This window comes from Setaria viridis, chromosome 8 (assembly GCF_005286985.2).
Source record: "Setaria viridis chromosome 8, Setaria_viridis_v4.0, whole genome shotgun sequence".
Classification (NCBI taxonomy): Eukaryota; Viridiplantae; Streptophyta; class Magnoliopsida; order Poales; family Poaceae; genus Setaria; species Setaria viridis.
In genome coordinates, this window is record NC_048270.2 from 16,818,548 (window position 1) to 16,890,636 (window position 72,089).

The 72,089-nt window shown below is 43.2% G+C and overlaps 3 protein-coding genes, 1 long non-coding RNA gene and 1 other non-coding gene across 5 annotated transcripts; 3 read left to right on the forward strand and 2 right to left on the reverse strand.

The window, feature by feature from the left end:
* The first annotated feature begins 3,704 nt into the window (after nt 1–3,704).
* Nucleotides 3,705–4,013, forward strand: LOC117834337 (uncharacterized). The gene has a single exon (XM_034713939.1). The coding sequence runs from the start codon at nt 3,705–3,707 to the stop codon at nt 4,011–4,013; it is 309 nt and encodes a 102-aa protein (XP_034569830.1).
* A 9,066-nt stretch (nt 4,014–13,079) lies between these two features.
* On the reverse strand, nt 13,080–17,913 carry LOC117866935 (uncharacterized). The gene is made up of 2 exons (XR_011896270.1): nt 17,297–17,913; nt 13,080–13,284 (listed from the first exon to the last, which is right to left on the reverse strand). It is a non-coding gene; the product is annotated as an uncharacterized protein (transcript).
* A 6,354-nt stretch (nt 17,914–24,267) lies between these two features.
* Nucleotides 24,268–25,808, forward strand: LOC117866746 (O-methyltransferase ZRP4). The gene is made up of 2 exons (XM_034751029.2): nt 24,268–25,119; nt 25,358–25,808. Exons 1-2 carry the CDS (start codon nt 24,334–24,336, stop codon nt 25,655–25,657), a joined length of 1,086 nt encoding a protein of 361 aa, XP_034606920.1. The 5' UTR covers nt 24,268–24,333; the 3' UTR covers nt 25,658–25,808.
* Nucleotides 25,809–26,545: 737 nt separating this feature from the next.
* On the reverse strand, nt 26,546–27,655 carry LOC117866747 (uncharacterized). Its single transcript, XR_004642989.2, has 3 exons — nt 27,254–27,655; nt 27,000–27,172; nt 26,546–26,827 (listed from the first exon to the last, which is right to left on the reverse strand). It is a non-coding gene; the product is annotated as an uncharacterized lncRNA (long non-coding RNA).
* A 27,238-nt stretch (nt 27,656–54,893) lies between these two features.
* On the forward strand, nt 54,894–57,178 carry LOC117866541 (O-methyltransferase ZRP4). The gene is made up of 2 exons (XM_034750774.2): nt 54,894–55,713; nt 56,714–57,178. Exons 1-2 carry the CDS (start codon nt 54,952–54,954, stop codon nt 57,011–57,013), a joined length of 1,062 nt encoding a protein of 353 aa, XP_034606665.1. The 5' UTR covers nt 54,894–54,951; the 3' UTR covers nt 57,014–57,178.
* The last annotated feature ends 14,911 nt before the right edge of the window (nt 57,179–72,089 follow it).

The following is a 72,089-nucleotide window of genomic DNA, read 5'->3' on the forward strand; positions in this document are numbered from 1 at the left end:
GTGTTTGGAACATGTCTCTAAGCGCCACGATCATATCGTGCGCCTCATGGTTTGTTTCGAACTGCATCTGCAGCTCGGGTTCCATGCAAGCAAGCATAAGGCAGCTTACTTCAAGGTTAGCATCACATGCTTTCTTGTAAGCATTCTTAGCAGCAGCGGGTGCATCATCAGCAGGTTCTTCTGGTAGTGGGTTGTCTAGAACATCTTCCTTTTTCTCAGCCCTGAGAACAATTCTCAGGTTACGGATCCAATCCGAGTAGTTTGTTCCATTCAACTTGTCCTTCTCAAGGACCGAACGCAAAGCAAAAACGATGTGGTGGTGTTGCTAGGTGCCATTTAATCTACAACAAAAGTAATGCAAAATACACTAAGACAAACGTATCCATGATAGAGCAAATTACATTAAACTATTTTAACAGAATCTACTCCCACTAAAATCAATATCCCTCTATTGAAACTTAGTGATTCAGGATCCACAACTAACAAGTTTACTAGTGAGCTTTAGCATCACCGCTAGCAAACGAGGTAGATCGGTAAGCAACTTTTGCTAATCATATCACATATGACTCCTGTTGTTGGGTGACATCTCTATGTCTCGGCGCCCAACCTTTATGCCCCAAGGTCCTTAACCGTTAAGACAACCTTGTTAAGCAAACCAACCCTTATGCGTGTAAGTGTCCGACACAAACCCGTCTAGTCAAGGAAAACTAGTGGCACCCTAATTTCATAGACCCATCACTAATTGTACAAGACATGGGACGGTGCAAGTTTTAGTTGGGAGGGCATACTAACTTAAACATAAACAGAATAGCATTCACACAGTTGTGACACAGTATGACCCGTTTTTCATATGGTGATCTCCATCTCCATAGAACCTGTTCACCATGGTGATCTCCATCTCCATGTTCCATGTGCGCCATCCTCCTGGTGATGAGTCCTCCAAGAACTAGAGCATTCTATTACGCCTAATAGCTAGTAAAGAATCTAGTAATGAAGATTACATAGTTGCGTGGATCATCACAGATTGGTACGCAGACCATTAAATACAATAAAGTGACAACACATATGGCTCCTGCCGTGTTGCCGTACGCGCGACACGCAGGTCATGAATGAGTTACACACATGCATCACATACACAAGGGGGCCATACTGATCACAAGATACAAACATACATCCTGCAAAACAGAGTTAGGCGTCCTAACGTTCCAAACTTCGGAGGCCCGAAACTCCATCTTCCAAGCCGAATTTGGGAAATCTAATTTCGCCGAAAACAGCGAAGCGGTTGAAATTCATGTGTAACTTTTTTTGTAGATCAATTTTCGTATAAAAATCGCCCCGATCCGAGATCGTACCGAAAAGTTACGGCTGATTTACCGAAGCATACGCATACGGCAAAATCCCGACCCCGGCAGTAGATCCCATCTACTATTGCACATCTAATGCGCCTGGCGTATGACCCTGGATCTCGATTCGACCAATCATATTGATCTTCGCTCACTGCAACTGGATTTACGTGTATCACTTAACTCCGATGGCGGAAACCGACCGGTAGGAGTATGTCGTTACACTACCATTGCAGCAAGGGCACGAAATCAGGACATAGATCAAACAGAGAACTCGCATATCTCCATATGCACACATCCCGAATCCAAAACTAAGCAGCTACGGCTCTGATACCACTGTTGGGTGACGAGGTAGGCTACACTAGCGCAAATCAAAATTTCTACCGCGTATAACCAGGAAGAACTGCCGTATAAGGATCACGGGATTACCACTCGACGCACTACTGGTGCGGAAGATGTAGATATGCGTCGATGCAGTGAAGACGATCACGTAGTCGTACGTAGTCGATCAACGTCACGTTCAGCAGCTCCTCCACGTGCAGCAAGATCGCTTCCGGTGCCGCGGCTCGTCGTGGCTCGTCGGCGGCTCGTCGATGGCTCGTCCAAGTGCTGCAGGCGCAACACCTCCAAGGTATCCACACGTGCAGGGAGGAAGCGTCGCAAACCGGACTGCTAGATCCGCGAGTTGCAACAGGTGAGGGCGTGGGAGGCGCGGCAGGTGTGTTTCGCCAAAAAGGGTGTAAACCCTAGGGCGCTCCCACCCCTCTATTTATAGAGGTTCCTGACGGACCTCTGGATCCGAGGCCCATTAGTACATCTAAATCTAATCCAACTCAGATCTGATCCGAATTGGGCTTCCAGCCCCTTAAGTGTGTGACCCTATGGGTTCGGATACGTATAGACATGGCCCGAGTACTCCTACTCGGCCCAATAGTCGGTAGCAGCCTCTAGCAAGACGTGCCAACTCCTATACGCACACGAAGATCATATCAGACGAACCATCACAACATAATATACATGCTATTCCCTTTGCCTCACGATATTTGGTCTAGCTTCAAGCTGACCGCTCTTTCTCGATCCTGTGATTTGGAATCCCTTTGTAGGTTAACTCTTAACCGTACGTAGCATGGCCATGCATTTTCGGATCCGATCACTCGATGGGCCCAGAGATATCACTCTCAATCAGAGAGGGGCAAATCCCATCTTGATTGACCATGTCTCATAGCATGCTTCTTGAAAAACCCGAAAGCTACCTTTATATCTACCCTGTTACGGCGTAGCGTTTGATAGCCCCTAAGTAGGTCGATCCACATCTAGAATACATGCGACAATCTCAGGTCTAAGGACAAAGCGTATATGTTGTTTAAAGAGAGACCTACTTCTCGTGTTGGGTCAGTCCTAGCACATGTCTCCACATGTGTCCACATTATTAGTTCAACATCTCCATGTCCATGACTTGTGAAACATAGTCATCAACTAATACATGTGCTAGTCTAATATTCATGTGTGTCCTCACATGAACTCCGACTAGGGACAACTTTAGAATAACCATACAAGTAAAGAGTTTCACATACAATTCACATAATTGCAAATCAATTCAAGTAGCCTTCAATGGATATTCAATGAACACAACATACAAATCATGGATACAAATGGAATATCATCATCTCTATGATTGCCTCTAGGGCATACCTCCAACAAGGCGACCCCGCCAGGCTGACCACCTTTCTCCGGGAAGAGTTTGATGACACCCTCATTGCTCCGTGCCACTTCCACAAGGTCGCACACCACAATCTTCGGGACTGCACAGTCCTCAAGAAAGAGCTCGGTTTCCTAGTGGAGTACAAGTGACCCTGCCGTAATGACTACTGCAAGGATGACAACTGTCCTGATTACTGCTGTTGCGATGACCGCAACGATTGTGATGACCATCACCGCGACGACAGCTACCACGACGACCGTGACCACCGCCATGATGATCGTGACGATCACCGCCACGACAACCGCGATGACCGCCAGCACGACGACCGCGTGACTAGCACCGAGAGGAGCACCATGACCAGCGACACCCAGATGCCCATCGGCCCAGTGCTGAATAGAATGGGGAGTTCAAATGACCGAAACGGCAAGTCAACATCATCATGGGTGGCCCCAACTCTTTGTTGCCTTACGACCAGTCTAGTATCTGTGTTGGTTACAGTAGCCCATAACCTTCTCTAGGGAAGATCATTGGGTACACATTCTAGATCCCGGGTGCTATCCGCTGGTGGTCTGCCCGACCATAGACCATGCCTTACTCCTCAAGGTGCTGATCGACGGTAGCAGCGGCCTCAACATCATCTTCATCGAGACTTGAAGCACATGGACTTCAACTTCGAGCGGCTCCAACCCTGTGAAGAACCCTTCTACAACATCGTCCCTGGCAATGGATCCTATCCGATTGGCCAAGTTGTTTTGTCGGTCACCTTTGGCACGCAAGTCAACTACCACACAGAGTACCTCACATTTGAGGTTGCCAATTTCAAGACTTCCTACCACCTTGGCAGGCCCATGCTGGCGAGGTTTATGGCGAACCCACATCACACCTACCTCTTGCTCAAGATGCTGGCTCCAAACGGTGTCCTGTCCGTCTACGGTGATGTCGAGACTTCATACAAGTGCGACATTTAGGCGGTGCAGCTTGCTGGAGCCCTGGAGTACTTGGCCAAGGCCACCGCCATGGTTGCCAAGGCCCAGAAGGTGGACAAGGACCATCTCACGATCCCAGAGATGGAGCCAACACCCACAGCATTGCAGCCGGACCCCAAGGTCAAGAAGATTTTCCTTTCCCTAGAAGGCCCGACCAAGACGGCCCTCATAGGGTCCGACCTCTTTGAGAAATAGGAACTCACGCTCACCAGTTTCCTCTGGGAAAAACTCAGACATATTCACGTGGAAGCCATCCGATATGCTCGGTGTCTCGCTAGAGTTGGCTGAGCACTCCTTGGACATGAGCAAGACTGCACGGCAGGTAAAGCAGAAACTTCGCCACTTTGCCCAAGATCGCAAGGAGGCCATTAGGGTAGAATTAAATGAGCTCTTAGTAGTTGAATTCATCCATGAATGTAAGCACCCCGACTGGTTAGCAAATCAGTCCTTGTAAAAAAGAAAACCGGTGAATGGAGAATGTGTATCGATTACACCGACCTGAACAAGTACTGCCCTAAGGACTACTTCCCTCTTCCGCGCATCGACCAAGTCATAGACTCTATAGCTGGGAGTATCCTACTCTACTTACTCGACTGCTACTCGAGCTATCACCAAATCGCCCTTAATCCTACCAACCAAGACCAGACGACGTTCATAACACCCTTCGGCATCTACTGCTACAACACCATGACCTCGTGGTTGAAAAACTCTAGGGTTTCCTCACGACGCAGCTACACAAGAACGTCGAGGCCTATGTTGATGATGTGGTTGCCAAGACCAAAGATGAGGAGAGCTTCATAGCCGACCTCGTAGAAACCTTCAACAGCCTCCGGACGTATCGCTGAAAACTCAATTCGGGCAAATGTGTCTTCGGTGTCATGTCCGGAAAGCTCCTGGGCTTCATGGTCAGCCAGCGTGGCATCGAAGCCAATCCCATCAAGATCGGTGCAATCAGAAACATGGTGAAACCTTCCAACAAAAAAGACGTCATGAAGCTCATTGGCATGATGGCGGTTCTTACACTACTAGATTTTAGAGCTATTGCCACGGCCATCATCCCATCAACTCAAATTTTGTTGCAACAGGTAGGGGTTATTGCAATGATTTTGAGTTTTTGTTGCAACCGGTAGGCGTTATTGCCACCATTTGAAAATTTGTTGCAATAGGTAGGCGATATTGCCACCTGTGTTTTTCGTTGCAATAATTAATTGTTTTCATTGCAATATCGACAGGTTATTACCACGAAATACGCAATGTTGCAAGGCTTTAACATTTTTGCAACGAATTTGTCATGTTGCCACATAGCCCAAGGTTACAACGGAAAATCTATTGCAATAGGTCGGTGTTGTCGCAATGAGTCGAAAATGGTTGCGAGTTGCTGAACAAATTGCCACGGTTTTTTTACGTTGTTATAAAGATTTTTTTGCGTTGCAATATGTAAGGGTTATTGCCACGAAATACGTAATGTTGCATGTAGGAAGCAATATTGCAATGAATTTGTTACGTTGCCACATAGTCTATGGCAACAACAAGAAATTTGTTGCAATAGATTGGTGTTATCGCCACGAGTTGAAAAATGGTTGCGAGCTTCATTTCGGAAAAATTAAAAGATGCGCAATGAGGGAATCGAACCAGGGTCTCCAGAGTTGGGACTCGAGCACCTCACCACCATGCTACGCAATAGTTGGGTGATGGATAGGAGCCGAAGTAAAAGAAATAAATTCTATGTTAGTTATAGAAATAAATTCTATGAAAATTCGTTGCAATAGGTACGTGTTATTGCCACCATTATGCAATTTCATTGCAAAAGATTGATTTTATCGCAACCATTATAGTGTTATTAGCATATAAAGATATTTTTTAACATGCTATTGAAGTCGTCTCAAACCATATATTGAATACTGAATTAAAAAAGAGAAAAAAGATGATGGGCCTAGAGTCGAACAATGACATGTAGGCTTAAAAAGTACGGAACTAAAACCGTAAACCATATATTAAATACTGAATTAAAAAAGGAGAAAAAAGATGATGCGCCTAGAGTCGAACGATGACCTGTAGGCTTAAAAAGTACGGAACTAAAACTGTAAACCATATATTAAATACTGAATTAAAAAAGGAGAAAAAAAGATGATGCACCTGGAGTTGAACGATGACCTGAAGGCCTAAAAAGTACGGAACTAAAATGTTATTAGTATATTTTAAAAAAATAGGAAACAAAAAATTAGTGATGTGTCTAGAATCCAGCTCTGACCTGCACCTTTGAAAACCGTACCCAAACCATTGCACTAATGATGTAGTTTAATTTGATTCAGAACTAAAATATTATTTGTATTTCTTTGTAAGCCTCGAATAAGGCCGCGACACTGAGGCCCGCTTGTTGCTTATGAAGTGGGCCTGCGCACCCTTTTATTCTGGACCGAGGCTGTGTGTGTCCTTACTCTGGCTTGGGTCATATCCTGGGTCCAGCCCGTGCTCCTCCTTTCTCTGGTTTGGCCCATGGCTCCTAATAAAATTACAGTTCAGTTTCGGCCCTGCGCAGCCTTCTATTCTGAGCCGAGCTCTTGCTCCTCCTCTCTCTGATTTGATTTGGACCGTGGCTCTTAATAATTATAAAATAAAAATAGTTAGTATGGATGGGGTTTCGAACCCATAAACAACTTTGATGCATGGGTAGCCTCTACCTATTCTTTTTATCATTTGGGAAGCCTCTACCTATTCTTTTTTTATCATTTTTTATTTCAGATCCGTTTAATTCGCTCCCACGGGGAGTCAAATCCGGGCCTACTGGGTGCTACTTAGGTGCTCTAACCTCTAGGCTAGAAGCCCTTTCGCAATTATGTCTATGCTTTAGTTGCAGTCACTTTTAGTTCTTAAATTTTTATTTTTAATAATGCACGAAATGTTAGAAAATTATAAAATTTGGTCAGAGACAAAAATAAATCCTTATTGCATCCATGAAAAAAGTTTCATTAAAAAATCACCGTGAAATCACATGTTTATAGTCAACCTTCTTCTTTCTAGCAAGATTCGATATGACTGTTAGTTAACCTTGTCTATTTGGTATGAGAATTTAATATATTGTTGTTTCCATATGATTCAGTTATGTAAAAAAATTAATTGTATTTTTAAGCAAAAATATACTTTTTAGAATTTAAATATATTTAAGCCTATTTGTTATAATTACTCAAAATTTGAACTACATGTGCTATTATAATAATATTTAATTTACTAAAAAGGTCATAGATGAGTATTGGCATACATATCAAAACTGTGTTTGAGTTTGGAAGGAAAAAAATCAAATGTTTGTGTACTTTGCAATTGGAGTTTCATAGTTACTTAATTGTTTTTATTTTAAAAAACACACAAATCTTTTCTAGAAAAGTATTAAATTTTGTTGCCGACCAATATATATCCTTGTTACATACACGAAAAAAGTTTCATCAAGAAATTAAAGTGCCGTAACTTCCTCCATTTGCTGCTTATTGAGATCACGTGTTTATAGTCAACAATCTTCTCTCTAGCAAGATTCAATGTGACTATTAATTAATTTTATCTGGTTTAATTGAGAACGAGGTAACCATATGCTTGATATAGTGTTCATTTGAGAGCACATCCTCATAACCACTCTATGTATTACTAAGGTTTAAGCTAATTAATAGCTGAATTTCATATGTTTTGTCTAAGTACAACGCATAACTTCAACTTTTTTGCAGTAACATAATTTTGGAATTCATTCAAACTCAATAAAAATATTATAACCTTGATTTGCCTTTTCCATTTCACACAAAATATGAATTATTTTGCTCCTGTAATTTATTTTGAATGTACAACATGTCTTTACCTATGTATGTCCAATTTTCAAAATTATTATAAATTTTTAAATAATCTTCAAATAATTTATACCATTTTGAGAAATAGAGCATGTTTCGCTATATGGCTAAAATTTTTGGCGACCAAACTCCCCACCGAAATTGAAAATGCCCCGCCAAACAACCTTATCTCTTTTTCTCCTTAACCGCCCATCTCCTCTATCTTCTCCACAGTGTGAACGGCGGTGGATCATACCATCACTGCGGCGGCGGGCTATGGCATCTGGATCCGCGCGGCCGCTATGTGATGGTAACTCTAATCTAACCCTAATCATTTTCCTCTAGTACCCAACTGATTGATTCGCCTCGATCCGTCGCCCAAGCCCATCGCCCTCACCTTGATCCGCCACCATCGTGGCGCTGGCGACCGGCTGAGTGCGTTTCCATGATTGGCAAGCGGAGAAGCAGCGGTGGTGGCGCGGGATCTCCTCAAGTTCGTTTTGCCTGCTATCATCTTCATCTAAAGAACCATATGTCCTTCAGTTCGTTTTGCCTGCTATCTTGAATCGTTTCTTCCTTGTCCTTAGCTATGTCTGTTAGGTCATGGTTGAAAAAAAATTATCAAGTATATTACCTGTTGGATGCAGTGATAGTTTCTCAGTAGATTTGTTAGATTCTTCTTGCTGTCTAGTGTTAGATCCTTCTCTGCTCTACCTCTGTCAGAAAGAGGAGACCATGGGGCATGTCTTATTTGTTCTGTTTTTTATGCATCTTCTGCTAGGTACAAAATGCTAAATAACAGCCTTATGCCTTCTAATGAATCTTTAAAATAACAGCCTATGAGAATTTGAATGGGTAGTTGACATCTGGAACTTCTGATGTCAAGTTAATCTTCAGAACGTTAGCAAAGTGGTGATATTCCTGTTAATAAGACCTGCCTGCTGCTTAGGTTGGCTGTGCCATTTTAAAAGGTTATACGACTGAATGTCTGAATATTCTTATCTGCAACAGTTTAATTGAAAAAAAGAAGATAGGAAAAGAGAGAGAGTAATGGATTGCATTTTCATGTGTATGGTGTATGGACTATTGGACTGCATGATTTGATTGTATCAGGGGTGATGTCTAATTCATGGGTAAAGAAAGTTGGTGGCAGGGCAGCTTGACTCCTGATGATCGGTTTCAGTGGGGGTCAGTACTACTGAACATGTACAGGTGGTGAAATTGCAATTGAGGCCTGTATGTTAGAAATTGCAACACCTGGAGGCTGGAGATCTCTGCTCTACCACTGTCAGATTTTTTTTAGTTGTTAGAACTATTACATCTAATTTTATCTGAGCTGACGGCATCAACTGCATTTTTGTGCTAACACATGGATAAACATGCTTGTGTGAATCTTGTTGTTTCTGCAACTTGTGTTAATTTATTTATTATTCAGTCATTCAGTGTCAAGAATTCAAGCAATTGAAAGTTTCCTTATGCATGTAAATTTTTGCAGGGATAAAAGTCCTATAACCGCCTTCTCGCAATTGACGTAGCATTGATGTCCGATGAAGTAAGTTGGAGCATGCAAATACAATGAAGTGTTTGAAGAAGAAATTATTTTCAGATTACAATGGCTCCAAACATTGATCTACGCTAGGGCCATAACTTTTCAGCAAAGGTACGCTCCCTTCTTGGTGCCAAAGTCTCATCGCCTCCTTCAGTTGAGGTTCCAAGCTTTTTGCTGCTAGCTTCTTTCCCTCGATCGAGGTTGAAATTGTCTCAAGACAGTGTTGGTTTTCTCCTTCAATCGGTGCTTGGAGGGTCTGCCTCTCAGTTTGCCCCCTTGGAGGTTCATGATTGGGTTTACCAATTTAGAGTCTCACCTAAAGAAGTTGGCTTGCTTGTATACAAATTGGGTTTTTTTCAATGTGAGCAATTCAAAGTGGATTTCAATCTTTGGAATGATCGAGGTCTGCATTGTGCACAGCAAGTGATTGCAGAGGCTCAAGGCACTCATTTTCCATGGCATCATGTTGGGTCCAAGAAATCCAGCAAATGGGTGCCAGTCCAAACAGCTAGTCCTGCCGGCAGTCCTCTAACTGGGGCAAATTCTATACCGATTAGGGAATCCAAAAGGGCCTTTTAGCAGCAAGATCAGGTTCCTCATATTTCAGTCTTCCATCATCTTGGCCGTCAACATTCTTCTATTGTTCTTGGATCTCTAATTTCTGCGAAGAACACGGAATTCTCAAATTCTTCAAATTTGAATTCTACAGTTTTGGATATTGATTTGAGCCTTAATTTAGGGCTCAATGATGGTGGGGTTTAAAGAAGGGCTACAAATATGGAGCATTCAGTTTGGGCACCATCTTTGAATGGAGCAGTTACTCATCTTGTGGGCCATTTGCATTGTACGCGATGTCTCTCCACCGTACACTCTCGGCCCAAATACACCAGGCCTGTCAGGTGTGGGCTTTGTTTCCGCCTGGGCCACATTTCTACTTATTGCCGATTCCCACCTCAGTTTTCGGGCCTCTCTCACGATAGGAGCTTCACCTTTGCAATTCTGCTGGCAAATTGGGTTGGGCAAAATGTTGACAGATGGTTTACTAGATGCGCACCTATGACTGATGGGTCCAACAGTTGTGAAGCCCCTATGTTCAGCTCTCTCTAAGAGATGGGTCATCATGTTTTGGGTTGCATTTCATCAGAACCACCTATTACAATAACATGGAAGTGCAGCGTGGAGATCGGAGAATGCGTTTCACCTTCCCTGCCGACATCAGTGCCATCGTCACCACCCTGTTCGCCAAGTTCTCCTCCTTGCCTTCCTAGAGAGTCCCCTGTTCCTCCTGCAGTCCATCCTCCTGCACCTCCTTCGAGCCCTCTTGCTTCGTGCCCTCCCCCGCATTGTGCCATAGAAAACCCCAGTGCTACAGTTCCCTTCATGCAAGAAATGAGCCTTGCCCAGAATCATTCATGGCCTACAGGTTCATCGACCCTGCTCCATTAATGCCTAGAGGATGTCATTGCCAGCTGGTGGGGTTCAGGAAGCCGATGACTAGGGTGGTTCTTGATGGTCCACGACGGTACAACTATGATGTGGCAATCACTGAACCTCTGCCAGAGCAACAGGTATCTTTCTAGTGTATCAGAGACCTATTAGATGACTTCTTGCACAATCGTTGCCGTGTGGACTTTCACTCAATTCAACCCTGCCCTTATGGTCAAGCCTACGTGCGTTTCAATTTTGTGGATGATAGGGATTTCTTGATTGGTGGTAGCCCCAATGATTTTGGATAGTATAGGATCTCCTTTGCCGAGCATAATAGAGGTTGTAACAATGAAACAATTACCATGAACTGTCAAGTTTGGCTGATGCTGCTTTGGTTTAATATTGATTTCTGGTCCAGATCACACATAGAAAAAACCATTGCTGAACTTGGTAAACTGCTAGTTTCGGAAGAAGATCCAAATAATCTAGCCAGAATAGTTGTCAAAGCAAGGGTAGTTGATCATTCAGAAATCCCTTGGTTCATTCTGTGTTCTGAAGGGGAGGTTTGAAGGGGATTCCTGGATAGCACAGTGTGAGATTCTGCAATATAGAATGTTAGGAGGTGCTCCTGGAGATTAAGATCAGCCACCTAAAGATGTTGAGCCAAACTTGTTTGATTTCTTTGGTTATGGGCAGCCTTCTAATGCAGGTCCTGCTAATGATGGTCATGGCAATAATTTGAATGCTAATCATGGGCCTGCACCCCTATGGGGTCTTTGGCTAGATGGGCCTGAAGCTCAGGATGATGCCCCCCTTCATGGGGCCTCCAGTCAATCCTCAAGGGCCAGCAACACAGAATGATCCTCAACCAGCTCCACAACCTCTTGCAAATGACTTCCTGGAAGTCAATGACCTGGCAATGCCCTGGATTTTGATCTAAACATGGATGTTGATGATGACATGGGAGGCCTTAATAACCTCATTCAGGTTGCTGAAGATTTAGAAGCTGAAGATCCTATACAGCCTGCTCAAGTCATTGATGCAACTCATTCATCAGATAGCTCCAATGCTAATGCTCCAGAGATAAATAAAGGTGTAGAGGGGATACAGGTGGAGGTCTTTATTCCACAAAACAATGGTCAGCCTATGCATTTCATTTAGGAAGATATTCAGGAGCATGAGCTGATGGGGGAAGATAACAACAATGTTGATCAACAGCAGCATGGCTTTGATAATAACAATATGCAGCTGTGCTTTGTTGAAATACTGGAGCCTAGTCAAGATCCTATTTTCACCTCAAGAACTCTTATGCAGCCATTTCCGACTTCTAAATCCAATCCTGAAGTAGTGAGACAGTGGGCAAGGCACTTTTCTCTAGGCATGACATCTCAGAGGGTTGATATTCCTCATCTTTGGTTAGAAATTTTCACTACACAGCTCCTTAACCCTCTCAGTTTTGTTCCTTTGATAGTATTTGCTGTTATGTTACCTACCAGCAACTGTTAAGTTCAATAGATAAATGGAAAGAAATAATCTTTGAGGGTACTCCATTGGGCAATATTGCAAGTTCAGCTAAACAATATCAAACTACACCTGAGCCAACTCTTGATACGGCTGATGCTTCTCATTCAGAGTTTTTCTCTGTCAAAGAGCTATCTCTAGGGACACCCATGGAAGCCATGCTGCAAAAGGTCTCCTCTTCTCCTGGGCCTTGCTCAAAAAATTTACTGCAACAAGCTGCCAATCTTAAAATTGTTGACAAGGTAATCTCTGAGGAAGATCTTAGAAGAAGCAAGAGATATCAATCTCAAAACCAAGGTTTTAAAGCTGCAGGATGCAAAAATCAAAACTGCATTGGGTGTTCAGTCAGCCCTCCCATACTCACTCCTTTTGTTATCAGAAATCTTGAGGAATCCTTTTGTAAAGTGGATCTAACGAAATTGACTTCAGTTGCTCCGAATAAGAAGGCAATAGCTCCCCTTGGTGGTAAGAAGCTAGCCAAGAAGAAGTCTGATCCTACTAAAGATGATGCTGATATCCAGAAGATTTCCAAGAAAAAGCCCAAGAAGCAATTGGGTTGGTGTGGCGGAACCGCCCAAATTAACCTGACTAAAATGCACTTAAGTCGCCTGACACGCGATCATGCACTTTAAGAAAGTCAACATGGTCGTCCGTCGGATTTCATCCGATAAACCACTTACTCAGGATCGAGAAGCATTGCTCACACGAGGGTGAGTGGGCACAGAGATTACAACATTCTCATCACAATAACATAGTTCAACATTTTATTACATCAGAGTTTTCGAAATTCAGACCGAATTTGCAAGGTTGTAAGCAACAAGAAGTAAATCAAGCGGAAGCTAAACATCGATACACGATATCATGACGAAGCCGATCATGACATCAATGATCCCTATCCTCACCGACCGAGGATGAGTCCCAAACAAGACAACACCAGCAATCACACCTGAAAAAGAAGCCACAAGCAAGGCTGAGTATACTAATACTCAACAAGGCATACCCGTCAGGTGGTAACTACTCCACCGACTCCTAGAGATGCAAGGCTTTTTGGCGGTGGGTTTGTTTTTGCCAAAAGCGACTAAAGTTGGTCCTTACTTTCAATATTTTAGCTCAAGTTCTAAATTCATTAACCAGTCTAGATTAGCAACTTATACTAGGCAAGCATAGTTTCCAAACAATTAAAGAACAAATATCAAGATTAATATCATCATCATGTTCCATCTTAACTCAGTGCAGAATAGCGATCAAGTAGTCCCAAACTGTGAGAGGCAGACGAATCGATTCGAATTTATTAGCCATGCATGGCGAACCTAATCTCACGACATCCGCGCACCACGAAGGGTCGCTTCATTTGTCAGCCGTCCCTATTGATCCCTTAGGCACGTGTCAGGGCCAAACTGCCTTTGGCATGCAATGCTCCACAGTCCCGGTCTCTACCGTACTGTGACCGCCATTGCACCCACATGATGCACCATGGGAATGACATTCCAAGGACAGCAGGAGTGTAAGCCACATCCCAGTTCAATCAGGTACTTGGCTTCCCCATCCCATACTAGGTATGAGATTAGTACTTTCAAACACTTAATCACGAACGCCGACACGTTTCGACCTTAGTCCAATTTCATTTAGACAGACGGGGCAAACCACCAAGTATCGAACATAAGCCCGACCCCGTCCGTCGTCCTTATAGTTGCAACATAAATAAAACATTCAACTCCTATAACTCGCGAGTGACAGGAAATCACTCGCTTTTACCGAGACCTATTAAGCATTGCAACTACTCAACCTTAGCAACTAGTATTCAGATCAAGGTACTAAGTTCATGCATCTACGGTTTCAATCAACTCCTACAAACGTAAATGCACAATCATACGCATTGTAATTGGCATAAAAGTAAAATAGGGAATTCATGCACCGGGGTTTGCTTGGAAACCACGGCACATGCTTAGTCCTTCCATCTTTGAGATAGCTCCACCATACACCGTCTTCGGGTTCGGTTCCATCATCACATCCTTCACGTGGTTTATCTAGCGTATCTAGATGAGATGCAAGATGCAAGAGCATGAATACGAAGAACAGTGAAAAGAGATGCATCACACAAAAGCATTCGGGACACGCACAAGGTTACACCACAAGATATAAGCACTTAGAGAGCAAGTTATTTAACTAACTATCACTCAAGTCTCCATAGAGATAGCAAGCCTAACAAGCACGGCACACTAGTTAACTCAAGTCAAGCTATTGAATCATTTAACAATCAAGAGCTAATTAAGCCTAGCATCATACAAGAACTAGGGTGATGGTGCTTATCAACATGGCATATATAAGTGCATCACACAACCAGCAAGTTGAAGGTGATAAAAGTATATTACATTTGTTTTTAAACCACTCATACATAAGCAAGTCACACACCAACATCACTAAGGTTCTAGCAAGCTATGCAGCAAGGTGATTTCGTAGCAACATGTATACATGAACATTTATTAGTTAAGTGCTTGACCAACATTATATAACACATTTATAAGATTTTCAAGTAGATCAATTTAACTCTAGTAGTGATATGAGCTAACTAACAAACATACAAGGCAGTGTCAAGTTAAAGCTAATAACTTAAGCACATACACCGAATCTGGACAGCAGCATAGTAGTCACTTGTTTTAACCATAACTAGAGATATAAGCATCCAACAAGGGTAATACTAGACTTTATGTAAAGTTAAGTAAGTTATATAAAACTTTTCTACTCACATCAAAAGCTGATTCAACAAATAACAAGGTGAAAACACACCAATGAGCATATTTGTACAAACAAGGACAGAAAACTGACACGAACTTCACAGATGCATATCTAGAGTTCTAGACCTCCAACAACCATGATTATTAGCTTGGTAGAAACCTCAGTAAGTTATCTATAACTTTATTATTGTAATATAAAGATGATTCAATAGTTGACAAGACTACACAACACAAAGAATCAAATCTGTCCAAACGTGGACAGATTTTGATATTAAACTTTAGACAGCCATATCTGGAGTTATAACTTTCAGAACAAGGTGGTTCTAGACTTTTTAGAAAGCTTAACAAACCATGCACAACTTTATTGTAAACACCACAAGCTAAAACCAAAGTTAACCAGGTCAAACATCAGAAAGAAGACATCTTTGTCCAGATTAGGACAGATTCTGCCATTCCACTTCACAAGCTCATAACTGGAGATTTAAACCACCAAAAGGGGTGATCTTTAACAATTTGGAAGGATCATGAAAAACCCTACACTTCTTATATGATCTCCAAGATATTATTCAAATCTTAGCTAAGTCAAACAATGCAATCATTCAGACCTATACATAGAGCATGCAAAACCTGACAATGAACTTATAAAATCTATAGCTCCTAAACCATCAGAATTATGGTCATGAAAATTTGACACAAGGTATATTATGAAGTTACCCACAACTTTTATATTCACCATATTTGCAGAAAATATCATTTGCATCACGAAAATATTGCCACAACAGAAACTACTCTAGCAGCCATTTCAGCACATATGTAACAAGGTTCTTCATTTATTTCTTTAACAAGGTAACATATGCATAAGTTAAATACATAGCTCATAAATACTATAGACATAGTTAAATAGCGTTAGCTTTAGGTAACATGGAACACCCTAAATACCTTAAGCAAGAATCAAAGCAAAGGTGAAGAACTTATATAAGTAGTTGTTATATTAACATGAGAGCATACATATGAGTCATATTCAAAGCTTAACCACTACTTATTATAACTTAGAATCATATGTACCCCTCAAAAACAATGATTAAAAGGTTCACATGACCTAAGTATATGCATCTACTAGCAAACTTTCATCATCCAATTATATAGTAACCATATATATTAATTATAAGTGATGTGGCAAACATCTCATTGGGAGCTGAGATTTTTATGGATGATAGATGTTATCAAAATATGGCTACTGTATAAATCTCATATGCTCAAGTGGTATAATTTAGTTTCTATGAAAAAGACAAAATGCTCTTGCAAGAAAGCATGTAAAAGTAAGATAAATCTAAAGATCATTATTTTCTATAAACATATAGCCATTTTATATGTTATTATGGTAGAACAACATCATAAAAAGGTATTGGAACCACATTTCCCATTTTTACACCTACATAAAAGTTATAACTTATTTAAAACCATTTATGAAGCAATAAACAAGTTAACTCAATAACTCAGTCATACATGCACCAATCAGTATAAAATGTTTACCACAGCTCCCGAGCACCACATATAGCCTACCATAAAAATTTCACAACGATTGGAGCACCACAACTTTAGATATGAAAATGATAAGCACGGCAAGCTAGAATTTGCCTATTTATCAAGATTAAATCAAAACATGTTAAAGACAGTACACAACTAACATGTTTAATATTTTTATTAGCTATAGGGTGTCATCACAAGACCAACACAACTGGAATCACAAGTTTTGGACTTCTATAACTCAAGATGTGCATCTAACAATTTAAAAGGATTTCTAAAAGCACTTTGAAAGAATAAATGAAAACATCAGAAATTTCTACTAAAACACATCATATTATAACTCTAATATGTAATTCTTCTCTCAAGGATTCCAAAAAGTCCTCATTTGATATTTTACGATTTTTCTACAATTTACTATGAATTTTTAAAGTTTCAGCCTTTTTAGATCTAGAAAATAAACAAAACCGAGACGATCTTACGATCTACCCCGTGGGTCTACGGTTTAATTGCACAAACGTCCCTGAAACTTCCCCATAACCCCCTACACTTCCTTCTTCTTCTCCAATGAAGCCCCCCACGCACCAACAGCACACAACACAGGCACGGCTGGCCATGGACTTGGGGCCGAAGGTGGGGGAAAGAGAAGGGGCGGCTTGGGGAGGGAGAGGGGTGGCGCACGGGGGCCAGGAGGCTCACCAGAAGGGCCTGGCGACGAGGAGGAGCAGCACAACAGGAACTTCCAGAAGGTAGCGGATGGGGGTGGGGGAGCTCGCCGTGGGGAGGGTCGTCCGGCGAGGGAGGACGACCGGGAAGTAGCTAAATGGAATCGCGACGTCGAGGAGGCGCCGTGGCTGCGAGGAATCTAGCCGGAACTCGACCATGGCAACGGATTTGGGCAGCAAAGTTTGGGGAAAACTTGGAGCTTGTACTGGCAATGGAGGAAGGGGAGGGTTGGGGGCTTTATATAGGAGGGGGAGCGGAGAGGATAAGCACGGGCGAGGTGACACAGCACCGGGCGTGAGGATTGGAGGGGAGGGGCTGCTAGTGGCCGCCGGCCATGTGGCGGCCATGGCGGGTGCACGGAAGCTTGCCCAATGGAGCGCGAGGAGTGGCGTGGGGAGGAAGGGAGAGCACATGGGAGATGCTTGGCGGACCTATGGGTGGAGAGGGGCCTGCTGGCGTGGCCGGAGGCGCCCAATGGCCATCCTCGATGTCTGTGCCGGCCAAGGGGAGGCGTGCAGGTGGCTGGACAGAGGTTGAAGATGACTGACGCGTGGGCCCGCGGAGAAATAAAATGTGCCAACTTTGACCCCTTAAACGACCTAGTTATCGGTGTCAAAAAATTCTCCAAAAATACTCGTTGGAAAGAAAAAATCACCAAGAATCCAATGCAACAAGAATCAACTCAAAAGCTTTTATGGTTTGCACACAATCGTCAAAACAAAACAGCTAAAATTGAACTTTAAGTGAATTTTTAACCCAAGAAAACATCTCTGAAAAATTTGGTAAAAATATTGTAAAATCACTAAATGATGTCTAGTATTTTAATAACATAATTGGAGGCACAGTTGTATAGAACAAATTGGGATTCCTTCACAAATTTGATTTTTCACCAATAAAAGACGAATTTCTGGGCACTCAACAACTCATGGCCAAAACATTCATTTATGCACAAATGATGCTCATGATGGCCAACTATGCACAAAAGATGTTCATGATGCTTAATTATGCATGATGATGCTCGTGATGCGTGTCATGATGAAGGTGTCATGTATAACATGTGTTTTCACACCAAGTTCGAACTACGCGGTTTGATTTCCAAAAGTGAAGGTTCGGGAACAAGGTATGTGCTATGACTTTTATAAAGATCAACAAGGAGAAGCTCGACGAAGTTGGAGATAGGATGGTAGGACCTTTGGTGGAACGTCAGTTGAAGCTATTTTGGAATTAGATTTGAAATTTGACCGATCGTCTACTCGATTTTGGAACATCCTCTGCTCAAAATTAGAAGAAGCACTGTGAGTGGAAGGTGTTCAACTTGAAAAGTTATACCACTTTTATATTGGCCAAAATTCAAGTTCTTCTTTAAAAATTATTTTTATTTGCTTCACAAGTTATTCTCAACAGGAGGGAGTTTTTAACACTTGGTTCGAAAACTGAGGTATTTTTGGACCTTAACTCTTAGCAAATTGGATTTAGCTTTGATTTGCTTCTTAATCACCCTGTTGATTATTTGATTTATGTTCTTAATTACTCGAGCTGTCACAGTTGGTCTTCATGAGGGGACCATTCTTTTGCTCACCAGGTTATGTTTCATAAGAAAGACCTTCTAGATAGTTTATCTTGTTTCTGTTGAATCTGTATTTTTTGTGGGGAATTACTGTCATGGTTTTCCCAAAGTGACTTTGTGTTTCAACATCAGTGCTAGTCACTGGATGTTTAAGTCTTCTATGATAATCTTGTTTAAAACATGAATAGTAAAAGAACTTGGAAAATTATGTGCTAGAATAATACGGGAATCAATTCAGATATGAAATGGAATTCTGTTAGGGATAAAATTATTGAAAGCCAATGTGATATTCTGTGCTTACAAGAAACCAAGAGAGAACATTTAGATTCTCAATTTGTCAGAAAATTTTACCCTTTGTCCTTTGATCATTTTGAATATTTGCCCTCTCAAGGAGCCTCTGGTGGCATAGCAATTATATGGAAATCTGCTTTGAGGGTCAATTAGTCTTCAGGAATGCTTTTGCCATCTCTGTTCAGTTCATTTCCAAAATAACTGGGAGTGATTGGGTACTTACCAACGTTTATGTCCCTTGTACTTCAGAAGAGAAAAGAGCTTTCATGTTCAGATGCTAGAAGATATAAATTGGATGGTCTTGGGTGACTTCAATTTAATGAGAGATCCCTCAAATAGAAATAGGCCTGGAGGTGATTATAATGAAATGTTCATGTTCAAGGAAGCTATCAGTGCTCTTAGCCTCATTGAAATCCCTTTACAACTCAAACAGTTCACATGGTCCAATAAACAGCAGTCCCCATTGTTAGAAAGATTGGATTAGTTTTTCACATCAAACTCCTGGACCTTAACATATCCTAACATCACAGCACATCCTCTAGTTATGGAAACTTCAGATCACTCCCCATGTATTATAAGTGTTTGCACAGACATACCAAAGGGTAACATCTTCAGATTTGAAAATTATTTGATGGAACATGAGCAGTTTATGAATGTTGTAGCAAGTGGGTAGTCCATTCCTGTCAATCACTCAAACAAAGCAAAGGTAATCACTGCAAAGTGCAGGAACCTAAGGAGAGTCCTAAGGGCATGGAAAAAGTAAATTTCCAACCTCAAGACAAACATTTCCATTATCAAACTCATTCTCACCTTTCTGGAACTAATTGAGGAATGCAGAGACCTAACTCTTATAGAATGGAGCTTTAAGCCAGTTCTAGCTAAAAAATTGGTATCCCTATTGCAGCAGCAGAAAATATATTGGAAGTAAAGAGGAAACATTAAATGGGTCAAATTTGGTGATGAGGACACCAAACTTCTCCATGCCAATGCCACCATAAAGTACAGAAGAAATTTCATTACAAGTTTAGAAGACACTCATGGTATTCCTCAATCACAACATCGGGCAAAAGAACTAATTTTATGGGAAGCTTATAAAGACATACTAGGTTCATCAGATCCTCATCCCATGGTTTTTAATCTAGAACAGCTACTCCAAGCAGCAAACAGCCTCCAATGCTTAGAAGAGGCATTTACTGCTGAAGAGATAGATTCTGTAATCCAAAATATGCCTTCAGATAAAGCTCCTAGCCTAGATAGTTTCAATACAAACTTTGTGAGGAAGTGCTGGCCAATAATTAAACAGGACTTCTATGACTTATGCACAACTTTCCATTCAGGAAACATTTGCCTTCAAAGTATCAATGGCTCTTTCATCACTCTACTTCCTAAGGTGGATGGGGTTTGCAAGGTGTCAGACTTTAGGCCAATCTCCCTGCTTAACATCTCCATGAAGCTCCTTACAAAACTATTAGCAAACAGGCTGCAGAAAGTTATTATGGAGCTTATTCACAAAAACCAACATGGTTTCATCAAAACAAGGACTATTCAGGATTGCTTGGCTTGGGCATTTGAGTATTTGCATTTATGTCACATATCCGAGAAAGAGATTGTCATCCTTAAACTGGATTTTGAAAAAGCTTTTGATAGAGTGGAACATGAAGCAATGTTGACTATTATGAAACATAAAGGTTTTGGGACTGTTTGGTTAGGATGGATGCAACAAATATTCAATTCAGGCACTTCTTCAGTCTTATTAAATGAAGTCCCAGGGTAGACTTTTCATTAGAAAAGAGGGGTGCGCCAAGGAGACCCCCTCTCCCCTCTACTTTTTGTCCTGGCAGCTGATCTTTTACAATCCCTTCGTAATATTGCCAAGAGTCAAGGGTTGATAAGTTTACCCATCCCTCTCTTACATAGTCAGGACTTTCCCATTCTGCAATATGTTGATGACACATGAATTATCATGGAAGCCTGTCCATGACAACTTCAAATACTCAAGGACATTGTGCAGTCCTTTGCTATCTCCACAGGCCTAAAGGTGAATTATTCCAAATCCATGATGGTGCCCAGTAATGTTTCAGATGAAAGGCTTCAGTTTTTATCTTAGCTTTTTGGTTGCTCTAGAGGTGTTCTACCCTTCACCTATTTGGGTCTACCATTGGGGCTGACAAAGCCAAAAGTGGAGGAATTCCTACCAATGGTGTCTATGGAATAACATATAGAAAGAGAAAGTTCCTGCCCAAACATATCCCCATCTGTTCTCTTTCACCAAGAAGCCATACATCACAGTTCAGAAAGCCAAGGAAGTAGTTGACATTTAACAATTATTTCACCTTCCAGTTTCAGCTCAAGCTTTTGATCAGCTAGTTAATCTAGATCATGACCTTGAAGGCATGGTGCTAAACAATGATCCAGGTGTTTGGTCCTATATATGGGGGAATCCACTCTTTCATCGTCAAAGGCATATTGACAACTTACAGGCCATTCACACATTCATCAGGTTTTTAGATGGTTATGGAAATCAAGATGCCAAAACAAACACAAAGTCTTTTTCTGGTTGGTTATCAAGGACATACTTAGTACAAGAAATATTCTTAGAAGGAAAAACATGTTCCTCCTGTCATATGACTGTGTTCTATGTCATCATGGGGTTGAAGAAACTTTATTTCATCTTCTTCTTGGCTGCTCATTTGCGCAAGAATGTTGGATTCATCTTGGCATCTTTGCCAATCTCTTGGATGAACCCTATGATATTTTGGAAAGCTTCAAACAGCAATTGCAGGTGCCTTTTTTCATGGAAATTATCATTATTATGAGCTGGAGCATCTGGTTGGTCAGGAATGATTGGATTTTCAAAGGGATCAGCCAATTTGTGCAGTCCTATTTGAGTACTTTCAAATTGGTTTTTACTCAAGTTATTCTTAGAGTAAAAGAGGATTGGAAATCTACAATGTCTTGGCTAGATCAGATTGTGTAACCATTTTGATCTTTTTTGTTTCCTTCTTTGTTTCTTAAACTTTGGTCCGTAACATTTCTTTCCAGCTCTCTTTATTAATATATAATCAGTAGGGGACCTATCCCCTCCTGTGTCATCAAAAAAAATGAGGATTAGTGGAAAGCTTTGCTTTCCAATACCTTGGTAAAAATTGTTGTGTCGCGGTGCCAAGAGTTTACCTTCTCGACCTCATTTACATTCCGCATTTCATATTGCACTTTACATTCCATGTTTACCTTTCCTAGAATTCTTGCATGTGTAGTTTATAGGATTGGAACCTAGAGTGCAAAACTCTTTTGTAGTAGAAATAGCAACACATAAAAAACTTGCACGTCTAGATAGAAATTGAAATAGGTTTTTATATGTGCTTGGAGCCTTAATTTTTATAACACTAAATTCACCTCCTAATAGAGTATCACGGTCCCTTCACCGTCAACACGGATCGATTTTGTGATGGCTGTCATGTTAGGTTGATCGTAAGTACAATCATTTTCCCATTTTGAACATTCAAATCTTCCCACCAATTTTTAAGTATTTACCTATAATTTCTCTTCTATGGCAGCTCTGTGTAGTGGATGATTTACCTCTTGCTTGAGGAAGAAGGTGGTTGGGCTGACAGCCATGGCATAAAGGGACCCAACAAACTCGCCACCAGTGATGATGGCCTGTAGCTGGGGAGTAGGAATATACCCTGTTATTCCCCAAGAGTTTGAGTGAGAATCCTTATGGTAATGGATCGAAGTTGGGTCAGCAATGATTTGCTTTTAGGTTCATACAAATTTTCAGAGAGATCTCTTGCTAAATCTGATTCCATTTGGTTGGAGATTACTCTTTATTTTTTCTTTATTTAAATTATTTATGAAATTAGACCGAAACACATTTCATTTTGTGTTATGTTCCTTGGGATTCTTGTCAGTCTTTGGTTTTCATTTCAAAATACACAGATTTCTTCCGAAATTTGATGAGAAAATTCTACGGATAATTAAAAATCGACGACTACACAATTTGTATTAGTGATTGGAATATCGTATGAACAAACATAGTGACACAAAGTGAATATGACTTGTATGAATCAGGCCCACGGAGCATAAATATCTGCATATTTGTCTAACTATCCGGTTGCTGTGACATTGTGAGCTTTTCGAATTTGCCAACTGATTTGCGTAATAAGCTTCTTTTAAAGTTATATGACGATTTGCATATTATCTCTAGACAAATTGGAAGGAAATAAAGGCTTAAATTATCTGATAATATAATTCTATATTTTCTCATGTCTTCTTGAGAACGTAGCACGCGAAACCAAATAATAGCAATATCCAAGATCCTCATCCGTTGTCGTGTCGCTTTATTATTTGTTTGATGAGCAGGAATGGATGAGATCCTGGCCGAACTCTGACAGATAGCCGAGAACTGTCACATTGGCATGTCACGGCATCCAAGCAAGAGCGGCAGGGACCCCGTACGTTTGACATAGGGGGCAGGACTTGCATGTTGCTTTCTCGAGTTACACGTTTTGAGCTATAGTCTATACCTGAAATCGATCAATAATTACATAATTCTGTTGCTCTTTTCTTGGCTGGTTCACTAATGCGATGGGACATGAAATCTGAAGGTGAGATGGATGACACCGATGGACAACCCGTCGCGACGATATAGCTCGCCAGATATGGAAAAGTGAAAATTCGACAGATTTTATTATAGTTAATTCAACACGTGCTCCTGAGGATGTTGATCCCTGCTACAGAAAGCAGCATTGCATTCAGCAATCTTTAGTAAAATAGCAGCATCTAGCTAGACTGAACTAGCTACCTAGCTCGAAAACATAACTAGTCATTGAAATAACGAGAAATGTTTAGTTAAAGTTTGATTAAATAATTTTCATAGACTAAAAAGCTGTTGTCATGCAAAAAATTACCTTGTTCTCAATAATTTTTTAGCATGTAGATGTTTTTCATTAAAAAAGGATTAATCATGGCCTCTTTTATTTGCAATTGAACTTGTATGTTTTTCACCTAGAAAATTACTGAACATGGTTATTATACAGTTCTAAGGTAACTCTGAACCATAAGTCTATAAATAGAGCTGTAGCGTACATGTTTTTCTATATCCAACCATAAGGCCATAACTGATAAGGTAACAAAGCGGAAACATCGTGCCATGGGATCCATCCAGAAGCAACACTACACTGATCAGCAGGCCTTGCTCGATGCTCAGCTTGAGCTCTGGCACAGCACATTCGCATTCATCAAGTCCATGGCACTTAAATCCGCCATGGAACTCCGCATCGCTGACGCAATCCATCATCATGGCGGCACTGCCACCATCACCCAAATAGCCACCAAGGTCCAACTTCACCCCTCAAAGATACCATGCATGCGTAGACTCATGCGCGTGCTCAGTGTCACCGGCATCTTCAGCATTGCCAATTCCAAGCACTCGGCTGGTGATGGTGATTGTGTCTATGGTCTCACTCCGGCATCTCGACTTCTTGTCGGCACTCTGAGCTTGACTCCTACACTAAGCTTGATTCTCAATAACACTTTTGTGTCCCCCTTCCTCTGTCTTGCCACTTGGTTTGAGCATGAGCTGCCAGATCTGACCCTTTTTGAGATGTCGCATGGAAAGACTGTGTGGGATGTGATCGGCCACGACGAAACCATGAGCCCTCTCTTCAATGCTGGAATGGTCGCCGATAGCCGCTTCCTCATGGATATTGCCATCAAAGAGTGTGGCTACGTTTTCCAGGGGATAAGCTCCCTCATTGATGTTGCGGGGGGCCATGGTGCAGCGGCACAGGCCATCTCAAAGGCCTTCCCTCACATAGACTGCAGTGTGCGGGATCTCTCACACGTCGTAGCCAGTGCTCCTGCTAGCACCGGACTTAAATACATTGCTGGTGACATGTTTGAGAGCATTCCACCTGCAAACGCAGTCTTCCTCAAGGTACGTCTTCTAGTATTACATTTTGTTTGGGGATGCATTTCATTTTGTTGTAAGAGTTCCTGAGAAAAAGTATGTTCAACCTTAAGTAGTAAGACTTCTATTATAATTTATACTGAACTTGTGTTCGGAGGTTATGCACTGTCTGAAATTACATTTATGTGGATCCTAGGAAGTACTAGTAGTTTCAATCTCACCAGAAGAGCCCAGAATAACTCCAAGTCTTTGTTGATTATTTCAGTGGGTTATGCATGACTGGGTTGACTCCGAATGTGTTACGATATTAAAGAACTGCAAGAAGGCTATACCTCCACGAGATGCAGGTGGAAAGGTGATAATAGTAGACACCGTAGTTGGTGCAGGGCCTTCAAATCATAAGCATAGAGAAACACAAGTATTATATGATCTCTTTTTTATGATTGTCAATGGCATTGAGAGAGATGAGCAAGAGTGGAGGAAGATTATATTTGAAGCTGGTTTCGCTGAGTACAAAATTATACCAGTTTTAGGTGTTCGGTCAATCGTCGAGCTCTACCCCTAAAACTTAGCCAGTTGTAAGCTATAATCTATTGGGTGTGTTTCCCGAAGCTCATCTCTCAGTTGAATGCTTTGATGTGTGGATCAGTCTTTCGTTTATGTGTGCATGCATGCAAGTGGAACCATATTTATGTTTAAAAGATTTCGTGGTGATATATGTTCATGTCTATAGGAACTTTGTACACGCTCACTACTGAAAACAAAAGATTTGCCGAGTGCCTAGGGCACTCGACGAAGTCCAAAAAACACTCGGTAAAGATTTTGCCGACTATTACACTCGGCAAAGATCACTCGACATCGATTTACTCGGTAAACATTGCTTTGCCGAGTGTTTGTCGTCGGGCACTCGGCAAATAGTTTGCCGAGTGCTAAATCCGACTCTCAACAAAAAAAAAAGTCTGCAACGGGGAGAAGACGGTGATGGCGGCTTTGCTGAGTGTCTAACGCAAAAAACACTTGGCAAAGACGCCGCCTTTGCCAAGTGCCAGCTGGCAAAAACACTCGGCAACACCTGGCTCTTTGCCGAGTGCCAGTTACAAAGACACTCGGCAACATATGTCTCTTTGCCGAGTGTCATCGGCAGAAAACACTCGGCAAAGATGCAAGCTTTGCTGAGTGCCATACACTGACACCCGGCAAAGCCTCGCCTCCTGGGCCAGATCTTAGCATCTTTGCCGAGTGTCACTGTGGCACTTGGCGAAGAGGCTAGTGACACTTGGCAAAGAGGCCAAAATCTGCCTAGAATGAACAGATTTTTGTCATGTGTCCTCTTTGCCGAGTGTATTACGTCTAGCACTCGGCAAAGAGGCCTTTGCCGAGTGTAACACTCGGCAAAGTGACCATTTATTTCCAGCTTTTATGGTTCAGTCACGTATAACGTACCCCACTATAATAAACATTATAAGCATCACACATAGTTCACAATAACCATCACAGGCAGTTCATATAGATATATATGGACAACACATTGCAAATAAACTTCAGAATCACAAGTAGGTTCATTCACAACCACAAATGCAAATAAAATTCACTGAGTCCAAGGGTGTCCATTGAGTAGTCACAAGTAATCCACAAATGCAAATGCCAATAAAATCACAAGTAGTCACTGAGGAGGCCGGGGTGTCCACTGTGACCATGCTGGGTCATGAGGCTCGTTTGATGCCGCTGATTAATTCTGGACAAAGAAGAAGAGATAAATCATTCTAGTTTCTTTCTAGTTTGTAAACTATAAATCATTCTATTTTCTAGTTTCTAGTTTATTTCTAGTTTCTAGGCATCTTAGCATCTTTGTAAGTTGATTCTACATAAACTAGAAACGGTGATTATAAGTTTGTGAAGTGACTCACAGGAGTAGTTGTAGGAGGTTGAGGAGGAGGGAATGGGATCAGTGGCGAAGGTTGACCCATCCTCGCACAAACACCCTGCATATACTCAAACATCTGCTCCATCATCTGCCACTCTGCCTCCATCGTTTACCGATCTGCCTCTATCCTTGCCTCCTTTCTTCTTCCACCTGGGCCTACAATATTTCATCCCAATGTTACAATGCAACACAAAAGTATGTAAAAATCAATGAACAAATTCTTAAAACAGAAATAACCTGGAGTGCCTCCATCTGGAACCGTGTAGTGTCTGGCCGTGGGCGTATCGCTTGGCTGGAACTCGTGCTCCTTGCTCGAATCTGGGAGAGAGTGGGAGTACTGGCTGTGTCGATTGTGCTATAACCAATCCAGTACCAGCCATGCTTCTTACCTCCTCCCGCCCTCATGACGACTTCTCCGTCAAGGTCCTAGGTGCTCAAATCGTACTCTGAGCCATGGACCTCCCTTGCCATTGATGTGTATCCATCGAGGCGGCTATGGACGGTCGCATTGCTATACGCCGAGGGCAGATCCTACGGGTTGTAGTCGATGTCAGATGTCACCTTGCTTTCAGAGGAATATATTTCACGTACTACACCTGTCCTACAATATTTTTATAACAACGTGTTTTAGTCCATTTGAATGACTTATCACAACGCACTGAATTTGAGCTATCAATTGTGAGAAATGGTATACCCATTGCTTTCAAGCGTAATGTGACATGGTGCTCAACACGACATGCAAAAATGCCATAGTTTCAATAATAAAAGGAAGAAAAAATTAATATCCAACATAATTTTGCCTAGCGCACCAACATAGCGAAAAGCCAGTGCCAGGATGTTTTGATGGAGGAAGTTTTCTCATTTCAAAAAGTATATCAATTAGAAAAGTAGAACAACATCAGTAGAAAACTCGCCTTTCGTCCCAGTTGGTAGGGTCAAATCTCCCAAAAATCCATCCAAGATTAAGCAATCGAGACGAAAGGAGGGTCTTTAGTCCCGGATAGCTCAACCGGACCGGGATTAAAGACACCCTTTAGTCCCAGTTGGTTCCAACCGAGACTAAAGGGGCTGCAACGCTAGGCATGGGACAGGCCCCTTTAGTCCCCGTTGATTTTTCCCAGTTGATTTTTCCCACTAGGACTAAAGGGCATGCATGAAACCGCCTGCCTGCATGGCGTCTGTAATTTCATGCATCACGTACCCTTTAGTAGTTAAGACTATTTTTTATAATGAAATCAAACTTGTATTTATACAATTATTATATATACAATTCTTAGTATATATACAATTCTTCGCATACTATACAAATCTTAGCATAGTATTTATACAATTAGTGTATATATATATATATATACAAAAATTTGTCCCGGTCATTCCTTGGATCTTCCCGTCGTGGTGCTGCTCAGTGCGTCTAATTTTCGTCCATCGTAATAAAATTCTCCTTGTGGATTTACCACCTCATCCACCAGGAATCCCATGAGACCTTCGCATATTGCTCCTATTCTTTCCTTCTCCAAGAGTCTTTGTTGAATATTATGCATCTGTAATTTAAAAATATGTGAATATTACACGAACAATTAAATATAAAGAGTAAGAAAATAATTAACTATCAATAGTTTTACTTTACATACTTTAAAGTTGTGTGGCGTCATATTTAGTCCCTTGGGTCCCAAAAAATTGTGGATGTGCTCACAGATGTAGTAGCCACATAGATTATTCCCAGGTTCATATCTTAAGCACTTCAGTGAGGAAAAAAACAAGTTATGAAATATTCGTACTATAGAATATACAAAATATGCAAACTTCATACGTACTGGGAAGTCTGTGTTCCATGTAAGTTTTTCTTTGAATGGACCTTTGTGTTTCCTGATGAATTGTCCCCATACGCTGCATATTAAAATAATGAATGATACAGTGTTAGGTAAAAATTTAGGAAACAAACTTTTGCAAAGAGATAAAAGTCCAAAATTATTACAAGTCTAGCTTGTCTTGAATGTCTTGGTACTGCTTCAGTGGTTTCCTCAACGAATCGAAGACAGTGATGTGGCTTCTATCAGGCTCAATTATTAGGAGGATCCAGTGGAAACTGCGTACGTAAATGTTCATATTAGAGCTAACTAACATTAATCAGGTCAGGAAAAAGAAAATAAAAATAGACGGTATACACACACTTACTTGAAGTTGTATGGAAGTAGTATGTATTCATTGTAATTTTGTTTGTCCAGGAAATTGTATACTTCCATCAACGTTTGCTTTGAAAAATCCCATATCTGGTCTTGGTTAACTTGGGATGGATCCATGAAGCCAACATCGAAGTACGCTTCTGGTCAGTACGTCTGAATTAGCATCCTACATAAAATGGAAGACGAAGTTAGTAGGGTGACGCACGCACAAAAAATAATGGTATGAGCCAAAATTTACATAATTATATATATATATATATATATACACGGACACTTACAAAGCCCAGGCGTTGATGCGAGAGATGTCAAGGGTATCATGACGGTACACTTTATATATATCCTTGAATTCTAGCCATAGGACTTTCTCACCTTCGCCAAAAAAATCTATCGATTTTACCTTAAGGCCGAACATTTCCATGTCAAATGGAGGACTGCTTCATGTAACATTCATGGAATTCGTACATTTTTGTTGATAGCTTCCGTACCAACTCAGGCCTTACCAGAGACTTGCCTAGCTCAAAGGTCCATTTTGGTTCAATTGGCGGTGCAGCTGGCAGCTCACTTTGCCCTAGACATTCAGAAAGGGACATTCCTATTTCTTGGATGAATTTCACTACTTGTTCTTGTTGATCCAAGGGCATTGCTGCTATCTTTTGAGCATCTTTTTCTGGTAGATGGCTTAGGTGGGGGACACTACCCCTTGAAGACGACTTTCATTTCCTTTTTTGCCTCTCATGAGCCTTGACTAACGTCCGGCCGTAGTTCGATAGTGGTGGAAACATCTTCTTGGCTTCTTCTGACATCTTTATAAAAAAATTTAATTATCTTCGATCTACTAGCAGTGGCTCCATCACCTTTGCTTTTCTTTCTTCGGCCATTTTCTTAAACCACTGCCTGCATTCTTCTTTGGTTTGGGCCTAGTGTTCTTCATGAGTCATTGCCTCCCTGCGTTCCTCAGGAGTCAATTCAGGCTCCTTTGTTTTTTTCTTTCTCTGTCTTAGCTTGGGAGGCGGTGGTCATGACTTCTTAAGTGGGGCTGCAGGTTCCTTACTCGATGCGGCTCTTAGTCTTAGCGATGGTGATCAGGGAGGGGTGTTGTTGTCGTCATTGCTCGCACCACCAGGATGTGCTGGAGATGGAGACTGTGATCGAGTAGGAAGCAACAGTCCCAATGGTGATGACAGTCTTGGAGCAGGTTGTGCTGGAGATGACGGTCCTAGAGCAGGCCGTAGTGGAGATGACAGTCTTGAGCTTTGAGGAGATGGTCGCTGCTGGGGATCTATAGGGAGCGGTGATGCCTCCATGCCAGGGATGATGATGTAGTATTTGCACCATAGAATGATCCCATGAAGCGCATCTTCTAGTGTCCTTTCCCCATCGCCTCCTAGGAGGTCGAGCTCTATGCCTTTATATTGGCTATCAATGAGCTGCTCTAGGCCGACGCTGGCGTAGCTAGGTGAAATCTCTATACCATGGATTGTCTACCCTGGCAGGATTCGTAAGGCACTCCCGTATACCACCTGTACATATAGCAGAAATAAAGAAGTTATTAAACTCCCGAGGTGTGGATGGATTGAGAAGATTGCATAAATATTATGTATAAGTATACCTTAATGGTGATGTTGCCGACCGGTTTATGCAGCTCACATGAGGTGTGTTGCATGATGACATCCATAGGGAACCATTGCTCGTCCATGGGTAATCATGGCGTTTGTGGATCGGGGACCCCTGTAGAAGCACAGTTGCTCTCGAGGCGTTGAGAAGGGCTGGCGACGTTTGGATCTAGCAGTGCTCCAGATTGGGCCAACTCTGCAACTGCCAAGGCCACTCGACGATTGATTTTCTCCTGCATTCTTACTTCTTGTGAATGCACTTTGGATTCTAACATGCGCCACCACCTCTCCTCTTGTTGTTGCTTTCTTCGCTTGCGGCTTCTGTATGAGTCCATGTCACCTTGGAAAGCGAAGTTCCACGGAATGACCCCGTATCCTCAGCAACGTCCTGGGTGCTTGGGATTCCCGAGGGCCAATGTCAGCTCATCATTCTCTCAGTCCACCTTCAACCTCCCAGCCTTAGCATCTTCAATGTTCTTGATAACCTTTCGGCCTTCTAACGTATTGTCTCATTGAAGATCAGTGTCCCATCCTCTTAGCTCAGGTTGCCTCTATGAGTGTAATACCAATTTTTCGATCAATTGGGCCATTCAAGAGTTGCTGGTATGATACCCCAATTGATCTAGTCTTGTTCCATCTTGCGCCATCTAGGAATTGTAGTGTTGTAACCACCTTAGCCTAGGCGATGATAGTACTCCTTCTTGCCAGCATTTGCAACATTGGTGGGAACCTTATTCGCACCGTCTTCACTCGTTTTGTATTCAACAAAAGCCTCCCAGTGGTCCCTCAACTTCAGCCACTCGTTCATATCCGGAGTCCGGCCCTTCTTGATGAAGGTGGCATCCAGCATCTTCTTGAATGTCTGGAATTGTGTGACCATCTTCTTCAGCATCGACGATTTCACATCATCTTCATTACATCCTTCGGGAAATGTGAAATGTTTCTTCACATCTAACCACAGCATTTCCTTTTCTCTATCCGGGAGTGCATATGGATTAGTACTTTTGCCCCTCCATTCCCTGATGTTGATGGGCATGTTGTCCCTTACGATTATCCCAATCTGACTCACGTACTATTTTGCCATGTTTTCGGGAGCAATCGGCTTGCCCACTTCTATGACTTCCATGATGATAAGCCTTTCATCCATCACCTCTGTACGACCTCGGGGCTTCTAACGGTTCATCGATCAAGAGGGCTAATAGTTTAAGATTCGTTAATTAGTACATAGTAATAACAAATAAGACATTATAGATGTGATAAAACAATGTAAATGATATATACCTCGCCAGAACTTTCCGTCACAGCAAGGTTTTGCTAGGGCTCACGCTCTTCATTGCCATTGCCGGACCCTCTTCATCGGTGTACGTTACGGGAAGGTTGAAGCCAATACCACCAGCAATAATCTGCTCCATTAGATAGCTTGCGGTCTCATCGTCTGCCATCTCAGCTACTTTAAACACAGATGAAATCATAGTTACATGTACGTTAAGGTATATACATGAAATCATAGAACAACCATGAGAAAAAACAAAGTGATTGAAAAGTACACAAGAAACGTACACATGAAATGTACACAAGAAATTTACATGAATGTCTTGAATGAAACTTACATGAAATGTCTTGAATGAAACATACATGAAAACTTACAAGAATGTTACATGAAAGTCTAGAATGAAACTTACACGAAATATCTTGAATGAATCCTACATGAAGTGTTTCTACAAATTTCTACTAAATTCTAAGAATTTCTACCAAATTTGAAGTGTTTGTACAAGTTTCTACTAATTCCTACTAAATTTTACCAAATTTGAAGTGTTTCTAAAGATTTCTAAGAATTTCTACCAAATTTCTTCTAATTTCTAAACATTTCTACCAAATTTCTTCAAATTTGTAAGAATTTCTAGCAAATTTCTACTAATTTCTACTAATTTTCAAAGCATTTGTACTAAATCATAGTAATGTACTTAAAATTATACTAAATGTATACAAAATTATACTAAGCACTTATACTAAATAAGTCTTAAGCATTTCTACAAATCTCTACTAATTTTTGAATCATTTATAATAAAACATAGTAATTTCTAAAAGTTATACAAAATGTATAAAAAATTATACTAAGCATCCAAACTAAATTATACTGGTTTTCTACTAATCATAGTAATTTCCTACTGATTTTCAACTAATTAACAGTAATTTCCTACTGATTTTCTACTAATAATAATAATTTCCTTCTGATTTTTTACTAATCATACTAATTGTCTAACTAAAAAAATTTCAAAAAAGGGTCGGAGGTCACAACGGGGCGGCGGGCGATGGTGGCTGGGGTGGCGGAGTGGTAATGTGGACGAGGAGGAGGCTGGGGCGGCGGAGGCCAGTGGCGGCGGGGACGACGAAGGCGGCGATGATAGGACGGCGCGGACGGAGGTGGCGACGAGGAGGCGGCACAAAGTGAGGCAGCGATGAGGAGGCGCAACGGAGGCGGCGGTGACGAGAGGGTGTGATGGAGGAGACGGCAGCTGGCTGGGGCGACGGAGGAGGCGGCGGTCCGGTCATGGGTGACGGCAGCTGGGGCGGTGGGCGACGAGGAGTGGGACGGCGGGCGACGGAGGTGGAAGGGCGGCGATGGGAGACCAACGGCAACGGAGGTGGACGGGCGCGGTGTCTTGGAGAGTGGTGAAAATTTGGCTAAGTGTTGAAGGGTGGAGGGGGAGAAGAGGACTGTTACTTTTATCCCCCCCTTATCCTGGTTGCAAATTGCAACCGGAACTAAAGGGGGTGGGCCTTTTGTCCCGGTTGCAATTGGCACCCGGGACGAAAGGCACTATTTCCATTTTTCGTCTCCCGCCTATTTTTTGCAAATAGATTTTATATATGTTTTTACTGGGTTTTAGCAAGAAAAAAACAAGAACTTTGCATATGTCGAACATGCAAAAATATATTAAATTAGTAAATATATTTACAGTAAGTTTGGATGAGTCATTAATTCTATACTAGTTCTTTTAGTTTCTAAATAATTATTTTACTGCATCACTATCATCAAGAAATTATTCAATTAAATAATTTCAACACGCGAAAAATTCAATTGATGTATGTGGTTAACATTGTTCATATTGATCGAATAAATCTTCACCTCAACTAATTTGAACACACAAAATTTTGTATGTTTTTAACTGGTTTTGTTAAAGAAAAAATAAAAACATTACATATTTCGAACATGCAAAAATATATTAAAAAACATATTTCAAATAATTCTTCACCTCACCTAATTTAAACATGCATGAAATCATAGATACGTTAAATTAAAAATTGTATCAAGTAGTATATGAAATCATAGAACCTTGCAATGTCACTTTACATAAAGGTGAACTATATTTAGTGCATTATAATGTAATATTAAAAAACTTGTCTTCTCGAAAGTTCCTTGGTCATGATCGCGGCGTAAGTATGGAGCCTCTTCTTTGGCTAGCATGATGCTTGGGTCAAGTTTAACAGTGAATGGAAGCATGCCATCAAACTGATCATAATCATCTGATGCGTCTATTTTGTCCTCGACTCCCTTTATTTTTCTTTTACTTGGAAGCACTATATGGTTCTTTAGCTCCCATGGCTCTTCTGAATTTTTCTTTTGTTTGCTAAACATGTCCTTCACATAGAAAACCTGATGCACATCATTAGCAGGTATGAATGGTTCATCATTGTATCCAGTCTTGGTCAGGTCCACTATTGTCATTCCATACTGATCTTTGGTTACGCCAGTTAGCTTCACCCATTGGCTACGAAACAAAGGGATGTTCAATGGTCCATATTCGAGTTCCCATATATCCTCTATGAAACCATAATACGAGTCCTTGCTCCTGTTACTGTCTATGGCATCTATGTGGACACCACTATTCTGGTTCGTGCTTTTCTGGTCTTGGGCTCTCATGTAAAATGTATAACCATTTATCTCGTAGCCTTGGAATTTCACAATGGTGCTAGAAGGTCCCCTGGCTAACCTAGTGAGCTGTGGGTGAATCTCAGAGTTACCCATAAGGTTTTGGTGCAACCAAGAGGGAAAAGTATCCATGTGATGATGTATAATCCAGGCATTGGATTTCGTCGGGTGTTCGAAAACTAGCATATGCTTGTGTTTCTCGATATACGGAGCCACAAAGGATGATTGTTGCAGAATAGTGAAGTGTGCCTTGTCAAACAAATCAGTATCATTTCTCAACGACCATTCCCTGCAGCCTCCTCTCGTGGCGTGAAGTTGGAACCCCAATCGAATTAATTGAGTCAATAAAATCAACACAAAACTCAACGACATCCTCTGTTTCATATCCCTTGGCGATGCTTCCTTCTGGACGGGCACGATTAAGAACATAATTTTTTAGGACTGACATGAACCTCTCGAAAGACCAAGAATAGTAATCTCTTTTACTAGGTGAACCAGGAGGTGCGTCATAATATTGAAGAAGGCTGGTGGAAATACCAACTCAAAGCTTACAAGACATTGCACCACATCGTTTTGTAGCTTTACTATCTTGGTTGGATCGATTGCTATCTGCGAAATTGCATTGACAAACGCGCATAGCTTTACGAGCGGCAATCGGACATTCTCTGGTATAATATCCCTCAGCGCAACCGGAAGCAATTGGGTCGTCAACATGTGGCAGTCATGGACCTTGAGATTTTTGAACTTCTTTTCTTTCATATTTATTATTCCCTTTTATATTCGAGGAGTACCCAGATGGGACCTTGATAATATTCAAGCATTCAAACATGTATCCTTCTCTTCCTTGTTGAGAGTGTAACTGGCAGGATGTAAGTAGTGTTGTCTATTATCTCTCTTTTCTGGATGTAGGTCATCTCGTTGCCCCATACATTTCAGGTCCTGTCATGCTTCCAATGTATTTTTTAAGCTCCCATAAACACCCATGAAGCCTAGCACGTTCATGCAAACATTCTTCATTAGATGCAACACGTCTATTGTGTTGCGGACCTCTAGGATTTCCCAATAAGGTAGCTCCCAAAATATTAACTTCTTATTCCACATGGGTGCACGTCCGTTATCATTGTTCGAAACAAGTTCGTTACCAAGACCCTTTCCAAAGACTACCATTACATCCTTCATCATCTCAAAGACACGATTTCCATTATGGTGTGCAGGTTTTTTTACGATGGTCTGGCGCCCCTTTGAAAAGTATCCCTCTTTCTCAGTGGGTGGTTAGCAGGGAGAAATCGACGATGGCCCATATAGACGACCTTCTTACAATGCTTCAAATACATGCTGTCTATGTCATTTAAACAGTGGGTGCAAGCCCGATACCCCTTGTTTGTCCGTCCTGAAAGGTTAGTCAGGTCAGGCTAGTCATTGATGGTTATGAGCAACAATGCTCATAGGTTAAAGCTCTCTTATTTATCCTCATCCCACACACGTACACCTTCTTTCTTCCAGAGCAATAAAAGTTCATCATCCAACAGTCTTAGGTACACGTCAATGTTGTTGCTAGGTTGTTTTGGGCCTTAGATAAGCATCAGCATCATAATGAGCTTCCGCTTCAGGCACAGTCAAGAAGGAAGGTTGAACATGCATAGGGTCACAGGCCAAGTACTATGACCACTACTCAACTCACTGAATTGATTGAATCCATTAGTACTTAAACCAAACCTTATGTTCCTTGTATCACTTTCAAATTCCGGGAATGCTCTATCAATTTATCTCTAGTAGGCCCCATCCGCGGGGTGTCTCAGCATCTCATCTTGCTTACGTTTTTCTTTGTGCCATTGCATCAACTTAGCATTCACCTTGTTTCTGAACAAATGGTTCAAGCGTGATATTACATGGAAATACCACATTACCTTCGCGGAAACTCTTTTTTTGGGAGGCTGCCCCTCGACATCACCAGGATCATCTCGCTTGATCTTATACTGCAGCCCTCCGCATACAGGACAAGCATCCAATTTCTCATATTTATCACAATGATAGAGGATACAATCATTAGGGCATGTGTGTATCTTCTAAACCTCCAATCCCAGAGGGCAAACAATCTGTTTAACTTCATATGTTGTGGACGGCAATTCATTATTCTTGGAAAGAATCTTCTTGATAATTTTCAACATCCCCTGAAATGCCTTATCGGACACAATATTTTTGGCCTTCCATTGCACAAATTCTAGTGTGGTACCCTATTTTTTATGGCCCTGCTTGCAATCTGGGTACAACAATTTTTTATGATCATTAATCATGCAACTTTTCCGATTTCTTTACAGTTTCGCAATCTCTATGTGCATCCCGTAGCACCTGACCAAGGTCATCAGTAGGGCCGTCTTCTAGAAACTCATCTTCATCAGCTTCGCCCATTGTAGTATTTGCAAAAGCTTGGCTTGCAGCCCAGTCTAGAATGTTGTTATCATCCTCCTCTTCTTCGCTATCTTCCATTACAACCCCTCTTTCGCCGTGCTTGGTCCAAACCAAATAGCTAGGCATGAAACCATATCTAAACAAGTGGCTATGAATAGTCCCCCTGGAAGCCTGTGAATAGTCCTTCTTGTTACTTCATTGGAAGCATGGACAACATATGAACCCGTTCTCTAGCTTGTTCGCTTTGACCACTTCAAGAAAAAAATGCAAGCCATTAACAAACTCCTTGCTCCGTATGTCCACGTTATACATCCATTACCGGTTCATTTGCATCGTATTACGCATGAAAATGGATTACGCATGGAAATGGATTACACATTTTTTCCTATTTTATTTCTATTGTACACAGTTAATTTTAATATGATTTTTAGCATGCAGGTGTCTAATATCTTGCCAACATTATAAATATTAGGTTTTATGGTAGTTCTTTTTTTTACCAATTCAAATATATTGTTTCTTCATCCTTCAATGATTACAAATATAGGTTCTCTTGTTGCGAATAAGTGTGTCATTTCATTTCGCATCAAAATTCATCTCCTATTGATGGTTATTTGATACGCTTTATGACTTATCTACATGCTATTCATGATTGAAAGCATGTCAAACTTCATAGTGCAAATGATGCTAAAAGTTTAGATATAGATAGAAATACACATATTTAAATTTCAGATTTAATAACATGATACACTACAACAAACCAACCTCAACCTGTGGTTTATTTGTGCCTCCTACAACGGTAGTAATATGTGGACGTGAAACATTCGGGACTGGCGGTGGAGCATAACGACCATCAAAAGGAGGTTCCTGACCCGCCGTAACAGCATCTTCATGACATCTTTGCAAATAACGAATTATTGCTTTCTCCCACGTGCTCATTTTCTTCGGCATATCATGAGAGCCAACTATGGTTTTCCCCTTGCCGCGAGAGGAATGACGATCGCCCCCACCATTGCCACTACCTCCAGCAGCAGAAGCCATTTCTATGTACAAAAATTCATACCTTAGCACTGCTTGCATACACATCCTCTCCATTCTTCCTTATTCTAACCAACTTATTTTTCTCTCTCTCTAAAGTATAAAAAAAGCATAACAACAATAAATGAAAGGAGGATGAAGTAACTAACCTTCACAATAGTTTGGATTAGTGAAATCCCCATGGAAATGACGAAAAAAATTTGGGCAGCACCTCCCCTAGGCTTGCTTTGGCGCCATGGACAGGAGGATGAAACTCTCTGTCTTGTGGAGTGGAGTGGCTCGGGCTGAAGGAGAAAGAAGAGGTATCTGTCTTGCAATTTCATAGGGAAGGAGTTTTTATCCCGGTTGGAAATTCCAACCGGGACAAAAAAAAAATCCCTTTTGTCCCGGTTGGGAGTTTACTCCAGGTTGGAAACACCAATCGGGACAAAAGGCTCCCCTTTTGTCCCGGTTAGAATTACCAATCGGGAGTAAACTTTTTGTCCCGGTTGGTAATTCCAACCGGGAAAAAAGGGTGAGGCTTTTGTCCCGATTAGAGCTTCCAACCAGGATAAAAGTAAGGGGGCGTTGGTGGTAAAAAACTAGCCGTTACAATCAGGACTGGTTGGGGGGCTTTAGTGCTGGTTGGTATTTACAACCAGGACTAAAGCTCCCCTCAATTCAGCCTACCGTGGCACGCCACTTTTAGTTACCGGCCAACTTTAAACTGGGATAAAAGAGGGTGCATGGAAGGTGAGTTCTCTACCGGTGGAACAAAAATTTCTACTCCCTCTGTTAGGCATATTTCATTAATTAGTTAGCACGAGCCTTTCACCAAGTTTAACTGTTCGGAGGGGAGAGCGTATCATTTAAGCTAGCGTTTGTTGTGTGATGGATAAAAAAAGTAGTGGCCTTTAATATGTTCTTACACAATTTGATTATTATGGGTCTACTAGGAACTGAATTTAAAAAATGAAGTTCTAAAAAAATAATATATACATTATTAACAGAAAATACAGTGCAATTCTTGCACATTTTTGCATCAAATGCACAGTACCCATTGGCCTTCTCAATTCTAGTAAGACTTGTGTTGGGAATGCAAAATAATTTGTTTTGAACATGGTATTAGCTTCTACTACTCCAAGATAACGGTTATCTTCAAGTGGACAAACTGGATTCGTAACTTCATTTCATAGTAATGCTCCTAGATGTTATTAACAGTACAACTACTACAAGATGACTTGGACAAGAGGATGGCAAAGATTAAAAAATGAATGACGTCATTGCGAATAATTGCGAATGCATCGATATGGTTCTTTTTGGCAAAATTTGCTACAAGACATGCACAGTGATGTCGATTTGCAGGTGGACATCGAATGGTTCTTTTTGGCAAAATTTGCTACAAGACATGCACAGTGATGTCGATTTGCAGGTGGACATCGAAAAAAGTATAATTAGCTGGTGGACACCCTAGTTTATGATAGTTTGCTGGAGGACACCACATCAATTAAAATAATATTTTTGGATTGAACAGGAGAAAGAAATAGGGTGAATGGTCATTTTTACTCCTAGCCCTAACTGTCTGATCTTTCTTCCTCCTCCCTCCTTCCTCCTCCTTTCTTCTTCCTTATCCCTTCCCCATGGACCTAGCTCCACCCCGCCACCTGCCTGGAGCACTTCGGGCACCTCCACCTAAGGTCCCCTCCCTGGCAGCCATGTGCACCTGCTCTCCCTGAGGCCATCAAGCAGTGTGCGTCGGCTCTTGCCCGAGCTTTGCTCGGAGGAGCTCTGATGTCAGATAGCGCAGCCGCGGGCGCAGGGGTACCATGGGCCCTTACAGGAGGAAGAGGAAAGAAGCTTTAGATTCGTAAATGGAGGAGCATAATCCAAGTTGGGAGATGAGCTCAATTTCTGCTGGTCAACCTTGATTTAGCCCTCTGCTCTTGCGGGCTCTTCGAGGTTTGTCAAGGACAAGGTGTCCTTGAGTCCAGGGGCCACATGCACGAATAGGACATGGGCAGCGACAGTTTAGTGGGTTGGCTGGCGGTACGCTCAGCGCATCACTACTAGGGCGCGGCGCAGCTTGGTGTGCACGAGATCTCAGAAGGTGGCGAGGAAGGAGGAGGAGGAAGAAGGACGGGCTGACCGGTGGAGCCAGGGGCAAAAATGATAATTCACTCTATTTCTCTCTCCGGTTCACTTAAAAATATTATTTTAATTGATGCACTGTCTTATAGCAAATTATCATAAAACTAGAGTGTCCACCAGCCAATTGTTCTTTTTTCGATGTCCACCAGCAAATCCACCTCACTTTGCATGTCCTGCAGGAAATTTTGCCTTTTTTTTAATGGGACTAAAGGGGCGGCAATCAACTGTAGTCATGAAACAAGGCAAAATCAATTAAGATCCTGTTTGGCATGGCTCCAACTCCAGGTGGAGCTGCTCCACTCCAGAACTCCACATGGAGCCAGCTCCGCTCCAAAACTCCAGAACAAAAATGAGCTCCAAAAAAGATCGATTTTAGTGTGGATTGCCATTGTTGCCCCCCTAATTAAGGTCCCACTTGTCATCCTCTCTATCCCATCTTCTTCTTCCCCTTTTTCCACTGCACTGTGCCGCACACGGGAGACCCTCCACGGTCGGCGGGGTGGGTGGCGACGGCGGCGGCGTTGGGCGGCGGGATGCGGGGTGGGCAGCGACGGGCGGCGGGGTGGGCGGCGACGGGGGCGGCGCTGGGCAGCGACGGGCGGCGGAGCAGCTTGGGCGGCGACGGGCGGCAGGGCCGGCCGGCCACAGGGGCGGCGATGGGCGGGGCTCTGGCGGCGAGTGGAACTCGGGAGAATAGAAGGCAGAATAGAATAAAACGTTTTTTTATGTAACCAGTGGCATTGGTGGGTAATTACCCACCAACTCCACGAGGAGGTTCAAAAGAGAGGTTTCTGGAACAGCAAAAGAGGTGCTCCAAAACTCCACCTCCATTTGCACTACAGCTCCATGGAGTTGGCAACTCCATGGAGTTTTGGAGTTGGGGTGTTTGGCTAAATTTTTTGATGGAGTTGCTGGAGTTTAGGAGTGGAACCGCGCCAAACAGGATCTAAGTTTTGATTGGTGTCATGTTAACCCGTGCAAGATGAGGACACAAAAGGGTGCTAGCTGGTGATTTTAAATATCGCTTCTAGCGTACTCCTCGATACATCTGGTTGGCTATCTTTCACGGTTTCGAAAGATATTATCTGTGAAAAACAAACTTACTTTTATGGCACAGAAGATATTCTCAACTGTTGAATACTTTTATGGCACAGATAAGTCTAGAGACGAAAAAACATGATAGATACATTTTTTTACTATGCCTTGTATTACAAACCGTAGAGTCATCAGTATGAAACCAGATAGGGGTGAAAACGGTATGGACATTATCCGTCCGCCTATCCAAAGGAAGGGTCCAGACACTAAACATGATAGCATATATCTGAATCTGGATAATCAATATTCTTACTGATCCGAATCCGGATTATCAAAATCTGATACCTGATATGAGAATACATTCAACACATTTGGCGCTGTTCATATCTTTGTATGTTTGTGCGCCCATGGCATATACTACAATTTGTGAAATATATCAATGCCAAGTAGGGTAGTAATCGACCATCTTTGGTTCATGATAGTGACATATTGCTGCAATTTGGAGGCATAAAATGCAAAGTTTGTTTATTTTATAGAAATAATAAAAGTCATCAGTATGAAACCAGAGTAAAACCAAAAAGCATCTCCTAGTGGCCATCTAATTTAGATAGTGGTCACCTTATCATCTTCTCCCTCGAGGCACGCTCGTCACCTTATCTACTTTCGCATCTCTTCTTCTTCCTTTCCCAGCGTGCCACCCCCTCCTCCATGCTCCCCTGCCTCTACCACCACCATGCTAGCCCTGCTAGCGCTGGTGCAGCTACCAGTAGAGAACTCACCTTCTATGCATCCCATTTTATCCCGGTTTAAAGTTGACCCGGAACAAAAGGTTCACAAACCGGGACTAAAACTCAGTCACTAGCGGGGGGCTCACCAACCGGGACCTTTTGTCCCGGTTGCAAAGGCTAGTGGAAAAAAAAGATCCTGAGAGGCCTTTTATCCCGGTTTGAAACACCAACCGGGACAAAAGACCCCCCTTTTATCCCGGTTGGTGTTACCAGCCGGGATAAAAGGGTTGAGGGCCTTTTATCCCGGTTTGTAATACCAACCACGATAAAAGGGGTCTTTTATCCCGGTTGGTGTTTCAAACCGGGATAAAAGGGTCTCCAACAGGGTGGCTGAAAGAGGTCTAAATCTCTCAAACCCTTTTATCCCGGTTTGTAATACCAACCGGATAAAATGGGGTCTTTTATCCCGGTTGGTGTTTCCAACTGGGATAAAAGGGTCCCCCATGAGTTAATACAAAACGATTGCCTCCCCTATATAGTTAGATGTGTTGTGTAGGTGGGATGGCAAGGAAGCTACGCGCGAGGCTGGAGGTCGTGGGTTCGAATCCCATGCAGCACGCACGCGCATATTTCGTATAAAAAATCACGTGACTTGTGACTTGTGACTTGCGACATGCGCGTGTGGGGGGGCCTCCCGGAATTTTTTTTAGCAGCGCCTGGCGTGGTGACCCGTTTTTAGTCCCGGTTGAGTGACCCAGGATAAAAGATCTCTCTTTTATCTCGATTGGTTTATCCCGGATGGAATTTCAGGAGATCTGCACCCTACCAACCGGGACTAATACCGAGTTCTCTACCAGTGAGCCAAAGATGACCAACGCCGCTTGTCCTCTCTCTACCTCCACGTCGGCTCAATCTCCTCCGCGCTATCACCGGATCCTCTGAGCTCCGTCCCCTGCCTACCACCACCACGTTTAGCTCTAGCGGTTCACTGCATGCTACCGGATTTGCCGTGTCCTCCACCGCCTCCACGATAATAACCAGATTAACTCACCCTTGTCTCGAAATGTTTGAGACCGTCGAAGAAGCTCCCTGGAGAAGATGATGCCGGTTCTGCTTGCTTCCTTTTTTTCCTATGCAAAATCTTCTCCCATTGTTATGTAGTGGAGATTGACCACTAGAAGCTGATCTTTGCCTGAAATGTATGCATGCTCCTAGTGACAGCACAGTTGCAACTAATAATGTGGCATGTGGTACTGTGAATTGAGATGGGCTTAATGGTAGTTTATTTAGAGTGCATTTAGGTGGGTCGCGGTGACACATTGATACCTATGAATGTGTGCACGCAAGCCTTCTGCGTATAAACGTATTTTATGATACTGATATTTTATCTGTCTCTCTCTCTAGTGCGGACCAGAGAAACGCCCCTCCTTCGAAAGATATGGTGATCAGATGACATGCTCTACTTGATAGAATCAAATAGCGTATTTGATGGTTAGGTTCCTTGTGATATATTACTCATCTAGGTTTAGGTTCTCAACTTAGCATGAGAGCTCGTATTTTTCTAGATTTATTCTATCTATTTTTTCACTGACATAATCGTATATGACAAGGTGTGGGATAGCAAGTCGACTATGATGATTTTTGTCAATCTCAAAACCTGTCAAGCAAGCTCCCGGATGTGCTCATATAGGTAGGGTGTGTGCACGTGTGTATGAGTTATGTCTGTACATGGGCTACTTGGTGAGAATTTTGGATGGCTAGCAGATAGCTTGCGATGTTTGCATTTAGATTGTTGGTGACTTCCTTGTTGACTGCATCAATTCATGGGCAACTTTAGTAAATGTGAATATCTTCTACATATTAAGCTATAGTACCTTCTCTTATTTGTATTAAATAGAAATGGGGCGCTAGTCTTGCAAAACTGATGGCAAGTGTAAAATGAAAGACCCATCAGGTAGGGTCAGATACGATGACACTGATTGACTAGATAGAAGTTAATAGCGTTGGTTGCCCAGGTGGGGCAGATACCATGACAACGGCTAATCGATTATTAAAGCTAGCACGAGTTTTTGAGGATGATTATTTAATGTCGCATAATCAGTACAGCTAGATAGCGATCAAAAGCATGTATGATATCAGATTATGCAACCACTACATATTGGGTAGGTGTATCATCAACCTACTTGAGAAAGCAACATGTACCGAGCTTAATAAGTGGAACATTATACTAGCAGTTGGCTTAGACATGGCAAACATACACCAGTAGAGAACTGACTTTCAATGCGCCCCCTTTTATCCCGGTTTAAAGTAGGCTCGGGAGAAAAGGGATGCGCCACGGTAGGCGAAAATGGAGGGAAGATTTACTCTCGGTTGGTATTTGCAACCGGAACTAAAGGGACTAAAGGCCCCCCTTTAGTCCCGGTTGCAACGGCTAGTTCCGGAGCGTCGGTGGGGTTGCCCTTTTGTCCCGGTTGGAGGCTCCCGGAACAAATAGTTTACTCCCGGTTGGTAATTCCAACCGGGACAAAAGGGTTCCCGGTTGGAGCCTCCAACCGGGAGTAAATTTTCAACTAGGACAAAAGGTGTTCCTTTTTGTCTCGGTTGAAGTTTTTAACCAGGATAAAAACTCATCCCCATTATATACCAAGACAGAGGCCTTTATTCCTCCTCCAGCCTGAGCCAATCTACCACAAAGACAGAGAGCTGAGCTTCACCTACTCTCCGGTGGTGCCGAAGCAAGGGAGGTACTACCCGAATTTTTTTCCCTCATTTTCGTGGGAATTTCACCCATCCAACACAAGTGTTGTGAAGGTTTGCTACTTCATCCTCGTGTTACGCTTTGATTTATGCGTTGGAGATGGAAAGTTTATTTGCTAGAATGTGATGAAGTAGAAAATGGAGAGGTATTTTGAGCTAGAATGTAAGGGAGATTGATGTATCATATATAGTATGTATTCTTATAGTGGTTTAAGAATGATGCTACCTTGTCTAGACGGTTTATCTTATCAAATTCAATATGGTTTTTCAAATTCATACTTGTTGAACTTGCATACCGTGTTCATGTCGGCAAGGATGTTCTCCGCCAAGCAGCAACGTATGCCAAGAAGGAGGTTCGATTCTACGAGAAAGAGTGGATATGGACATTGTGATCGTGTCCCCTTTTCTGTAGAATCGAACCTCTTTCATGACGAAGTGCGGTGCCGCCCAGTTGAGAATATGCTCGCGAGATGATCACGGTCTTCAAGTTCAACAAGTTCTGTAGGCATACCGTGGTCATCTCAGTAAGCATGTTCTCCGTGGAGCAACAACGGACGTTAAGGAGTAGGTTCAATTTTACGAGAAAGAGCGGCAACAGACATCGTGGAAGACTGTGTCCCCTTTCTCATAAATTCGAACCTCTTCCATGACGAAGTACGGTGCCACCCAGTTGAGAACATGCTCACTGAGGTGATCACAGTCTTCAAGTTCAACAAGTTCTGCAGTGCTAAGGTAAGAATTTTTGTACATAGATGGCTTCTGCTACTAGAGGAAGTGGCGATGGTGGGGGCGATCGTCGTTCCTCTTTCGGCAAGGGGAAAATCATAGTTGGTCCTCAGGATAAACCAAAGAAAATGAGCGTGTTGGAGAAAGCAATGCTTCATTATTTGCAGAAACGTCATGAAGAAGCTGTTGCCGCGGGTCAGGAACCTCCTTTTGGTGGTCGTTATGCTCCACCCTCAGTCCCGGGGTTTCACGTCCACTTAGTACTATCATTTCAGGTGGCACAAATAAACCTTAGGATGAGGCTGGTTCAGTGGAACCTTCGTCTTCACCGCCCAAGGATGCTTAAAGTCCTCCTAGATAATAACCAGTGGATGGCTTCTTGTATTGTATCATGTCATTTGGATCTTTAATTTAAATATGTGTATTTGTATCTATATCTAAACTTTCAGCATTATTTGCACTACAACGTTTGACATTCTTTCAATCGTGAATCCATTGTCAAGTGTAATCAATTTTCATGCATAATACGATGCAGATGGACTGGCAATAGATGTATAATGCAGACAGACGGAGCAAGGTGTTTATTGATGGCCTGCATTATTTTCTCGAAGTGGCCAAAGCAAACAAGCCAGAGGATGGGTTCGTATGTTGTTCATGCTTCCAATACAATAACAAGAAGGACTATTCAAAGGATTTCTGGGGGACTATTCATAGCCACTTGTTTAGATATGGTTTCATGCCTAACTATTTGGTTTGGACCAAGCACGATGAAAGAGGGGTTGTAATGGAAGACGAGGAGGAGGAGGAGGAGGAGGAGGAGGATGGCAACATTCTGGACTAGGTTGTAGGCCAAGCTTCTGCAGATACTACAATGGACGAGGCTGATGAAGATGAGTTTGCAGAAAATGGCTGTACTGATGACCTTGGTCAAGTGCTACGAGATGCACACAGAGATTGCGAAATTGAGAAGGAAGTAGCAAAGTTGCAGTGCATGATAGATGATCACCAAAAATTATTGTACTCAGATTGCCAGCAGAGCCATAAAAAACTAGGTACGACACTAGAATTTATGCAATGGAAGGTAAAAAATGGTGTGTCCGATAAGGCATTTTAGGGGATGTTGAACATTGTCAAGAAGATTCTTCCCGAGAATAATAAATTACCGTCCACAACATATGAAGCTAAATAGATTATTTGCCCTCTCGGATTGGATGATCAGAAGATACACGCATGCCCTAATGACTATATCCTCTATCATGGTGATGAATACGAGAAAATGGATGCTTGGCCCGTCTGCGAAGCGCTGCTGCATAAGATCAGGCGAGATGATCCTAGTGATGTCGAGGGGCAGTCTCCCAAGAAGAGAGTTCCCACAAAGGTGATGTGGTATTTCCCTATAATACCATGCTTGAAGCGCTTGTTCAGGAACAAAGCGAATGCTAAGTTGATGCGATGGCACAAAGAAGAACGTATGGAAGATGAGATGATGAGACACCCCACAGATGGGGCCCAATGGAGATCAATTGATAGAGCATTCCTGGACTTTGAAAGTGAAGCAAGGAACATAAGGTTTGGTTTAAGTACTGATGGATTCAATCCATTTGGTAAGTTGAGTAGTGGCCTCTGACCCTATGTATGTTCAACCTTCCTCCTTGGCTGTGCATGAAGTGAAAGCTCATTATGATGTCGGCGCTTATCCAAGACCCAAAACAACCCGGCAACGACATTGACGTGTACCTAAGACCGTTGGTTGATGACCTTTTACAGCTCTGGAAGGAAGAAGGTGTACGTGTGTGGGATGAGAATAGACAAGAGATCTTTAATCTACGAGCATTGTTGTTTGTAACCATCAATGATTGGCCTGCACTGAGTAACTTTTCAGGATAGACAAATAAGGGATATCGGGCCTGCACCGACTATTTAGACGACACAGACAGCATGTATTTGAAGCACTATAAGAAGGTCGTCTATATGGGTCATCGTTGATTTCTCCCTGCTCACTACCAGCTGAGAAAGAGCGGGATGTATTTCAAAGGGGCGCTAGACCATCATAAAAAACCTGCACACCGTAATGGAAAGCGTGTCTTCGAGATGATAATGGATGTAAATGTAGTGTTTGGAAAGGGTTATGGTAGCCAACCTGTTCTGAACGACGATAACGGACGTGCACCCATGTGGAAGACAAAGTAAATATTTCGGGAGCTACCTTATTGAGAAATCCTAGAGGTTCGCAACGCAGTAGACGTGATGCACCTGATGAAGAATCTTTACGTGAACGTGCTAGGCTTCATGGATGTTTATGGGACCTCGAAAGATACATTGGAAGCACGATGGGACCTGAAAGCTATGGGGCAACGAGATGACCTACATCCGAAAAGAGAGATAATGGACAGCACTACTTACGTCCTGTTAGTTACACTCTCAGCAAGGAAGAGAAGGATACCATGTTTGAATGCTTGAATAGTATGAAGGTCCCGTCTAGGTACTCCTCGAATATAAAGGAAATAATAAATATGAAACAAAAGAAGTTTACAAATCTCAAGGCCCATGACTGCCACATGTTGATGACCCAGTAGCTTCCGGTTGCACTGAGGGGTGTTCTACCAGAAAATGTCCAGTTGCCGCTCGTAAAGCTATGCGCGTTTCTCAATACGATTTCGCAGAAGGCAATCGATCCATCCAAGCTATCAAAGCAGAACGATGTGGTGCAATGTCTTGTCAGTTTTGAGTTGATATCTCCACCATCCTTCTTCAATATTATGACGCACTTACTGGTTCACCTAGTAAAAGAGATTTGTATTCTCAGACATGTATACCTACACAATATGTGGCCTTTCGAGAGGTTCATGGCAGTCCTAAAAAACTATGTTCTTAATCGTGCCCGTCCAAAAGGAAGCATTGCCAAAGTGCCACATAGTTCTTGCAGGTAAAAGAAAAATTGTGAGAGTCGAGGATAAAACAGACCAAGCAGATGATTATGATCAGTTTGATGCCATGCCTCCATCGCAGTTGAATTTGACCCAAGCATCCTGCTATGCAAGGAAGAGGCTCCGTACTTACACCGCGATCATGATCAAGGAACTTTCGTGAAGAAGAAATTTTACAACGTTGTATTGTAATGCGCTAAATTTACTTGACCTTTGTGTAGTATTTGATACAATTTTTAATGTAACCTATGTATGATTTCATGTGTTCTTAAATTTGTTGAGGTGAAGATTTATTAGATAAACATGAACAATGTTAACTACATACATACATGGAATTTTTTTGCGCGTTGAAATTATTTAATTGAATAATTTCTCGATCATAGCAATGTAGTAAAATAATTATTTTAGAGGCTAAACGAACTGGTATAGAATTAATGACTAATTCACACTTATTGTCAATATACTTGGTAATTAAATATATTTTTGCATGTTCAAAATATGTGAAGTTTTTTGTTTTTGCATCCTGAAATGCAGTGAAAACATAAATAAAATCCTTTTCCAAAAAACAGGCGGGAGATGAAAGTGTGGGAAAAGGCCCTTTTGTCCCGGGTGCCAATAGAAACCGGGACTAAAGGACCTTTTATCCCTGTTGCCAAAAGCAACATGGATCAAAGGCCGTCCCTTTTGTCTTGGGTGCCAACACCAACCGGGACAAAAGGCACCCCTTTTATCCCAGTTACAGTTAGCAACCGGGATAAAAGGGGGGGCCCTTTTGTCCCGGTTGATGTTGGCACCCGGGACAAAAGGGCCTTTAGTCCTGGGTGCAATTACGAACCGGGATGAAAGGGAGGGGGGATAAAAGGCACTGTAGCCTCTTCTACCCCCACCCCACGCCAGTTACGACACTTGCCCAAATTTTCACCGCTGCCAAGATCCCGCGCCCTTCGGCCTGCTCCATCACCGTCCATCCGCCTCCCTCGCCGGCCGCCGTCGTCCTCGTCGCCCATCGCCCCGGCCATCGTCGTCCTACCGCCTCGCCCACGCCCGGACCGCCTCCTCCTCCATCTCCCCAGCCTGCCTCCGATCCTCCTCCGTCGCGCCCCCTCAACCTCGTCGCCATCGGCCGCCTCCATTGCGGGGCCTCGTCGCCGCCTCCGTCAACACCAGATTCTCTATCACCGCCGCACCGTCATCCGTCGCGGCGCCTCATCGCCGCCTCTGTCGTGTGCGCCGCCTCCGTCCCTCGTCGCCGCCACCTCATCGATCAGCTAGGCACCGTGCGAGAGGTCCGCCGGCACTGGCGCCGGGAACGATTGCGTCAGCAAGGGCCTTTTTTATTTTTTAGTTAGAAAATGAATAGATATTAGTAGATTAGTTAGAAAATCAATAGATATTTGTAGATTAGTTAGAAAATCAGTAGAAAATCAGTTGATAAATTTTGTAGAAATTCATTCAAATTCGTAGGAATTAGTAGTAATTTGCTAGAAATTCCAGTAAATATGTAGAAATTAGTAGAAATTTGGTATAAATTTTTACAAAGTACTACTAATTTGTTGAAATTTGTATAAACATTCCGGACTTTGTGGGATTCATGTTTTTGTAAAATTATTAGCCATTAGTAGAAATTTTGTAGAAATTCCAATAAATTATGTAGAAATTAGAAGAAATTTGTAAAAATTCTTACAAAGTACTACTAATTTGTTGAAATTTATATAAACATCTTGGACTTTGTGGGATTCATGTTATTGTATGATTTCATGTATATACCCTTACGTACATGTAACTAAGGTGATTTCATGTACGTTTCATTTCGTGTGAGGTTCCTATTTCATGTTACAGTTCTATGATTCATGACTGTCATGTATGATTCCATGTATATACCCTTACGTACATGTAACTAAAGCGATTTCATGTACGTTTCATTTCGTGTGAGGTTCCTATTTCATGTTCCAGTTCTATGATTCATGACTGTCATGTATGATTCCATGTATGTTTCAATCAGTAGTTGAAATGGCAGATGACGAGACCGCAAGGTATCTCATGGAGCAGATTATTGCTGGTGATGGTAGTGGCGACAACCTTCAAATATCGTACACCGATGAAGAGGGCACCCAGGCGGACATGTTCCTCAACATGTCCGGCGATGGGAATGAAGAGCCTGAGCCCCAGCAACACCTTGCCATGGCGGAAGGTTCCGGTGAGGTATATATAATTTCTATTGTTTGACGCCACCGTTTATACTACGTACTAATTAATGAATCTTGAACTGTTAGCCTTCTGGATTGACGAAAGGGTAGAAGACACGAGGTCGTACAAAGATGATGGAAGGGAGGCTTGTCATCACGGAAGTGACAGAAGAGGGCAGGCCGGTTCCTCCCAAAAAAGTAGCAAAGAAGTCCGTGAGTCAGATCGGGGCAATCGTAAGGGACAACGTGCCTATCAGCATCAGAGAATGGAAGGGCAAAGCACTAATCCGTACGGGCTCCCGAAGACACAAAAGAATATGCTGTGGGAAGATGTCAAGAGACATTTCACATTTCCCGAAGGATATATTGAAAAGGATGTGAAAGCATGGACGCTGAAGACAATGGCTACACAATTCCAGACATTCAAGAAGATGTTGGATGCCAACTACATTAAGAAGGGCCGAATTCTAGATTTCAATGTGTTGCCAAAGTTGAGGGACCACTGGGAGCCATTTGTTGAATATAAGAGGAGTGAAGATGGTGTGAGAAAGATCCAGACCAACACTACAAATTCTGGTCATAAGGGGTACCATCATCATCTAGGGCGAGGTGGTTATGGCACACCAATTCGTAAATGGAAGAAGATGGAACAAGATCTAATCGAACGGGGAATCGTATCTGCAACTATTGAATGGCCCGAACGATCAAAAAATTGGTATTACACTCATGGAGGCTCCCTGAGCCAAGAGGATGGGATGTTGATATTCAATGAGACAATACGTGAGAAGGCCGAACAACTTATGAAGAACATTGAAGATTCTAAGGCTGGGAGGTTGAAGGTGGACCGAGAGAATGATGAGCTCATATTGGCCCTCGGTAATCCCGAGCACCCAGGACGTTGCCGAGGGTTCAGGGTCATTCCGTGGAAGGTTGCTTTCTGAGGCGACAGCGCATCGTATACAAGCCACAAGTGAAGAAAGGAACAGATCGAGGAGAGCTGGCGGCAGATGCTAGAATCCAAAGTGCAAGCACAAGAAGAAAGAATGTTGGAGGAAATCAATCGTCGAGTGGCCTACGTAGTTGCGAAGTTGGCCCAATCTGGAGCATTGCCGAATCCAAACTACGCCAGCCCTTCTCAACGCCTCTTGAGCAGTTGTGCTTCTACAGGGGTCCCCGATGCGTAGACGCCCAGGTTACCGGTGGAGGAGCAACAGTTTCCCCTGGATGCCATCACGCAATGCACCTCATGTGAGCTGCATGCACCGGTCGGGAACCTCACTATTAAGGTATACCTATACATAATATTTATGCAATCTTCTCAAATGATCCACACCTCGAGATCGGAGTTTAATAACTTCTTTACTTCTGCTATATGTACAGGTGGCGTACGGGAGTGCGTTACCTATCCTGGCAGGTCAGAGCAGCCATGGCATGGAGATTCCACCTGGCTACGCTAGCATCCTCGTAGAGCAGGTTGTTGATAGCCAATATGAAGGCCTAGAGGTCGACCCTCCCGGGAGGCGATGGGGATAGTACACTGGCAGATGCGCTTCATGGGATCATTCTATGGCACAAACGCTACATCATCATTCCCGGCACGGAGCCATCTCCTCAGAGCTCAAGACCGCTCCCCGTAGATCCCCAGCATCGACCTTCTCCTCATAGCTTGAGACCATCATCTCCTGTACAACCTGCTCTAGGACCGTCGCTTCCTGCTCTATCAAGGTCTCCATCTCCACCACATCCTGGTGGTGGGAGCGACGACGACAATAACAACACCCCTCCCCAATCATCGTCGCCGGGACTAAGAGAAACCCCGATGAAGGAACCTGTAGTACCACTAAAGAAGTCACGAACACCGCTTCCCAAGCAAAGACAGAGAAAGAAGAAAACAAAGGAGGCTGAAGTGACTCGTAAGGAACGCTGGGAGGCAATGAGTCATGCAGAACAGTGGGCAGAAATCCAAGCAGAGGCTAGTGCGTGGTTCAAGAAACAAGCCAAAGAAAAAAAGCAAGGGAGATGGAGCTACCGCCAGTAAATCGAAGAGATTTAAACTTTTTTATCAGGATGGAAGAAGGAGCCAAGAAAAGGATACCACTACTATCAAACTACGAACGGGCTTTAGTAAAGGTTGATGAGAGGGACAAAAGGAAAGGAAAGTCATCTTCCAGTGGTGCTGTCCCTGACCTCGGGCATTTAAAGATGCTCAAAGGGTAGCAGCAATGCCCTTGGATCAACAAGCACAAGTATTGAAATTCATGCAAGAAACAGGTATGGGACTTGACGAATGTTTAGGGCAAGTTGAGCCGCCAGCTGCATCGGTCCTTGAGCCGAGATGAACTTTTGGGCTAGGCAAATCTCTAGTAAGGCCTGAGTTGGTACGGAATCTATCAACAAAGATGTACGAATTCCATGAATGGTACATGAAGGTGTCCGCCGACTCGAGGGAGATGTTGGGCCTTAAGGTAAAACCGATAGATTTTTACGGCGAAGGCAAAAAAGTTCTGTGGTTAGACTTCAAGGATATAGTTGAAGTGTACCATCATGATGCCCTGGACGTCTCTCTGATCAACGCTTGGGTTCTATCTACATGTAAATTTTGCCTCATATCATTATTTTTTTTGCGTTCTCCACCGTACTAACTTCGTCTTCCATTTTATGTAGCATGCTAATTCAGACATGCCGACGAGAGGCGTATCTACATATTGGCTTCATCGATCCATCCGTAGTTAACCAAAAACAGATACAATTATCGCTGGAAAAAACCTTGGTGGAAGTATATAATTTCCTAGACAAACAAAAATTCAAGGATTTCATACTACTTCCATACAACTTCAAGTAAGTGTGTGTATACCGTCTACTTTCATTATCTATTTTCTTACCTGATTAATTAGTTACCTCTAATATGCATGAACATTTTACGTACGCAGCTTCACTGGATCCTCATTTATGCAAAAGTTTGTTTCCTAAATTTTATCCCTGTTACACTATATCATTCATTATTCTAATCCACAGTGCATGGAAATAATAAGGACACACAAAGGTCCATTCAAAGAAAGACTTACATGGAACACAGACTTCCCGGTACGTATGAAGTCTGCACATTTAGTACATTGTATAACACGAATATTGCATAACTTATTTTTTTTCCGCACTGAAGTGCTTAAGATAGGAACCCATGAATTATCTATGTGGCTACTACATCTGTGAGCACATGCACAGTTTTATGGGACCCAAGGGACTAAAGATGACGCCGCACAACTTTAATGTACTTAAAATAAAATTATTACTAGTTAATTATTTTCTAGCTCCTTATATTTAATTGTTCGTGTAACATTCACAAATTTCCAAATTATAGATGTTAAATATTCAACAAGGACTCTTGAAGAAAGAAACAGTAGCGGCAATATGTGAAGGTCTCATTGGATTCCTAATGGACGAGGTGGTAAATCCACAAGGAGAATTTTATTATGATGGACGATAAATAGATGCTCCGAGCAACACCTCGAGGGGAAGATTGTAGTTATATAGTTTGATTTGTATATATAATACGCGCTAAGATCGATTTGTATATATAGTTGATTTCATTATACTAGTTGATTATGTATATGAATTGTGTATATATATAGTAATTGTATAATTACAAATTTCATTCGTTTAAATACTAGTTGATTTCATTATAAAAAAGTTTCAACTACTAAAGGTTAACAAAAAGGCCGCGGTACTACGTACATGATGCATGAAAATTTCAGGCGTCATGCAGGGCGCCATATAGTTCCGGTTGGGAAAGCCAACCGAGACTAAAGGGAAACCCTTTACTCTTGGTTGGGAAACCCAACCAGGAGTAAAGGGGCACCCTTTACTCCCGGCTGCTTTTACCAACTGGGAGTAAAGGGCCTGTCCCGCGCCTGGCATGGCAGGCCCTTTAGTCCCGGTTGGTGAAAGCAGCAAGGAGTAAACCTTTTACTCTCAGTTGAAGGATCCGGGACTAAAGACCCCCCTTTTGTCCCTGTTGGTTTATCCCGGATGGATTTTCAGGAGATATGCACCCTACCAACCGGGACTAAAGGTCAGTTCTCTACTAGTGATAATATGTGTAGGTGAAGCAGGCATTGTTAAATGATGCATACGGTGCAGTTGAACATTAATTACAAAGTTTTGCATACCTCGACGCTGGTTTTACTCGGATCCACATCTATATAAAGGAAGGTAATATGTCCTGCTCTGTCCATCCATCAGGCCATCACAAAGGAAAATCAGCAGTGTCAGTGCATCATGGAGCTCACCAATAGCACGGACCAGGGGTTGCTTGATGCGCAGCTCGTGCTCTGGCACAACACCTTCGCCTTCATGAAGTCCATGGCGCTCAAGTCCGCCGTAGACCTCAGGATTGCTGATGCCATCGACCTCCATGGCGGTGCCGCCACCCTTCCCCAGATATTCACCAAGGTCGATCTCCACCCGTCCAAGGTTCCCAGCCTGCGTCGCCTCATGCGCGTCCTAACAACCACCAACATCTTCAGCATCCAGCACCCGTTGGCTGATGGCGGCGAGCCCGTCTACACACTTACTTCAGTGTCCCGCCTTCTCCTTGGATCGCAGACTCCTTTGACAGCCATGGTGCTCAATCCCATCATTGTCTCCCCCTTCTTTGAGCTCGGTAAATGGTTCCAGCACGAGCTGCCGGACCCATGCATCTTCAAGCAGACGCACGGCCGGCCCATCTGGGAGATGACCAGACATGATGCAACCTTTGATGCACTCGTCAACGATGGGTTGGCCTCAGACAGCCAATTCATCGTGGACATCGCCATCAAGCAGCGCGCAGAGCTCTTCCAGGGAATAAGCTCACTCGTCGACGTCGGCGGAGGGATCGGTGCAGCGGCCCAAGCCATCTCAAAGGCGTTCCCGCATGTGAAATGCAGTGTGCTGGATCTTGGCCACGTCATTGCCAAGACTCCAACTGACACGGGCGTGCAATTTGTCACTGGCGACATGTTTAAGAGCATTCCACCAGCAAATGCTGTACTGTTGAAGGTACTCTTCTAGTTCTATTATTCAGTCTCCAGGAAAATTTTCTCCTGATTATATTCTTGTGTCATTCAGTGTCCAGCTTATCCCGCACTCTATACCGAGTGTAACTATTAACAAACGAACTTGGTTGTGCAATTTTCTTATGTGTGAATTTGAAAATTTGTGTTCAATCTTCTCTTGACGTTCACAGTATCATCAAATAGTCAGAAACCAATCAACCAAGGCCAAATTCAGTTACAGCAACCATGAAAGTTCACGTAATATAATACAGATAGCTAGGTTCCATTCTTCGGATCAATTGTGTTCCTAACGAGCTCATTTTTGCTTTGACGTCATCTACTGCTTGTCTATTAATTACTAAGCTAGCTACTATTAACACAAAATGAACAAAGCTAGCTACTCTTAAGCACCGCACAAGCATAGTTCTTACTAACTCTCACCTTTAGTGGAGAACACAGGAACATATATATTTTAGCTGTCTTTTTATTTTTCAGAAAGACACTTATTTACTGAGCCATGGAACTTTGTATTATTTAATTTGACCGGTAATTTGTTGAAATTTTCATGGTTGGCGATATAAATATTACAAAGCATATTATACTCATCTTTACCAATACATTCAGAAATGTGTAAAAAACATGAAGTCGTAATTAGTTTGGTGACCACGAAGAGTCAAACGAAACTAAAAGTTAAGAACATAGGGAGTATATATATACACAGTTTCTGTGGTACAAATTAAGCACAATGGTCAGGATATACTCCCCTTGTCCCATATTACTATTTGTTTTAGCTTTTCTAGATACATAGACTTTGCTATGTATCTAGATATATGCTATGTCTAGATACGTAGCAAAAACTACGTACCTAGAAAAGCCAAATGAATAGTAATTTGGGATGGAGGGAGTATTTAATTTATTCAGTAGAAGAATAATACAGCCGATAGCAAATAGTATCAAAGGCGAAACACTGTCCACTTTTGAATGGCATGTTTGCTATGTTTCAGTCGGTTTTGCATGATTGGGACCATGATGACTGTGTAAAGATACTGAAGAACTGCAAAAAGGCTATACCTCCAAGAGAAGCCGGTGGAAAGGTGATAATAATAAACATGGTGATTGGAGCAGGACCATTAGATTTGAAGCACAAAGAGATGCAGGCCATGTTTGATATCTATATCATGTTTATCGGTGGCATGGAACGAGATGAGCAAGAGTGGAAGAAGATTTTCTCAGAAGCTGGGTTCAGCGACTACAAAATAATACCGGTCTTGGGTGTTCGATCAATAATCGAGGTATATCCATAATATTTTTATGAAACGACGGTGTATACCAGCATGGAGCTTGTGGCGTGGACATGTAATCCAAATAAAGTAGCCTCACTTTGGTGTTTATCTATATTGTGCTTTGTATGATTTAGATGTATTCTAAGGTGTATATCATAAACATGTGGAAGCCTTCTACTGGATCAAGTGTTATGTTGTGTTCCCCTAAATGATTGAATGAATACACTGCTGGAAAAAGCGCCTTCAATACTGGTTCCTAACCCCCTTTAGTACCGGTTGTGCAACCGGCACAACCGGTCTTGCTACTTTGGTACTAAAGGGGGGTTTTAATATCGGGTCGAATAACGGGTACTAAAGGGGTAATAAAAAAATAAAAAAAACCGCCGATCGCCGAAGCCGCAACCCGTGGCCGTTCGCCGTGCCCTCCTGCTAGAGCTCCGCTGCTCCTTGCCCTGCCACCGCTCCTTGCTCGGCAATGCCTGCCGGTGCTCCACTGCCGCGCCCTCCCGCCAAAGCTCCACCGCTCCTTGCCCCGCCGCCGCTCCTCACCACATGTAAGAGGGGAGAGGCTAGTGTAGGGGGGAGAAGAGGGGCCGCGATGGGAGGCGAAGTGGGGTGATCGATCTGTGTGGGGGAGAGAGGGCATTCGGCGGGGAGAAGAAGAGAGAGAGGCATGGGTGAGAGGTTGGATGAGGGGGACGAGCAGATTAGTACATGTTGGGAGGGGGGTGACCGTGGAGTGAGAGAGAAGGCAGGCTGACGCGTGATGGGCGGTACCCCTTTAGTACCGTGTGGAGGTTTCACCCAGTACTAAAGGTCACCCATTAGTACTGGGATATACAAGGAGGCTATGCGGCCAGGGGATTAAAATTGATAGTAGAACCACCTAGACTATGATGAGCACACCGAGGGATATGGGTACCCCATGAGTCCCCACCGACTAGGATACTGGCCGGACCTGACAAGTGAGCTCGCCCGACCAAATGTGCGGGCCGAGGACATGAAGCTACTTGGAGTACACATCAAGGGTACTAAACAGTTCAAATCTGCCCGGATATCATGGGACACATTTTGTAGTCCAGCTCAGATTGCTTTCCATGTAAATACTGAGTAGATTAGATTCATACCGACTTAGTCATCAACCTATATAAGGCAACCAAGGGCACCCCCGCGAGGACAACTCATCCTATACAAAGCAATACAATTCGCGCTTACAGGACATAGGGTATTACTCTTCGGAGACCCGAACCTGTCTAAAACCCTCATGTCTCTTCATGTTCTCACGATTACCTTCAAGTTCTTGGTTTCGCAATCGCCCTAACCTACAAATCAAGTACTTGGGTAACCCCCTAGTGGACTGTCGGGCTTATAAATCCAACAATTGGCACGCTAGGTAGGGGAAGTTGTGAGATCCTTTTTGCGACCTCAATAGCATCCCGTCTCGGTGTTCTTTTTCCCGAGAGCATGAAGGACTTCCTCGCCAACCTGGTCCAGATTCAAGTCAGGACCATGCCAGCGGATTTCGATCCGACCGCTTCTTCCGTCGACTCGATGACTTCCGCCAACTCTTCATCTAGCACCAGCACAACTTCCATCGGATCTGTTCCGGCGGAACAAGTTCTCCACCCAAGGATCGTCATGCCGCTTGCCCGGCAAGTCATCGAACTCTCTCTCTCTCTCTCTCTGAGAGGGTTCTAGATCTATGTTGGGGATCGCCCGAAAGGACGGTCACCTTCAAGGTTGTTTGGTTTGATGCGAACCACATAGCTTTGCAAAACAATCAACTTCGGGTGAGGGTCCCTAACCTCGAGGGGCCATTTTGGCGTGAAAGTACTACTATCCTCAGGTCGCCTTTGTAAATTCGGTCTCGAAGCCAAGAGATAATCGCTGATCACCAGGATATAACGAAACTTACCCTCGAGCGCTCGAAGTTAACCCTGAGTGCCGAGTTGTTTATTGTATTTTACTCAGGTTCATTGGAGCAAGCAAGCCAGGACTCAAGGTGCGAGGCTGGCGTCTTTTCGGCATGAGGCTAGGATGACTTCAAGCACGAGGCTAGGATGACTTCGAGCACGAGGTTGAAGACGCGAAGGCATTGGAAACATGAAGGCGTAATTCGCATGTTGCCTGAGAGCATGATTCATGGGATTGACTGAAGGCATGAGAACCGTGGTTTGGGAGAGGAGACCAAGTCACACAAGTTACCTCCAAAAGACCTATGTGTATAGCATATTCTAAGAATATAGTAGTTGAGTAAGGGTAATTGCGGAATGTAAAGTGTCCTCAGAGACACTATAAAAGGGGAGCCCTACCCTGATGTAAACGGATGCTCATTTTTTCAAAATTGAACCACGAGTGCTTCTCTAACATTGTCGTGTTCGAGTCTCATTGAGATTTGTTTCCCAACGTTGGCGTCCACCATGTTCTGAGCCACCAAGTAACCCATGATGCCACCCAAGAAGAAGAAGAAGACCACCGAGGACGAGGCGGGGTAGGAAAGGCAACTTGTCTCGGTCGAGCAAGTCAAAACTGATAAGGTAGAAAAGCTAAAAAGAATCAAGGCTAACCTAAGAACGAGAAGTCAGAAAGGGAGAGTTGAAGCGAAGACCTCGAGCCAAGAACTACCGCAAGTAAGCATGCATGATGAACCCCTCAATGAAATAGAAGAAGAAATAGCCTCGGCACTCAAACAAATAGAAGCGTTAAAGAAAGAAAAAGAGAAATTTGTCAAGAGCTCTAAGTGCAAAGATTAGCAGCCAACAAGCTGGCGAAGCTAAACGAGGCCAAAAGGCAGCTAGCAGAGTTGCAGCAAGAGCTGAACGAGTTGTAACATTTGCGCAACACACCACAACAGCCACTTCAGCCATCACTTCCAACTTTCAACACCAATGATACACCCATCATATATCCAAATCCTAGCCTCGTTGGACACAACATCCAGTGATAGCGAGCGCATACACAACAATCGACAAAAGTTCCGCACTATCCTTAGGCTTGCAAAGAGCCCCATGACCCACAACCTACAAAGCAGTCACACTACCAAAGTTCAATGGCCCAACAGATCCTCGACAGTTCCTCATGAGCTACAAAACAACCATAGCCTCTTGCAAGCTATGTGACCTTATTTGTCCAACTCAAGTCACAAACTCTAGATGTGGAGGATAGCATGGCCATAGCAGCCTGCATCAAGCGACTCAACCCACGCCCAACAGCCTCGAAGCTATCAAGGAAAAAGCCAAAAATAATGGAAGCCCTATTTTCATAGCTACATAAGTATTGCAGATCAGATGAAGACCATAGGAGGAGAGTGGCGGAGAGAAACTGCCAGAGGCAAGCCGAAAAAGACCAAAACTAGCAAGCCTCGCGCTACAACCACCAGCAACAGCACCACTCGCACCCAACCCAACAAGGGCAATCAAGGGTAACCAACCCTCGCATCAAAACCAAAACCAAAACCAAGGCCAAAATCAAAGTTGATGCCACCAACATCAACCAAACTTCGGCAGTGGCCAGAGGGGAGGCTATGCTGGAAGAGGAAGAGGCCGAGGCAGAGGACCTCCAAGGCCAAATAATCAAAGTAACCAACAAAGGCCGCTTTACTATATGTTCCATGACAAACAGCTTGACCATGCAACTGATTTTTGCCCGGATGCCAAAAAGACTATCGAAAACAATAGCTGAAGAAAAGAAACTGGTTGAGGCACTCAAAACCATCCACCATACCCCCTTTTGGCTGCAACCGCCATACTACCCAAACCCCAACCTCGCAACCTTTTAGCCCGCCATGACGTGGCAACATTCACCGCAATTTCGACCTCAAGCTCACCTAGGCTCGCAGACTGCGAGCTTCACACCATCCCACCTATCCATGAAATACCCTTACCACCACCAAACCTACCCAACAAAATTCCAAAGGTTGAGCGTAACAATCCACAAAACAACAATCCTAAAGCCTTGCCCACATATGGCATGATAATGCCAATCTCAGGAGGATCCTCGCAATCCAAGCATTGCGAAGACAGCACAAATGCTCTACCAACCTATGCCATGATAATGCCAATCGTCGGAGGGTCTTCCCTCGAGTTTGAAAATAAAAGGCAAAAAAGAGATTATTTCAGGCAGGTGAACACAATCATACCGGTTGCTCCCCCAGCCAAACTAGAGTGGGCCCACATGCCCATCTCTTTCACAGAGGAAGATTTTAAATTGAAAACAGCCTCGCATAACGATGCGATGGTGATCGAGGCCATCATTGCTGGCTAGAAACACTACTAGATTTTTGGTCTAACGCAATGGTGGAAAAATGTTGCAATATGCCCAAAATCGATGCAATATCTAGCAATTGCAACGGCAACTGGTTGGTTGGCAGGTGTGGCAAGTACTGGCGTTGCAATAGCTCTTTGCAACGTTTTTTGTGGGCCGTTGCAACTTATGGTAATTGCCACACACATTTTCGTTGCATTATAGAGTATGGCAATGGAGGATCTCATTGCATTAGAATGTATTGCAACACAAGCAGTCATTGCTATAGTACATAGTTGCAACGTACAAACTCTGTGGTAATATGGTATTTCACAACGATTTACATGGTGGCAATAGAATATATTGCCACAGAAATTTGACGTTGTGACATGTCCTATGGCCACTAAATTTCTTTTGTGGAAATAAACTATATTGCAACGGAACCATTTTCGGTGGCAATAATTAGTTTTGCAACGGAAACTATTATGTGGGGACTTTTTCTATGGCAACACAATTGCTTTCGTGGCAATAACTTATATTGCCATAGAAACATGTTTGGTGGCGATAATTCGGTTTGCAACGGAAAATATTACGTTGTGACAGATCATATGACAACACAATTGGTTTCGTCAAAATAAACCATATTGCCATGTGTTGACGCCAGATTTTGACACGTATGGGATCGGCGTCAAGGAAGGAAAGGACTGGCCGATATGGTGGATTAGAAGGTTATGATTGGGAATCGGCCGATTGGTGCTACAGCTGGGAATTGGCGGATTGGTGCTGCAGTGTTTTGACAGATGGAGTTGGTGGAGATCGGCCGATTGGAAGGTTGGAGCAATTGGGCCATTATGGGCTTAAAGTAGATCGGGGAAAGAAGATAGAGAAAGATTAGCCCGTGGGAGTACAATAACCAACTCCGATACGAGTTGTATTTGTAAATATTCGTTTTCGTTAAGATTAGAGATAGATCCTAGTCGGTTAGGAAATTGGTTGTAATAGGCTATAAATAGCTATCTTTAGAGATTTGTAAACACATCAATCAATACAACAATCTACTATTTCTTCGTACTTTACTTTCAAGTCGGCGACTTCGCCAATACATCTTTTTCTTTCACGAGTTCGTACAGGTTGGCAAGACTGCATCGAGACGATCTTCGGCCGATTCTGTAAGTTCCATTTATCGAGTAATATCTAAGCTTTAACTTTGGGCACATCGCTGTCATTTTGTTTAGATTTATTCACAAGTTATGGATATTTACTAGAATTATAGGTTTTATCTATTGTTCTAGTTTTATCACCAGTTATCCAGCTTGAGATTTGAACTATCGGCTCTGTTGCTGTTATTTTCATTCATCATTATCGCATAACCAATTAGATCTATTTCAAGTGTTGCTTTCGTAGCTTTGTCTAGTTTACTCTAGTGGTTTTCTTCGCAATCGCTACGTGATTGTCGGCTGTATCATAGCCGATTATCTTTATATAGCAAATCGGCCGAATTGCTGATACGCTTTTCGAGATTGGAACCTTAGCCGATCGGAACCCCTGGAATTTGACACGTTTTCTTCCTTGCCAATCAACACGTCAGATTGGCTGGCACGCCGCGCGAACCGCACCAGGGCGATTACCCGAACAGGAGCTAAGCAGATTCTCCCGGGTCGTGTGTCCGACGCTGAGGGTCAATCGGCTGACTTTTAGCGCCAACACAATTTTGGCACGCCTGGTGGGACAACTTCAACACCCAATATGTCGAAAGCTGCCGAGATCTTCGAAGACAACGTCATTGACGTTACGAAAGCAGATCTCAAGGACGACCAGAAAGAAGACTTGGCAAAGCACATGGAACAATACAGGAAAACATGCTTGCAATCTTTCAGTCGTACCAGGAGCGGGGAAACCGTCAAGAAAGCTCCTCTTCCAATTCCCCGCCAGATCACCATCGCTGGGGATTTGGCCAAGATGTCTGACATGATCCAACAATCTGTTTATCAGGCTTTCATCGACGAATCCCCAGTGATGACCAACACGGTGTACAATGCCGTCATCAGCTCCCTGGCCAACGGGGTATCTCAAGGATATTAGGGGCCAGCATACACCCCGCCCATTATAACCCCAGTCAAGAGTTTACCGGGCACATCTCACTCGGCTCCTCAGCGGATGCCGACTCAACATGGAGGACACAACGCTTCACTCCCTTCAGTGCATCTAGGATACAACGGTGCGCAATGCTTTCAATCACAAGCACCGTCTCAGCCTGCTATGATTTCCTCCATGCAATCATTACCCTCAAACTCAGTGCCTTGGGGGGCACCGGCAACGGCGGCTGTGCTGGATCAATTGGCTGGTTATAGAGGCTCTCTGATCCAGGCACCATCCCAATCGGCTATTCAGCCGACGGTCCTACAGTATCAGCCGACCATGTCAGAAATTGGCAGGGGACAGATGTTGCTGAAACACTTCGAAGTGCGGCGCTGATGATGCTGTACGATGGGACAGCTGATTCGCTATGCCACCAACTGTCAACCACTCAGCCAGCCATGTTACCGCAGAATCCGCCGCATGCTTTGATTCATCACCTGGTCATCCTGCTGCCGATCCACCAACATGTGTTGATTCCCCAACTAGTTGTTCATCAGCAGCAAGTGGATTGGACAGCAAGGATAGCAGAGGTGATTCAAGATCAATTCGGGTTGAAGCCGAAGGTGCAAACCTACACGTACAAAACGCCATACCCACCTGCGTACGATCTACTACCATTTCCCCATCGGTACAAAGTTCCTGACTTCACCAAGTTTTCGGGGCTGGATGACACCTCAACTATGGAGCACGTGAATAGATTCATCATCCAATGTAGGGAAGCCGCTACACAGGATGCTCTGAGGGTGCGTCTGTTCTCATCATCCCTGTCCAGATCGGCTTTCCAATGGTTCACCACGCTACCGTCCAATTCCATCGTTACTTGGGCTGACCTGGAGAAGCAGTTCCACAAATACTTCTACGTGGGAGTCCATGAGATGAAGCTCTCAGATTTGACCAGCCTCAGGCAGAGGAGCAATGATCCAGTGACCAATTATGTGCAAAGGTTCAGAGAGGTCAGAAACAAATGCTACACCCTAGTCCTGACCGACGCGCAGCTAGCCGATATCGCCTTCCAAGGCCTCGTGCCACACATCAAAGAAAAGTACGCTTCCCAGGAGTTCGAGAGTTTGAGTTAGATTGTTCACCGATTGGCCAGTCAAGAAGTACGCCCTTATGATCAGCGAAGAAATTTTCAGAAGAAGGTGGCATACTTGGAGGGATCTAAATCTGAGGAGGAAGCGAAAATCAGCCTAGCAGAATGGGTTAAGGGTAAGAAGCTGATATCGTGTCCTTTCGGGAAAAAGGAGCCGGAGGCATTTGGTTTTGACACGTCCAAGGCCGACAAGATTTTCGACTTGCTTCTCCAGGAGGGGCAGATCAAGCTCTCGCCCTACCATACCATTCCATCCGCCAAGCAACTCAAAAAGATGAAATACTACAAGTGGCACAATGCCACAACTCACGACACGAACGAGTGCAAAATCTTTCGTCAACAGATACAGTCGGCCATTGAGCAAGGCAGACTCAAATTCAAAATCTCGGCGAAGCTAGTAAAGCCGATGAAGATCGATCAGCATCCCTTCCCTACTAACATGGTTGCCACGGGAAGGAACGCGCTTCAAACCAAAGTGCTGACGTCGGAATCGGCCAAGAAAAGCGGAGCTGTGGATCCCAGAAATCAGGCTACGGTTGAAGATGTCAAGGGGAAGAGACGGGTTGACGACGAGGGTGAAGGATCGGAAAGACCGCGTAGACCTATTACCTCCCAATTCTTGCTCAACAAATATCAGCGGTAGCAGGAAAGTTTGAGATATCACGAAGAAATAATGCGACGACACGAAGATCACTGGATATGTCCTTTCTTCATCCACTGCTAGGAAAATAACCTCAGGCTGCCATCGGCCGATAATTGCCCGGAATGCAGCGGTCCATATCGCGACAATCGCCCGTTCAAGAGGTCTCGCTCCAGAGACAGAGGATCAGAGCCGATCAGCAGAAACTGGCGCGAGCAAGAGGATCGGCGCCTTTCAGTGCGTGATCGGCTGGGGGGCAGAGTTGACCGGTATGATCAGCCAAGGGGCAGACTTGAATAGTATGATCAACCGGGGGGCAGGATTGACCAACACAAGTGACCGGGGGGCAGAGTCAGCGCACATGATCGGCTAGAGGAAATGGCCGACGGTAAGGTGTCAAATGAAAATCCCCTAGGGCGAGAACCGGAGTGGGAACGCGCCAGATCACCGGCCAAACCGGTGAACCCCAGGTGGTGCCCTGATAGATTGACCAAATCCCAAAAACGAAGGATCCAATGTTTGCGCCAATGGGAACAACAGGAAGAAGAGCAGAGGCAGATGGTGGATAAGAAGGAAGACAGGTCTCGAGTCTGGCGCCCCAAAAGAAACAACAATGAAGAAGGCGACAATCAGGAATCGGCAGCTGACGTCAGCATGGTGTTCATCTTCCTGATGGAGTTCATGGCTCCTGCCAATCGGGATGACACGACGAGGATGGAGGAATAGATGGCGCAATTGGCTTTGGAGTCGATGACAGCTATTTTTGAGAAACCTGAAGTTGAAAAATGGCAGCACCTCAAGGCACTGTTCCTCACAGGACACATCAATGGTCGACCTGTCACCAGGCTACTAAAAGATGGAGGCACTTCAGTCAACATCATGCCGTATGCCATGTTCCGGAAATTGGGCAAAAGCGACAAAAATCTGACCAAGATGGACATGATGCTCAAGGACTTTGAAGGCAACGTGTCTCCCGCCCGCGGGGCACTCTGCGTCGACCTCACCATCGGTAGTAAGACCCTCCCCACTACTTTCTTTATTATTAATGGCAAAGAGTCCTACAATATGTTGCTCGGTCGCGATTGGATACACACGAATTGCTGCGTCCCGTCTACAATGCACCAATGCCTTGTACTATGGGTCGGTGACAACATCGCAGAAGTTTGCTACCCGGAAATAGAGGATTCAGGTACCAAAATGCACCCGTTTCGCATCGTTTTTCGTGAAGTAGTGAAATGCTCCAAAACACTCCCAAACATTTTCGAGTGTCTCGTTTGGTACATTGGATGTGTTTGTTGCCAAAAAATCCGTCGGAAGTTCGCTACCCTAAAAAAGTGCATTTGGGTGGCTAAGCGCAACCTTTCGCGTTATTTTTCATGCAGTAGCGAAATGCTTCAAAACACTCCCAAACATGTTCTAGGGTCTAGTGACGCAGATTGGATGCGTTCGTTCCGAAAAACTCCGTTCGGACTTCGCTACCCTAAATCAGTGCATTCGGGTGCCGAAATGCACCCAATTCACATCGTTTTTTGTGCAGTAGTGAAATGCTCCAAAATACTCCCAAACATCTTCTAGCATCTCATGAGATAGACTAGATGCAATCGTTGCTAAAAAATCCATCGGAAGTTCGCTAACCTAAAAAGGTGCATTCGGGTGGCAAAATGTAACCATTTCGCATTGATTTTCGTGTAGCAGCGAAATGCTCCAGAACACTCCCAAACATGTTTTAGGGTCTAGTGAGGCAGATTGGATGCGTACGTTGCGAAAAAATCCGTTCGAACTTCGCTACCCTAAATCAGTGCATTCAGATGCTGAAACGCACCCAATTAGTATCGTTTTTCGTATAGTAGCGAAGTGCTCCAAAACACTCCAAACATGTTTTAGGATCTAATCAAGTAGGTGGGATACGTTTGTTGCAAAAAGTCCATCAGAAGTTTGCTACCCAAAAATAGTGGATTCGGGTACCCAAACGCACCCATTTCGCATCGTTTTTCATGGAGTAGAGAAATGTTCAAAAACACTCCCAAACATCTTATAGCGTCTCATGAGGTAGATTGAATACGTTCGTTGCGAAAAAATTCGTTGGAAGTTCGCTACCATAAAACAGAGCATTCGGGTACTTAAACGCACCCATTTCGCATCATCTTTTGTGGAGTAGAGAAATGCTCCAAAACACTCGCAAACATCTTCAAGCATCCCATGAGGAAGATTGGATCCGTTCATTGCGAAAAAAAATATGTCGGAAGTTCGCTACCCTAAAACAGTGCATTTGGGTACCAAAACGCACCCGTTTCGCGTCGTTTTTCGTGGAGTAGACAAATGCCCCAAAGCACTCCCAAACACCTTCGAGCGTCTCATGAGGAAGATAAGATGCGTTCATTGCAAAAAAATCCGTCCGAAGTTCGCTACCTTAAAACGGTGCATTCGGGTACTGAAACCCACCCGTTTCGCATCGTTTTTCGTGGAGTAAGGAAATGCTCTAAAACACTCCCAAACATCTTCGAGTGTCTCATGAGCTAGATTGGATGCGTTCGTTGCGAAAAAATTCATCGGAAGTTTGCTACCATAAAACAGTGCATTCGAGTACATAAACGCACCCATTTCGCATCGTTTTTCGTAGAGTAGAGAAATGCTCCAAAACACTCCCAAACATTATCAAGCATCCCATGAGGAAGATTGGATGTGTTCGTTGTGAAAAAAATCTATCGGAAGTTCGCTACCCTAAAACAGTGCATTCAAGAGCCGAAACGCACCCGTTTCCCGTTGTTTTTCATGTAGTAGTGAAATGATCTAAAACACTCCCAAACCTGTTCTAGGGTTTTGTGTGGTAGATTGGATGTGTTCTTTGCGAACAAATCCGTTGAAAGTTCGCTACCCTAAAATATTGCATTCGGGTGCCGAAACGCACCCGTTGCGCATCGTATTTTGTGTAGTACCGAAATGCTTCTAAACACTCCCAAACATCTTCTAGCGTCTTTGAGGTAGTTTGGATGTGTTCGTTGCGAAAAAATCCGATGGAAGTTTGGTTCCCTAAAACAGTGCATTTAGGTGCCAAGACGCACCCGTTTCGCGTTGTTTTTTGTTCAGTAGCGAAATACAGTAAAACACTCCCAAACATGTTCTAGGGTCTAATCAGCTAGATTGGATGTATTTGTTGCGAAAAATCTGTCGGAAGTTTGCTACACGAAAATAGTGGATTCAAGTACCGAAACGCACCCATTTCGCATCGTTTTTCGTGTAGTAGCGAAATGCTTCAAAATAGTCCCAAACATCTTCGAGCGTCTCATGAGGAAGATAGGACGCGTTCATTGCAAAAAAAAATCCGTCGGAAGTTTGCTACCCTAAATCAATGCATTCGGGTGCCGAAACGCACCCGTTTCGCGTCATTTTTCGTGCAATAGCGAAATTGTCCAAAACACTCTCAAACATGTTCTAGGGTCTAATCAGGTACGTTGGTTGCGTTTGTTGCGAAAAATCCATCGGAAGTTTGCTACCAGAAATAGTGGATTCGGGTACCGAAATGCACCCGTTTCGCATCGTTTTTCGTGGAGTAGTGAAATGCTCCAAAACACTCCCAAACATCTTTGAGCGTCTCATGTGGTAGATTTGATGCGTTCGTTGCGAAAAAATCCATCGGAAGTTTGCTACCCTACAAGAGTGCATTCGGGTACCGAAACGCACCCGTTTCGTATAGTTTTTCGTGTAGTACCAAAATGCTTCTAAACTCTTCCAAACATCTCCTAGCGTCTCATGTGGTAGTTTGGATGTGTTCGTTGCAAAAAATCCGTTGAAAGCTCGCTACCCTAAATCAGTGCATTCGGGTGCCGAAACGCACCCATTTCGCATCGTTTTTCGTGCAGTCCCAAAATGTTCCAAAACACTCCTAGACATGTTCAAGCATCTCATGAGGTAGATTGGATGCGTTTGTTGTGAAAAAATTCGTTGGAAGTTCGCTACCTTAAAATATTGCATTCAGGTGCTGAAACGCACCCGTTGCACATTGTTTTTCGTGCAGTACCGAAATGCTTCTAAACACTCCCAAACATCTTCTAGCATCTCATGAGGTAATTTGGATGTGTTCGTTGCGAAAAAATCCGACGGAAGTTTGGTACCCTAAAACAGTGCATTCGGGTGCCGAGACGCACCCGTTTTGCGTCGTTTTTCGTTCAGTAGCGAAATACACAAAAACACTCCCAAACATGTTTTAGGGTCTAATCAGGTAGATTGGATGCGTTTGTTGTGAAAAATCCGTCGGAAGATTGCTACCCGGAAATAGTGGATTTGAGTACCAAAATGCACCCATTTCGCATCGTTTTTCATGTAGTAGCGAAATGCTTCAAAACACTCCCAAACATTTTTGAGCGTCTCATGAGATAGAATGGATGCGTTCGTTGACAAAAAATCCATTGGAGGTTCGCTACCATAAAACAGTGCATTCGGGTACATAAACGCAGCCATTTCGCATCATTTTTGGTGGAGTAGAGAAATGCTCCAAAGCACTCCAAAACATCTTCGAGTATCTCATGAGGAACATTGGACGCGTTCGTCGCGAAAAAATCCGTTGGAAGTTCGCTACCCTAAAACAGTGCATTCGGGTACCAAAACGCACCCGTTTCGCATCTTTTTTCGTGGAGTAGAGAAATGCTCGAAAATACTTCCAAACATCTTCGAGCGTCTCATGAGGAAGACTGGTTGCGTTCATTGCGAAAAAATCCATCGGAAATTCGCTACCCTAAAACAGTGCATTTGGGTGCCGAAATGCACCCGTTTCGCGTCATTTTTCGTGCAGTAGTGAAATGATCCAAAACACTCCCAAACATGTTCTAGGGTTTCGTGTGGTAGATTGGATGTGCTTGTTGCGACAAAATCTGATGGAAGTTTGGTACCCTAAACCAGTGCATTCGGGTACCGAGACGCACCCGTTTCGCGTCGTTTTTCATTCAGTAGCAAAATACACAAAAACACTCCCAAACATGTTCTAGGGTATAATAAGGTAGATTGGATGCATTTGTTGCGAAAAATCCGTCGGAAGTTTGCTACATCATTTTTCGTGTAGTAGCGAAATGCTTCAAAACACTCCCAAACATCTTCTAGCGTCTAATGAGGTAGATTGGATGCGTTCGTTGTGAAAAAATCCATCGGAAGTTCGCTACCATAAAACAATGCATTCGAGTAGAGAAATGCTGCAGAACACTCCAAAACATCTTCGAGCGTCTCTTGAGGAAGATTGGACACATTCGTCGCGAAAAAATCCGTCGGAACTGCGCTACACAAACGGTGCATTCGGGAGCTGAAACGCACCCGTTTCGTTTCGTTTTTCGTTTGTAGTGAAACAATCCAAAACACTCCCAAACGTGTTCTAGGGTTTCGTCTGGTAGCTTGGATGTGTTTGTTGCGAAAAAAATCCGTCGGAAGCTCGCTACCCTAAAATAGTGCATTCAGGTGCTGAAATGCACCCGTTTCACATTGTTTTTCGTGAAGTAGTGAAATGCTCAAAAAAGGTTCCCAAATATCTTCTAGCGTCTAATGAGGTAGATTGGATGTGTTGGTCGTGAAAAAATCCATCGGAAGTTCGCTACCATAAAACAATGCATTCGGGTACTTAAATGCACCCGTTACACATCGTTTTCTATGAAGACAAATGCTCCAAAACACTCCCAAACATCTTCGAGCGTCTCACGAGGAACATTGGATATGTTCGATGCAAAAAAATCCATCGGAAGTTCGCTAGCCTAAAACAGTGTATTTGGGTAAAGAAACGCACCCGTTTCAAATCGTTTTTCATGCAGTAGCGAACAGCTCCAAAACACTTCCAAACATCTTCTAGCGTCTCCTGAGATAGATTGGATGCAGTCATTGTAAAAAAATATGTCTTAAGTTTTCTACCTGGAAAAAGTGGATTCGAGTTCCGAAATGCACCCATTTCGCATCGATTTTCATGCACTATCGAAATGCTCAAAAACACTCGCAAACATTTTCAAGCGTCCTATGAGGTAGATTGGATGCGTTCCTTGCGAAAAAATCATTCGGAAGTTTGCTACCAGGAAACAAAGCATTTATGTGCAAAAATGCAACCATTTCGCGTCATTTTTCATGCAGTAGCGAAATGCTCCAAAACACTACCAAACATGTTCTAGGGTCTATTGAGTTAGATTGGATGCGGTCGTCGTGAAAAAATCCGTTGGAAGTTCACTACCCTAAATCATTGCATTTGGGTGCCGAAACGCACCTGTTTCGCGTCTTTTTTCGTGCAGTAGCGAAATGCTCCAAAACACTCCCAAACATGTCCAAGGATCTCATCAGGTACGTTGGATGCGTTTGTTACGAAAAATACGTTGGAAGTTTGCTACCTGGAAATAGTGGATTCGGGTACCGAAACGCAGCTGTTTCGCATCATTTTTCGTGGAGTAGAGAAATGCTCCAAAGCACTCCCAAATATCTTCGAGCATCTCATGCGGAAAATTGGACGTGTTTGTTGCAAAAAAAATCGTTGGAACTTCGCTACCCTAAAATAGTGCATTCGGGTGCCGAAACGCACCCATTTCTCATCGTTTTTGTGCAGTACTGAAATGCTTCTAAACACTCACAATCATATTCTAGCGTCTCATGAGGTATTTTTGATGCGTTCGTCGTGAAAAAATCTGCTGGAAGTTCGCTACCCTAAAATAGTGCATTTGGGTACCGAAACGCACCTGTTTTGCGTTGTTTTACGTGCAGTAGAGAAATGCTCCAAAACACTCCCAAACATGTTCTAGGGTCTACTGAGGAAGATTGGATGGGTTCGTTGAGAAAAAATCCGTTGAGAGTTCGCTACCCTAAAACAGTGCATTCAGGAGCACAAATGCACCCATTTTGCGACGTTTTTCGTGCAATAGTGAAATGATCCAAAACACTCCCAAACATATTCTAGGGTTTAGTGTGGTAGCTTGGATGTGTTTGTTGCGAAAAAATCCGTCGAAAGTTCGCTACCCTAAAATAGTGCA

Excerpts from the sequence above, each read along its gene's own strand:
- LOC117834337 (XM_034713939.1), top strand. The coding sequence starts at position 3,705 with ATGGACTTCAACTTCGAGCGGCTCCAACCCTGTGAAGAACCCTTCTAC.
- LOC117866746 (XM_034751029.2), top strand. The coding sequence starts at position 24,334 with ATGGGATCCATCCAGAAGCAACACTACACTGATCAGCAGGCCTTGCTC. Across the intron at positions 25,120-25,357 it reads CAAACGCAGTCTTCCTCAAG|TGGGTTATGCATGACTGGGT; the intron begins GTACGTCTTCTA and ends TGATTATTTCAG.
- LOC117866541 (XM_034750774.2), top strand. The coding sequence starts at position 54,952 with ATGGAGCTCACCAATAGCACGGACCAGGGGTTGCTTGATGCGCAGCTC. Across the intron at positions 55,714-56,713 it reads CAAATGCTGTACTGTTGAAG|TCGGTTTTGCATGATTGGGA; the intron begins GTACTCTTCTAG and ends GCTATGTTTCAG.